Source organism: Zea mays, chromosome 6 (genome assembly GCF_902167145.1).
Source record: "Zea mays cultivar B73 chromosome 6, Zm-B73-REFERENCE-NAM-5.0, whole genome shotgun sequence".
Lineage (NCBI taxonomy): Eukaryota > Viridiplantae > Streptophyta > Magnoliopsida > Poales > Poaceae > Zea > Zea mays.
Window position 1 is genome coordinate 8,491,669 of NC_050101.1, and position 70,981 is coordinate 8,562,649.

Here is a 70,981-nt window from a genome sequence, read left to right on the forward strand (position 1 = left end):
TAGGGGTACCCTCAAGACGCCTAATTCTCAGCTGGTAACCCCCATCAGCATAAAGCTGCAGAGGCCTGATGGGTACGATTAAGTCAGGGATCAGTCCACACGAGTGACTCGATCACGCTTCACCCGAGCCTAGCCTCGGCCAAGGGCAGCCGACCTCGAGAGACTTCCGTCTCGCCCGAGGCCCCCTTTTTATGGCGGACACATCACCGGCTCGCCCGAGGCTTTGGCTTCGCTCAGAAGCAACCTTGACTAAATCGCCGCACCGACTGACCAAATTGCAGGGGCATTTAACGTAAAGGTGGCCTAACACCTTTATCCTGACACGCGCCCCCGGCAGAGCCGAAGTGACCGTCGTCACTCCACCGCTCCACTGGCCAGTCTGACAGAAGGACAGCGCCGCCTGCGCCACTCCGACTGCAGTGCCACTCGACAGAGTGAGTCTGACAGGCAGTCAGGCCTTGCCAAAGGCGCCACGGCGAACTCCGCCCCGCCCGACCCCAGGGCTCGGACTCGGGTTAAGACCCGGAAGACGGCGAACTCCGCTCCGCCCGACCCCAGGGCTCGGACTCGGGCTAAGACCCGGAAGACGGCGAACTCTGCTCCGCCCGACCCCAGGGCTCGGACTCGGGCTAAGACCCGGAAGACGACGAAACTCCGCTCCGCCCGACCCCAGGGCTCGGACTCGGGCTAAGACCCGGAAGACGACGAAACTCCGCTCCGCCCGACCCCAGGGCTCGGACTCGGGCTAAGACCCGGAAGACGGCGAACTCCGCTCCGCCCGACCCCAGGGCTCGGACTCGGGCTAAGACCCGGAAGACGGCGAACTCCGCTCCGCCCGACCCCAGGGCTCGGACTCGGGCTAAGACCCGGAAGACGGCGAACTCCGCTCCGCCCGACCCCAGGGCTCGGACTCGGGCTAAGACCTAGAAGACGGCGAACTCCGCTCCGCCCGACCCCAGGGCTCGGACTCGGGCTAAGACCCGGAAGACGACGAAACTCCGCCTCGCCCGACCCCAGGGCTCGGACTCCGCCCTGGCCTCGGCCAAACGACTTCCGCCTCGCCCGACCCCATGGCTCGGGCTCGGCCACGGCAACGGAAGGCAGACTCAACCTCGGCTTCGGAGGAACCCCCACGTCGCCCTGCCTAGGGCACAGACCGCCACGTCAACAGGAAGCGCCATCATCATCCTACCCCGAATCGACTCGGGTCACGGAGAACAAGACCGGCGTCCCATCCGGCCAGCTCCGCCGGAGGGGCAATGATGGCGCTCCACAAGCTCTATGACGACGGCGGCCCCCAGCTCTCTTACGGAAGCAGGACGACGTCAGCAGGGACTCGACCGCTCCAACAGCTGTCCCTCCGCCAGGCTCCGCCGCACCTCCGACAGCCACGACATCACGCCAGCAGGGTGCCCAGATCTCTCCGGCTGCCACATTGGCATGTACCTAGGGCGCTAGCTCTCCCTCCGCTAGACACGTAGCACTCTGCTACACCCCCCATTGTACACCTGGATCCTCTCCTTACGACTATAAAAGGGAGGACCAGGGCCTTCTTAGAGAAGGTTGGCCGCGCGGGACCGAGGACGGGACAGGCGCTCTCTTGGGGCCGCTCGCTTCCCTCACCCGCGTGGACGCTTGTAACCCCCCTACTGCAAGCGCACCTGACCTGGGCGCGGGACGAACACGAAGGCCGCGGGACTTCCACCTCTCTCACGCTCGACTCCGGCCACCTCGCCTCTCCCCCCTTCGCGCTCGCCCACGCGCTCGACCCATCTGGGCTGGGGCACGCAGCACACTCACTCGTCGGCTTAGGGACCCCCCTGTCTCGAAACGCCGACAAGCTCTCCATTTAGGAATGTTGTCTTTACGTCCATTTGATGAACAAGAAGTTTATAAGCAGCCGCCAGCGCCAAAAGCACACGGATAGTGGGCAATCGAGCCACCGGAGAATAAGTATCAAAATAATCCTCCTCTTTCTTTTGAGTAAAACCCTTAGCCACAAGACGGGCCTTGTACTTTTCAATAGTACCATCGGGTCTCCTCTTCCTCCTAAAGATCCATTTGCAGCCCACAGGCTTGCAACCAGCTGGGAGATCAGTTATCTCCCAAGTTCCGTTCGAGATGATTGAATCCATCTCGCTACGGACAGCCTCCCTCCAGTACTCTGCATCCGGAGATGTATATGCCTCTGTGAGGGAGCGTGGTTCTTCATCCACTAGATAAATAATATAATCGTCACCCAGAGACTTTTTAGTCCTTTGTCTCTTACTCCTCCTTAACTCCAAATCTGGAGTCTGGTCATGGACACTCGAGGGCAGAGAATATGTCCGAGATGGACCATCTGGGGCTACTACTTCCTTATCCCGCATAGGGAAAATGCTCTCAAAGAATGTCACATCCCGAGACTCCATTATTACATTTACAGCGATTTCGCTTGTCTCGGAATGGACCACTAGAAATCTATAAGCTGCACTGTTATGTGCATAACCCAGGAAGACACAGTCTATGGTCTTAGGGCCTAGCTTTCTCTTCTTCGGCAACGGCACATTCACCTTTGCAAGGCAGCCCCAAGTCCGAAGATGCGAAAGATCTGGCTTCCTTCCTTTAAATCCTTCATAGGGCGTGGCCTCACGGTTGCGAGGCGGCACCCTGTTCAGGACATAGCACACTGTGAGTACTGCCTCGCCCCACCAGATGTCAGGCATCCCCGAACTTTGTAACAAAGCATTAGCTAAGTCACACACTGTTCGGTTCTTCCTTTCAGCTACCCCATTTGACTGAGGTGAATATGGAGCAGTGGTTTCATGAATGATTCCACACTCTTTGCAGTACTCATCAAAAAGGTTGGAAAGGTATTCACCTCCTCTATCAGACCGTAACCTTTTAATTTTCTTGTCTAGCTGGTTTTCAACTTCAGTCTTATAGATCTTAAAGTGTTTTAGTGCCTCATCTTTAGTTCTGAGTAAGTAAATATAACATAACCTGGTAGCATCATCTATCAAGGTAAGAAAGTATCTTTTACCGCCTTTTGTGATTATACCATTCATCTCACAGATATCTGAGTGAATTAGTTCTAAAGGAGTGGTACTTCTGCCTTCAACCGTATGAAACGGTTTTCTAGGCTGCTTAGCTTGCACACAAATACCACATTTTACACCTTTAACATGTTTATATTCAGGAATTAAAGACATGTCACTTAATCTCTTAATGGCCTCAAAATTCACATGACACAAACGGGAATGCCATATATTATTAATGGAATCGTTATTACAGACCACATTAACATGGTAAGAAGAATGATTGTTCAAAACAGAAAGACGGAACAAACCGCCTGACTCATATGACTTTCCAACAAAAGTACCAAACTTAGACAGGACCACTTTATTAGACTCAAACACTAATTTGAGACCCTGTCGACATAACAGCGACACTGAAATGAGGTTCCGGCTCATCGAGGGCACATAGAGTACGTCCTTCAGCACGAGCGTCTTTCCTGAAGTTAACTTCAGGTAGACCTGTCCAGTACCTCGAACTGCTGCCGGAACACCATTTCCCATCAAGACTGGTGCGCTGTTGAATCCCTGGAATGAAGAGAACATGGATCGATCAGCACAAATATGAACAGTAGCACCGGAATCCATCCACCAGTCATCTGATGGACTTGCCATAAAGGCCTGAAGTGCATACCCTGGGGTGGAGTTAACCACCACGTTCCCTTCTTTGCGCTGAGGTGGAGGACCTTTTCCCTTCCTAAGTTTGCATCTCCGAGCTGTATGCCCGGAGACACCACAAACGTAGCAGATAAAGTCCTCCTTTTTCTTCTTCATCTTTTTGGACTTAGGTTGGTTCATATTCTTCTGTGGAGAGTTCTTCTTCTTCTTCTGGAATTTTCTATCTCCACCCTTCTCAACAACGTGAGCCTGGAGTTGCTGGGATGGCTTGTTACTGGACCTTGCACGCTCTTCCACATTAATCGCAGCTGACAACTCAGTGAGAGTCATTTGCTTCTTCATGTGGAGGCGTGAAGTCACAAAGTCTCGCCAAGAAGGCGGGAGCTTTGCCAGTATTGCATTCACCTGAAAACTGTCTGGTAGGACGCAGCCATATTGGACCAAGTCCCTAACAAGGAGTTGAATCTCCTGTAGCTGCTCCATAACAGACCTTCCCTCAACCATTTTATAGTTGAGGTAGTTTTCCGTTGTGAATGACTCATTGCCATTGTCAACTTCAGAGAACTCGTTCTCAAGTTCAGTCCATAGACCCTTGGCGGAGGTAAAACCAGAGTACACGTCAAATAAGCGGTTCGACAAGACGTTCAGCAGACGAGACAAGCATGCCTCATTGGCTTCGTCCCACTTGGCCTTCTCCGCAAGTGCGGCGGCCTTCGCTGCATCATCAGAATCATCTGATGCAGCCTGGGAAACAGCCGATGTCACTACCCAAAATAATTTTAGGTCAGTGAGCCACATGCGAGTCTTAATCTGCCAGCGCTTAAAGCTAGCGCCGTCGAACGCTTCAGGCTTAATGACATCAGAACTGGAGGCCATTATACGAATTGGTTTTCTGGATTGTTGTAAATTTAGAGAAATAAGTGACATGCTTCCTTCATATTTAAATAAATTAAATATTCTAATTCCGAATAAAATAATCATATAACTCAGATAAATACCATATGAAATTATAGCAGCAATGAACAGTAGCAATTCTAAGACATGTAAACATGTAAAATAGCTACACAGGTCCATTTCATAATTAAACATGGCTTGCAGATGAAGAAGGCAGATTAAACAAATAAACATAATTGTTTATCTTGAAGTATTGCTCTCAAAATAGCGGGTTGCTGCACAAGACAGCCCTCCAACGCTAAAGGGTGATCAAAGATCCTCGACTAACGTGACAGTCCTATCTTACCAAAACAGGGTTTTAGAACAAATATTATGAGCCTAGAAATCAAGCATGAATATTAAGATCAAAACAGTGTGCATAAGAATTAAGGAACAATAAAGAACTTAAATAATCAGCTTGCACAATAGTAAGAAATAACTAGGCACAAATAATATCAATGCTGAAAATAACAACACACTAAAACCCAGACTGTCACGTCGTCTCACTACACCGCTATCATCATCGAGCAATCAAATCCGCCCACAAATTGTGCAATCACACCCAAGTAAATAATACTAGCAGATTGCACAAAATTACTCAATAAATAAAGCGAGGCAACGGGTAACTCACAGCACGTAGATTGTCTACGTGGGAAGACCAGCTCAGCGAACACAAGGTTCTGTCCCAGAAAACCAATTCCGCCGTCCACGTCCGGACCTGCACGGCGGGAGGTTGACGGAGATACTAGAGCCGCTGCCGGAGCCGAGGGAGACGTCCACGGCACCAGCCCGAGAAGAGGAACACCGCGCAGCAGGGAGCCCAAGCACCAGGCCACGGTGGACAGAGACCAGATCAGACCGGCACCACACAGGCGCATAGAGGAGCAGCGAGGCACACGGAGGACCTTGCTGCAAGAGCACAACACCTTCTTCAATCCCTTCCAAATCTCCACCAGAGAGCAATCTCAAGAAACCAGGGACCGAAATCAATCCAAGTATTGGAGCCGTGAGAGGAGAGGGAGCAAGGAGGTGAGGATATCACGCGCAAGGAACCAGTCGGCCAAAAACCAGAGAGATAGCCAGTTACCCCAGCCAGGGAAACGCCCGCTCCTCTTAAGGAGCTGACCTTAAGAGATTGCACAGAAGTGGCGAGGAAACCGGCCGAGCCGTTGAGCGCCGCCATCAACGGAGCAGTAGCAACCACCGCCGCCACTCGCTCCTTGGCTGCCGTTCGGCTCGTGCCCAGGCTGGCATGCCCTACGCCCGCTCGGGCTTTTCAGCCGGCAGGCTGGGCTGCCGCTCCCAGGCACTTGCGTGCCTTGCTACGAGCCTGCTGGTGGGCTGCTCGGCCACCAGGCCTTGAGCGGCCCACCCGGCTGGGCTCCTCTTTTTTTTATTATTATTATTTCATTTCTTCTATTTTCCATTAAAGAAAATAAAAGGGAAAACCCCTTAAAATGAACAGCAATAAGTTGGCTCATGAAAAACACAGACAATCGAGGCCCAGATTCATCCACATCTCCTTAAACCTGCAGCTAATCAACCACCAACAAATTAAATTAAAGCAGATGCCTTTGTACGTAGAGCTAGAGACACTTGTCCTTAATTTATCTTACGCGCAATTTGCAGATTGGCATAGCATATGTATCTTCGTCTTTACGTTCATGTCAGGGTGTATTTTAGACGAGGAAACATCGTTTTCACGAACAAGCAGGCACTCTCTCTCTCACACACACGCACGCACAACATTAATGATAGCTTATTTCAGTTCTTAAAAAAAATATGGGCGCCAATTTGGCATTAATTCCATATATTCTTGAGCTCACTCTCCCTAGGTGGTTCTCAATTGAGTAGTAGTACTTTCTAGTCCCTCCGTTATTTTTTATATGTCGTGTTTTAGTTTAGAAATGAAATTAGCGGGCTATAAATATTCGAGAACGGAGGTATAGATTAGCACGTAGCAGAACCATTGTGTTGGTGCCTTTTTGGTCACCAAACACTATAATGAACCGCTTGGTGGTACTTGGCACCTTGGGTTTGGCTCCGCAAGGTGAACAGTAGTGGCGGCCTGCGACAGATCGCCGGATCGCCTGGTAGTGCCCTCTGCGACGGCGCGGAAGGTCCGCGGCCTTGGGCCGGACGGTCCGCGACTTGGGCGCAGGAGCGGTGTCTTCCCTGCGTCACACCGGACGGTCCGCAGCTCTGGGCCAGACGGTCCGCGACCTGGCGACAGGGTCGTCTTCCTCCTCCTTGCTGGAATCTAGATCTCGTCCCCTGGGGGGGAAAGATCTTAAGGTGCTCCGGGTCGACAGGTCACCCGGGCGTCCCCAGACGACGTGGAGTCGCCTAGGAATTAAGAGATCAAATCAAGGAAGAGGTCTTGGATGGACAACTAGATTTTACTCCTCGGGAGGGGTGAGATCCTAGGGTCGTCTTGGGATCGGCAGGCCACCCAAGACGGATCTAGACGACGTAGAGTCGACTAGGGGTGAAGGTGGATATGCGGAAGGCTACAACTAGAACTATGCTACATCTACTCCTAGGGCAGGAAAAGTAAGTAAGGTAATTGGTTCGATTGGAATGTGTTCGGGGGTTCTCAATCGGCCGTACCCCTTTATATTTATAGGGGAGGAGGTCTGGACCTTTTCCTAAGAGATAGCCAACAAACTCCCGCATGATTAGATGGATAACCACGCACGAGATAAGGATAAATATTCGAGTTTAATCTAATCTCGGGATACGCGGACCGTCCGGGCCCAAGGTGAAAGGGAAATGTGCCCTTGGGCCATTTCTAAGTATTTTGGTGATTGAGTGCCAACACAAGTGCTTAAATGTGAATCTATGCCCATGGATAGGGGTGGATAACGAGCCAGCTCGGCTCGGCTCGTTAAGGTAACGAGCCACAGAGTCAGCTCGGCTCGGCTCGTTTACGAGCTCGAGCTGGCTCGTTTAGCTCGCGAGCCAGAGCAGAAAAAAATAAAATGTATATAATAATTATTTTTTAGTTAATTTCAATTTAATTTAACAATAGAAAATAGTAATTATACTCATAGTTTCACAAACCATGTCAATATAACACCAAATTAGCATAATTCATCACTCATTAATTCACAATTCACATGCATGTTCATCAGTTTAACCCATAATTATATTTGCGTAGACCAAATTAACACATAGGCATAGTTCATTAATCATTAGTTTAATTCATAGGTCATAGACACCTCACATATATATAACATGTTCATCAATTATTCTATAAATGATATGTATATAGTTTCGTTTTACTAGAATATGGTAGCTCGTTTAGCTCGCGAGCTGGCTCATTAACGAACCGAGCTGGCTCGTTAACGAACCGAGCTAGGATGTCAGCTCAGCTCGTGACAAAATTCAAACGAGCCGATCCGAGCCGAGCCGAGCTGACCACGAAACGAGCGAGCCAGCGAGCCACGAGCATTTTGTCCAGCCCTACCCATGGATGAACAAAGTGCAAATCAAGAGCAAAGGTATGTTTCTATGTCTTAGTACATTGGTTTTGTGTACTAATATACTTGTCTAAGTATCAGAAACAGAAAGAAGAAGAAAAGAGAAGAGTTGGCTGTGTACAGCCAAGAGGCTGTTTCGGTCTGGGGCACCGGACTGTCCGGTGGTGCACCGGACAGTGTCCGGTGCGCCAGGCTGGCTCGAGCGAAGTGGCCGCTCTCGGGAATTCGCCGACGACGTACGGCTAAATTTCACCGGACTGTCCGGTGTGCACCGGACTGTCCGGTGAGCCAACAGTCGGCCGGGCCAACGGTCGGCCGCGCGATCTGCGCGGGACACGTGGCCGAGCCAACGGTCGGAAGGGGGCACCGGACTGTCCGGTGTGCACCGGACATATCCGGTGCGCCAACGGCTCCCGCATCTGCAACGGTCGGCTTCGCTATTTAAGGAAGGAAATCGGGCACCGGACAGTGTCCGGTGTGCACCGGACTGTCTGGTGCGCCAGTCGACAGAAGGCAAGATCAGCCTTCCTGGATTGCTCTCAACGGCTCCTAGCTGCCTTGGGGCTATAAAAGGGACCCCTAGGCGCATGGAGGAGAATATCAAGCATTCCTACAACATTCCTAAGCACCAAGACATCGATTCCACGCATTTGGTTCATTGTGATAGCATCTAGAGCTCTTGTTGAGTTGTGAACTCATTGAGTTGTGTTGCGAGCTCTTGTTGCGACTTGTGTGCGTGCTGTTGCTCTGATTTTGAGTCTTGTGTGCGTTGCTAGTTTCTCCCTTACTCCGTATTTCTTTGTGAATCTTAAGTGTAAGGGCGAGAGGCTCCAAGTTGTGGAGATTCCTCGCAAACGGGATATTGAAAGGCAAAGCAAAACATCGTGGTATTCAAGTTGGTCTTTGGACCACTTGAGAGGGGTTGATTGCAACCCTCGTCCGTTGGGACGCCACAACGTGGAGTAGGCAAGCGTTGGTCTTGGCCGAACCACGGGATAAACCACTGTGTCATCTCTGTGTTTGATCTCTTGTGGTATTGTGTTTTGTTGAAACTCCTCTCTAGCCACTTGGCAGTTATTGTGCTAACACTTAACAAGTTTTTGTGGCTATAAGTTTAAGTTTCACAGGATCACCTATTCACCCCCCCTCTAGGTACTCTCAATTGGTATCGGAGCCGTTCTCTTCAAGAAAGGGACTAATCGCCCGAAGAGATGGATCCTAAAGGCAAGGGGATGGTGATCAACGATAAGGAAAAGGAGTCCTTCGTCAATGAGCCAAATGATGACAAGCCCACCGACTCAGGCTCGGGCCACAAAAGAAAAGACGGGAGAAAGAAGAAGGCAAGGCGCATCAAGGAAATTGTCTACTACGACAGCGACGAATCTTCCTCATCCCAAAAGGACGACGACGACTACGATAGACGAAAGACGGTTAACTCAAACTTTTCTTTCGATTATTCGCGCATCCCGCATGGTTCAAATGCTCAATTGCTTCCCATTCCACTTGGCAAGCCCCCTCACTTTGATGGAGAGGATTACGGATTTTGGAGCCACAAAATGCGTACTCACCTGTTTTCTCTCCATCCAAGCATTTGGGAGATTGTGGAAAGTGGAATGAAATTTGATAGCTCGGATAGCCCTATGTTTATTAATGAACATATTCATAGAAATGCACAAGCTACTACTGTATTGCTAGCCTCTTTGTGCAGGGACGAGTATAACAAGGTGAGCGGCTTGGACAATGCCAAGCAGATCTGGGACACCCTCAAGATCTCTCATGAGGGAAACGACGTCACCTTGCTCACCAAAATGGAGTTGGTGGAAGGCGAACTTGGACGGTTCGCGATGATAAGGGGGGAGGAGCCGACGCAAACATACAACCGGCTCAAGACCCTTATCAACAAAATAAGGAGCTACGGGAGCACGCGATGGACGGACCACGACATCGTCCGCCTAATGCTAAGGTCATTTACCGTTCTTGATCCTCATTTGGTGAACAATATACGTGAAAATCCCAGGTACACCAAGATGTCGCCCGAAGAAGTTCTTGGGAAATTCGTTAGTGGGCGAATGATGATCAAGGAGGCAAGGTACGTGGACGACGCCTTGAATGGTCCGATCAACGAGCCGCAACCCCTTGCTCTCAAAGCAACACGAAGCAAGGAGGCGCTACCTAGCAAGGTGGCACAGATTGAGGCGGCCGGACTTAATGATGAAGAGATGGCTCTCATCATCAAAAGATTCAAGACGGTCTTAAAGGTCGCAAGGGACAGCCAAGCAAGACCAAAGCCAAGGAGAAGCGCTCATGCTTCAAATGTGGTAAGCTTGGTCATTTTATTGCTAACTGTCCCGATAATGATAGTGATCAGGACCAAGGGAACAAGAGGGAGAAAAAGAAGAACTATAAGAAGGCAAAGGGCGAGGCTCATCTTGGTAAGGATGGACTTGGCTACAAAAGGGAAGCCAAGAACTTAACAAGCCATAAGGCTCCCATTCCCGCCAAGGAGAAAGGGAAGGCCCCTATGGCTGGTAGTGCTAAAAAGAACCATGCTTTTATGTATCATGATAGGAGACATACTAGAAATGCAAATAGAAGTTATAATGTTTTTGATTCATATGTTTATGATTCTCATGACATGTTTGCTTCTAGTTCTTTCTATGTGCATGATAGAAATGTTGGTAGGAGAAATGTTGTTCATAATATGCCTAGGAGAAATGTTGTTAATGTTCCTAGGAAAGTTAATGAACCTTCTACAATATATCATGCTTTGAATGCTTCCTTTGCAATTTGTAGAAAGGATAAAAAGGTAATTGCTAGGAAGTTAGGGGCAAAATGCAAGGGTGATAAAACTTGCATTTGGATCCCTAAGGAAATTGTAACTAACCTTGTAGGACCCAACAAGAGTTGGGTACCTAAGTCCCAAGCCTAAATTTGCCTTGCAGGTTTATGCATCCGGGGGTTCAAGCTGGATTATCGACAGCGGATGCACAAACCATATGACGGGGGAGAAGAAGATGTTCACCTCCTACGTCAAGAATAAGGATTCCCAAGATTCAATTATTTACGGTGATGGGAATCAAGGCAAGGTAAAAGGGTTAGGTAAAATTGCAATCTCAAATGAGCACTCTATCTCTAATGTGTTTTTAGTAGAGTCTCTTGGATATAATTTGCTATCTGTTAGTCAATTATGCAATATGGGTTATAATTGTCTTTTTACAAATGTAGATGTGTCTGTCTTTAGAAGAAGTGATGGTTCACTAGCTTTTAAGGGTGTACTAGACGACAAACTTTATTTAGTTGATTTTGCAAAAGAGGAGGCCGGTCTAGATGCATGCTTAATAGCTAAGACTAGCATGGGCTGGCTGTGGCATCGCCGCTTAGCACATGTAGCGATGAAGAACCTTCACAAGCTTCTAAAGGGAGAACATGTGGTAGGTTTGTCTAACGTGCAATTCAAAAAAGATAGACCTTGTGCAGCTTGTCAAGCAGGTAAACAGGTGGGAGGAGCGCATCACAGCAAGAATGTGATGACCACTTCAAGACCCCTGGAGCTGCTGCATATGGACCTCTTCGGACCCGTCGCCTATCTCAGCATAGGGGGAAGTAAGTATGGTCTAGTTATCGTTGATGATTTTTCCCGCTTCACTTGGGTGTTCTTTTTGCAGGATAAGTCTGAAACCCAAGGGACCCTCAAGCGCTTCCTCAGGAGAGCTCAAAATGAGTTTGAGCTCAAGGTGAAGAAGATAAGGAGCGACAATGGGTCCGAGTTCAAGAATCTTCAAGTGGAGGAGTTCCTTGAGGAGGAAGGGATCAAGCACGAGTTCTCCGCTCCCTACACACCACAGCAAAATGGTGTGGTAGAGAGGAAGAACATGACGCTAATTGATATGGCGAGGACAATGCTTGGAGAATTCAAGACCCCCGAGTGTTTATGGTCGGAAGCCGTGAACACGGCTTGCCACGCCATCAACAGGGTCTACCTTCATCGCCTCCTCAAGAAGACTTCGTATGAGCTACTAACCGGTAACAAACCCAATGTATCTTACTTTCGTGTATTTGGGAGCAAGTGCTACATTCTAGTAAAGAAGGGTAGAAATTCTAAATTTGCTCCCAAAGCTGTAGAAGGGTTTTTGTTAGGTTATGACTCAAATACAAAGGCGTATAGAGTCTTCAACAAATCATCGGGTTTGGTTGAAGTCTCTAGCGACGTTGTATTTGATGAGACTAATGGCTCTCCAAGAGAGCAAGTTGTTGATTGTGATGATGTAGATGAAGAAGATGTTCCGACGGCCGCTATACGAACCATGGCGATTGGAGAAGTGCGGCCACAGGAACAAGATGAACGAGATCAACCTTCTTCCTCAACAACGGTGCATCCCCCAACTCAAGACGATGAACAGGTTCATCAAAAGGAGGCGTGTGATCCAGGGGGAGCACAAGATGATCATGTGATGGAGGAAGAAGCACAACCGGCACCTCCAACCCAAGTTCGAGCGATGATTCAAAGGGATCATCCCGTCGACCAAATTCTGGGTGATATTAGCAAGGGAGTAACTACTCGATCTCGATTAGTTAATTTTTGTGAGCATTACTCCTTTGTCTCTTCTATTGAGCCTTTCAGGGTAGAAGAGGTCTTGCTAGATCCGGACTGGGTGTTAGCCATGCAGGATGAACTCAACAACTTCAAGCGAAATGAAGTTTGGACACTGGTGCCTCGTCCCAAGCAAAACGTTGTGGGAACCAAGTGGGTGTTCCGCAATAAACAGGACGAGCACGGGGTGGTGACGAGGAACAAGGCTCGACTTGTGGCAAAAGGTTATGCCCAAGTCGCAGGTTTGGACTTTGAGGAGACGTTTGCTCCTGTGGCTAGGCTAGAATCAATTCGTATCTTGCTAGCATATGCCGCTCACCATTCCTTCAGGTTGTTCCAAATGGATGTGAAGAGCGCTTTCCTCAACGGGCCAATCAAGGAGGAGGTGTACGTGGAGCAACCCCCTGGCTTCGAGGATGAACGGTACACCGACCACGTGTGTAAGCTCTCTAAGGCGCTCTATGGACTTAAGCAAGCCCCAAGAGCATGGTATGAATGCCTTAGAGACTTTTTAATTGCAAATGCCTTCAAGGTTGGGAAAGCCGATCCAACTCTTTTTACTAAGACATGTGATGGTGATTTGTTTGTGTGCCAAATTTATGTCGATGACATAATATTTGGTTCTACTAACCAAAAGTCTTGTGAAGAGTTTAGCAGGGTGATGACGCAGAAATTCGAGATGTCGATGATGGGCGAGTTGAACTACTTCCTTGGGTTCCAAGTGAAGCAACTCAAAGATGGCACCTTCATCTCCCAAACGAAGTACACGCAAGATCTGCTAAAGCGGTTTGGGATGAAGGACGCCAAGCCCGCAAAGACTCCGATGGGGACCGACGGACACACTGACCTCAACAAAGGAGGTAAGTCCGTTGATCAAAAAGCATACCGGTCAATGATAGGGTCTTTACTTTATTTATGTGCTAGTAGACCGGACATTATGCTTAGCGTATGCATGTGTGCTAGATTTCAATCCGATCCTAAGGAGTGTCACTTAGTGGCGGTGAAGCGAATTCTTAGATATTTGGTTGCTACGCCTTGCTTCGGGCTCTGGTATCCAAAGGGGTCTACCTTTGACTTGGTTGGATACTCAGATTCCGACTATGCTGGATGTAAGGTCGATAGGAAGAGTACATCAGGGACGTGCCAATTCTTAGGAAGGTCCCTGGTGTCGTGGAACTCTAAGAAACAAACCTCTGTTGCCCTATCCACCGCTGAGGCCGAGTACGTTGCCGCAGGACAGTGTTGCGCGCAACTACTTTGGATGAGGCAAACCCTCAGGGACTTTGGCTACAATCTGAGCAAAGTCCCACTCCTATGTGATAATGAGAGTGCTATCCGCATGGCGGAAAATCCTGTTGAGCACAGCCGCACAAAGCACATTGACATCCGGCATCACTTTTTGAGAGACCACCAGCAAAAGGGAGATATCGAAGTGTTTCATGTTAGCACCGAAAACCAGCTAGCCGATATCTTTACCAAGCCTCTAGATGAGAAGACCTTTTGCAGGCTGCATAGTGAGCTCAATATCTTAGATTCGCGGAACTTGGATTGAAATGTAGCATACATATGTTTATGCTTTTGATCATGTTCATTCTGCATTTTGTTGTTTATTGTGGTGCTCAAGTTGTACAAACACTCCCTGGACCTCACAAGTCCATTGCAAAGTGATGCACGTATTTATGGGGAGATGTGTTACAACTTGACCCTTTGAGACTAACCGCTTGTTTGAGTTTGATTGTTTTAGTCTCAAAGAAGGTTTGAAAGGGAACGGTGGACTTGGACCGTGAAAGACTTCCACTGCACTCCGATGAGAGGGTAACTTATTCCAAGTTCATCTTTAAACTCTTATTGCCTATTTGCTCTTAATTGGAGATTTTGGTGAGGCAATGGGGTCAAAGGGCCAAGATTGATCCCGTTTTGGTGCTTGATGCCAAAGGGGGAGAAAATAAAGGCCAAAGCAATAAATGGATCAGCTACCACTTGAGAAACTTTGAAAACAGTAGGATAGAGCTTTTGATTTGTCAAAACTCTTGCATTGTCTCTTTTGTCAAAAGTTGGCCTCTTGTGGGGAGAAGTGTTGATTATGGGAAAAAGGGGGAGTTTTTGGAATCTTGAATCAATTTTCTATGGAAAACCTCTCTTTATGTCTCTACAAGTGGATTTGACTTAGAGATAGGATTTTGAGTTTGATTTGCAAAAACAAACCAAGTGGTGGCAAAGGATGATCCATATATGCCAAATTGAATCAAAATGAATTTGAGTTTTTATTTGAAGTGATATTGCACTTGTTCTAGTTGCTTTATGTTGTGTTGGCATAAATCACCAAAAAGGGGGAGATTGAAAGGGAAATGTGCCCTTGGGCCATTTCTAAGTATTTTGGTGATTGAGTGCCAACACAAGTGCTTAAATGTGAATCTATGCCCATGGATGAACAAAGTGCAAATCAAGAGCAAAGGTATGTTTCTAAGTCTTAGTACATTAGTTTTGTGTACTAATATACTTGTCTAAGTATCAGAAACAGAAAGAAGAAGAAAAGAGAAGAGTTGGCTGTGTACAGCCAAGAGGCTGTTTCGGTCTGGGGCACCGGACTGTCCGGTGGTGCACCGGACAGTGTCCGGTGGTGCACCGGACAGTGTCCGGTGCGCCAGGCTGGCTCGAGCGAAGTGGCCGCTCTCGGGAATTCGCCGACGACGTACGGCTAAAATTCACCGGACTGTCCGGTGTGCACCGGACTGTCCGGTGAGCCAACAGTCGGCCGGGCCAACGGTCGGCCGCGCGATCTGCGCGGGACACGTGGCCGAGCCAACGGTCGGAAGGGGGCACCGGACTGTCCGGTGTGCACCGGACATGTCCGGTGCGCCAACGGCTCCCGCATCTGCAACGGTCGGCTTCGCTATTTAAGGAAGGAAATCGGGCACCAGACAGTGTCCGGTGTGCACCGGACTGTCCGGTGCGCCAGTCGACAGAAGGCAAGATCAGCCTTCCTGGATTGCTCTCAACGGCTCCTAGCTGCCTTGGGGCTATAAAAGGGACCCCTAGGCGCATGGAGGAGAATATCAAGCATTCGTACAACATTCCTAAGCACCAAGACATCGATTCCACGCATTTAGTTCATTGTGATAGCATCTAGAGCTCTTGTTGAGTTGTGAACTCATTGAGTTGTGTTGCGAGCTCTTGTTGCGACTTGTGTGCGTGCTGTTGCTCTGATTTTGAGTCTTGTGTGCGTTGCTAGTTTCTCCCTTACTCCGTATTTCTTTGTGAATCTTAAGTGTAAGGGCGAGAGGCTCCAAGTTGTGGAGATTCCTCGCAAACGGGATATTGAAAGGCAAAGCAAAACACCGTGGTATTCAAGTTGGTCTTTGGACCACTTGAGAGGGGTTGATTGCAACCCTCGTCCGTTGGGACGCCACAACGTGGAGTAGGCAAGCGTTGGTCTTGGCCGAACCACGGGATAAACCACTGTGTCATCTCTGTGTTTGATCTCTTGTGGTATTGTGTTTTGTTGAAACTCCTCTCTAGCCACTTGGAAATTATTGTGCTAACACTTAACAAGTTTTTGTGGCTATAAGTTTAAGTTTCACAGGATCACCTATTCACCCCCCCCCTCTAGGTGCTCTCACAAGGGCCGGACCGTCCGCTCATTTTGGTGTCCAACATATGCCCCCCTGCCTTTTGGTGGAGCTTGGCGAACCAAAAGCATCAGTGAAAACTTCAGAAACAATTGATTTCATAAGATTTTGTTCCCGAAGTAAGGACTCAGCTCGATGCAAGTCATCGGCTCTTGCGATCAGATAATATAAATAATTGATGGAACTTTAATGCACAAAGGCCGTTTCGGATTGCATCCTCTTCGGCCATGTCTACCTGATCAACCTGTCAAAAGGCAAAAACTTGTGGTGCCCCCCAGCCCAAATAAGCAAATGGATTGAGCCAGTAATATGAATTCATCGCCGTACCACCCCACACATGAGCAGGACAACACATCGGCGATGGATAGAACGGGGCGCACCATGCTATCCCCGGAGGAGGATGACAAGGCGATCTTGGTTGTGCTACCCTTTGGGTCCGTTTAGTCGGCTTTTGCTTTCGCACAGGTCGCCCTTTTGACTTCGTTTGTTTTATTGGCCGGTTGTGTGGAACGGCCTTCTTCATATATTTGGCAAGCAACTGACCAAAAGTAGGGCCGACTCTACTGAGTCGTCCAGACGTCTTAGTAGTGTTTTGTTTCCTAACACTTGTGTTGGAACGTTGTGGTCCGATGGTCTGAGGTTGCTGCTTCTGACCATCTGCAGACCGTCCAGCCATCATAGCCGGACTGTCCACGCCTGTCTTGGACTGTTCGGCCTTAGTACTCAGATCGTCCGGCGTACGCAGGACAGGTGACCGTGATCGGGTGTCCGATCGTGCTTGCCCCCCGGTGCCTCTGGTCTTTCTTTTGTCCTGAGCCTTCAGAGTAACCATTCTGCGTGACCTATTTGGTGTGCGAGGATCACCAATGACGATATTTTTATTTTTACTTTTATCATCCGCACAAGGCCGAATTATGGCCTTTTTGCTCGTTGGCTCTAATGTGGTGACAGGAACAGGTGGCCTGTCAATTTTCACCTCTTTTTGAAACCTCAACCGGCCTTCGTTTATAGCCGATTGTATTTGCCGACGGAAGACGACACAATCATTGGTGTTATGAAGAAAGGAGTCATGCCATTTGCAATAAACACGTCATTTTAATTGTTCAACCGGAGGAATTATATGTGACAATTTAATATTACCATGTTTAAGCAACTCATCAAATATTTTATCACATTTAGTAATATTAAATGTGAACTTAACTTTTTCCTTTTGTGTCGAGTGCGGGTGAGAGCGAACAGAAGGTTTGGCCTTAGTGGGCCAAACAAGCTCAGGGACATGTGACTTTTTTAGTTCTTGAGGCTTGGGTGGTCGATTATATTTATGTCGGCCTTCCGCACTAGGCGGATCACAGGTGACTTCTGGTGCTCCGGACGGTCTGACCTGCATAGTCGGACGATCTGCGGGTGGATCAGACGGTCCGGCACTATCCTCGGACTGTCCGGTCACGCCAGGCAACACCTGTGACCCTTGTGGTGGGCTCTGTGTAACTCCGAACTGTCCGGCGTAGGGTGCCGGACGGTCCGACGGAGGGCCGGACGGTCCGCTATTGTGTGCGGACGGTCCGGCCGCGCTCAGAGTTGACTCACCATTTAGCGAAGATGGCGGTGACGGTCGTCCTGGATATGAGTCCATCGGCATACCAGAGTATGGCTGGGGAAACCCATTTGTTGCCGATGTGTTTGGCGCAATTGTTTTGGCGCCTAATTTATGTGATAAAAAACTAGGCATGTGAGTTTTTCCTAATGCATGCGCCATCCTTTCTATATCCTCTGTGATACTTTTAATCCGATTATCAAAAGAAATTCTAATAGATGGAATATCATCGACTGACCTGGCATCACCTATTGTGGGGAGTTGTTGCAGCACGGATGACATGTAATTGGCGTCTATTTCCCTTTCTTGGACGGTCTTCTGGTGGCAATCCACCCTGAAGTGCGAGAGGAACCATTTATCCGCCACCTTGAGCACCTGATCTTTTTGTCGTTGGACCTCCTCGTCTATTTTCTTCATATCATCTTTTAATCTTTTATGCTCAGCGGCCGATAAATTAGTTAGCCTTGTGCTGCTGTTTGGAGAAGCCATGTTGAGATCTTTAGAATTGGCCATATAAGCCTGATTTTGTAGATCTTCAACCTCGTTCCCCAGCGGAGTCGCCAAAAGTATGTTGGTGCCTTTTTGGTCACCAAACACTATAATGAACCGCTTGGCGGTACTTGGCACCTTGGGTTTGGCTCCGCAAGGTGAACAGTAGTGGCGGCCTGCGACAGATCGCCGGATCGCCTGGTAGTGCCCTCTGCGACGGCGTGGAAGGTCCGCGGCCTTGGGCCGGACGGTCCGCGACCTGGGCGTAGGAGCGGTGTCTTCCCTGCGTCACACCGGACGGTCCGCAGCTCTGGGCCAGACGGTCCGCGACGTGACGACAGGGTCGTCTTCCTCCTCCTTGCTGGAATCTAGATCTCGTCCCCTGGGGGGGAAAGATCTTAAGGTGCTCCGGGTCGACAGGTCACCCGGGCGTCCCCAGACGACGTGGAGTCGCCTAGGAATTAAGAGATCAAATCGAGGAAGAGGTCTTGGATGGACAACTAGATCTTACTCCTCGGGAGGGGTGAGATCCTAGGGTCGTCTTGGGATCGGCAGGCCACCCAAGACGGATCTAGACGACGTAGAGTCGACTAGGGGTGGAGGTGGATATGCGGAAGGCTACAACTAGAACTATGTTACATCTACTCATAGGGCAGGAAAAGTAAGTAAGGTAATTGGTTCGATTGGAATGTGTTCGGGGGTTCTCAATCGGCCGTACCCCTTTATATTTATAGGGGAGGAGGTCTGGACCTTTTCCTAAGAGATAGCCAACAAACTCTCGCATGATTAGATGGATAACCACGCACGAGATAAGGATAAATATTCGAGTTTAATCTAATCTCGGGATACGCGGACCGTCCGGGCCCAAGGGCCGGACCGTCCGCTCATTTTGGTGTCCAACACATTGTTTTTTCAGTGTTCGAAGAGGTGCTGGTGATGCAAATCCTGCGTGAGAGAGCACTAAGGAGAGAGGGTATGCATGGTTTTAAAAATTGCAAATGGCGGGCAGGGAATGAATCCTCTGGGCTAGCTAGCCGGGCGCACGTACTGCAAATTGTTGGGGGGAGGCAGAGATGCTTGCCCGTCCAGCAAATTAAAAGAGAGTGAAGAAATAAATTAAAGGAGGGGGTTGTTGACGTGACAACAATAATTCGCTGGGCATCAGAGGAGCTCTAGCAAAGCTAGCCGTCTTTCTAGCAAGAGACATTTTTAGTCGCAAAGCGAAAGCTAGCGAGGAGGAATTCGTGGCGGCATTAGCCACCAGAACCCTAGCGCCGCAAAAGGGCCCAGCGGAATTCAGAGAAATATAAGACCGGCCTCTCCTCGTTGTGTTGTGTAGCAGTGTAGACGATCGAGCTAGAGGAAAATAAAATGCAGAAGTGGTTGGGCATATATGTTCGGCCACTCTGCAGCCGTAGCTGATGTAGCTGTTTAGACTAATATAGTTGTAACCTATAGAGACAAAATATTATAGAAGTCGTAGCTGGATTAAAGTCGCAGTTTACCACAATGAACAAGTTGTATTCATCTTGCTTGTAATCAAGAACCCTAGTAGTAGCATCAAACAACATTTAATTCAACATAATGTTTTACACAACCATATACGCACTGATGAGCATGGTCTTAGAGCTAGAACTAGAGATGTATAGAAAGCTTGTGGCCCAAATGCTAGCCCGAAAGCCTGTTTGTGGTCCGTTACGAGCCCGACCTGATCTGCTTTATATGGGATTGGACCAACCCGTCACGAATAGGCGGTCACGGTATGGACAGAGAAGTGAGCCCATTAGGCTACCCAGCCCGCTAGACCTGTTTTTTGTGCTTATTCGTGCTTATCAACCTGGTAAACCCGTTAATCAGCTCGTATTTTCTGTGTTGATTGGGTTGGCCCAGCCCATTTAAACCCGTAGTGAGTTGAATCCAGAGAAATGAGCCCGTAGTCCTAGAAGGCTCGGCCCGGTTTCCTAACCGCATGCGCGGCCTGGGCTTCACCAGCCCGTGTTTGAACTCAGGCCAACCGGGCATAACGACTTTGTTTCTAACAAGAATATAATTCTAGGTAGAATCAGATTTCAGGCCTTGATATGATATCAATTGGCTTGGTTATCATCATCGTCACAAACCAGAAACCTCAGAGCAAATCGACGAGAAAAATTGTTTCGGCAGCTAGGGCAGGGGACCAGTTTGGTAGCTACTGCCAATCATCATGAGTTGACTCCAACGAATTCCGGCATGCATGCATGCATCCACGCCACGCGTACGAGTACAGCAGCAGCATGCATGGCTTGCTGTGAAACACAAACACACAGCGCAAAGACAAGAGAGAGGTAGCAAGTGGCAACGACGTGTGTAAAGCAAGAGATTCCATGGGACTACTAGACTAGAATATAGGCCCGTTTGCATTCGGTGGCCTCTATGCTGCAGCAGAGCTGCTGGTTGGCCAGGCCGCCAGTATATATGCACCGGCAGGCGGCAGGGCTGAAGAGAGAGAGATCGAGGAGCGTAAGGTAGAGGAGATATATAGCGCAAGGAGGAGCCTCGCCAACCTCGAAGCTAGTCCAAACTAGTGGGAGGTTGTGTGCAGTGATCGATCGAGGAAGACGAGAAGCTTTTCGCTGCTAGCTACCGCCCGCCCGGTGTCTGTCGATCTGTGACGACCGCCAAGCCGAAGCCAAAAAGGCAGCAGTAGTCGTCAAGTTCATCGATCTCGGCATCGACGACCGCCCGTCCATGGCGCGGGGCAAGGTGCAGCTGCGGCGCATCGAGAACCCGGTGCACCGGCAGGTGACCTTCTGCAAGCGCCGCGCCGGGCTGCTCAAAAAGGCCCGGGAGCTCTCCGTCCTCTGCGACGCCCACGTCGGCATCATCGTCTTCTCCGCGCACGGCAAGCTCTACGACCTCGCCACCTCCGGGTACGTACGTACAACGTCGCCCCACGCACGCATCTATCCAACTATCCAAGCAGCGCAGAGCTCTGCTAGCTGTGCTGGACTGCTGGTCGATGACGAGAGGTGATTATCCGACGACTGCTGCAGGACCATGGAAGAGCTGATCGAGAGGTACAGGACTGCCAGCAGCAGAGAAGCAGCCGACGGCTGCGGCGACAATAACAGAATGGTCAGAAAGCTCCCCGACATGCCGGCCGGCCGGCATCATGTGCTGTGCTGGTTCTTGTGTCCTACAGTACCCATCTTTTTTGCTTGCCATCACAACAACACTGAACACTCGAACATTCATGCCATGCCACCACCAGAATATATGCTCCTACTGTTCTACATGTGCTCTTCATGCATTATTGGATTGGAATACATTTACACATGTATTTATCTAAAAGCTCTGACCATGCCTGCCTGCCAGGACGCAAAGCAAGAAACCATGGTGCTGCAACAGGAAATCAACCTGCTTCAGAAAGGCCTGAGGTAAATGGTTCTCACAGCTCTGACTTACACAGGCCTTGTTTATTTCAGTTTTTTTAGCTTCTGGCAAGCTGATGCGCCCAACTTTTTAGTTCGCTTTTGTGAAAATCGTTTAGGTGAAAACCAATCAAAATTTTTGTAAACATAGAATCGGTTGAGTCGTCGTGATAGTAGAAATCCGTCGCCTTCTAGATTCTAAACCCCATGGACTTCTTCATCTTACTCCCCACGTAGATCCCCACAATAATCAGATTTTTCTCATAACTAGATTCTTAAAAAGATCGTCAGAAAAAGTCGAAACAAACAGGCCCATAGCCTGTCAAAATTGCCCACGAGTCCATATGTACCGGCAAATGCGAAACAAACTCCAAGAAATATTTACCTTTGCTTACAAATCAGAGCTATGTTAACATAGGCTCAGCAGGGTCCTCCATGCCCAAGTCAGAGATAAGAATTATTTCATTATGATAAAAAAAAGGCAAGTGTTTGAAGTCTGCCATTAGTTTCTGACAAAAAGGAAGCATTTTGGTAGGTACATCTATGGGAACAGAACAAATGAACACATGAATGTTGAAGAACTGAATGCTCTAGAGAGGTACTTGGAGATATGGATGTACAACATCCGCTCTGCAAAGGTAATTCAGTTTCAATATATTTATTTATTTTTAAAAACATGTTTTTTTTTCCAGACAATGCTAAAATTGTATCCTGACTGACTAACAGATGCAGATAATGATTCAAGAGATACAAGCACTGAAAAGCAAGGTATGTCAAAAAAAAAACTTTTGCTTTACCCTCGACCCGCAAGCTGGTGGTGAATCAGTGGGACAGCTCTCGCTGCTGCATCAGATCTTTCCTTCAACTTTTAAGGTTCATAACTTAGTAGTGTTTGTTTGGGATTATATAATCAAACAAATTTTGAACTAATTAGATTATAATCACAAACAAACACCCCCTTAGGCTTTATTTGTTTATCCTATAGATTATATAATACAACTTAAATAAGCTAAGAGACAAACAAACAACACAAATTATTAGATAGATTATGTAATATAGATGTCTAGATAATCCATAAGCCACCAATATGTGCTTATATAATCTATAAACTGAATTATATAATCTTCGAAGAAAACAAACAAAATCTTACTAAAAACTATCTCCGTATATGCAGGAAGGCATGCTGCAAGCTGCTAACGAAGTTCTTCAGGAGAAGGTACCGCCCTGAGCTATATATATAAAAACTTTTGAGGTTTTGTTCCATGCATGCCATGGTAAGCAACTGACGGTGTGAATCTGATGTTGTGTGCAGATAGTAGAACAGAGTAGTTTGCTTGACGTAGGCATGGTTGTAGCGGATCAACAGAACGGGCATTTTAGTACAGTCCCACTGGTAGAAGAGATGATCAGTAACCCGCTGACTATACTGAGTGGCTATTCTAACTGTAGGGGCTATTCCTTCTGACACTGTCATGACACCCTGGGGGGCTAACTCTCTGTTGATTACTACTACTAGTGTGTAATACTACCAGTTAATAAAGCTTGTGTAACTTGCCATATAGCCAGCCCTCCAGGAGTGCCCTGGTATTGTATCTGTGTGCTTTTTTTTTACTTCCCATAATAAAGAACTGTTGAGAAGCTCTAATGTTGTGCTACTTCTTCCTCGTCAATTGATACAGCAATAGCTACAGTTTTGTAGCAGAGGTGGAATGAACACTCTAAACTCCATCAGTAGTTTGAGAAAACATATCTCGAAAACGGATAGGATTTGCTGTTTACACCAGATTGACCATGGATGAACATAACCCATGACGGAGATGAAAAATGCATTGTCCAGTTGGCTTCCTCAACCAATTCCACACTTATTAGAGAAAACTAGGAAAGAAAAACTAAGAACTCGGCATGAGAGACGTCAATGTTTTGTTGTCACGCTGGTGTGCTCAGTAGAATAGGCATCACTCGATGTGGTTCAGCTCTTCTGGCCTGTTTTTACAGAAGGGAAACAAAGATGGAATTAGAACAAAGAAGGAACCTCCAACATTGTAAAAACTAAAAGAAAAAAAAACTGCTATGGGGAGACATACTGAAGCTATCACAGCTCCATCCTGTACTTTGAAGAGAATACACTATCGTGCCATTACATGGGTAACACCAGGATCACTATGTACGGTGGCCTAAAGAAGGCAATACAAAACATGCAGTTTCTTGATTTCAATCATTTGCATACTGGCAAGTAATCTCATGCTGAAACTGACACGGCTGCATCCTATACTTTAATGCTTCTAAATGCACTAGAAAGAGAATCATAAGCATAATCAGTCACAACTCACAAGTCAAATTTCAGTACTGAGACAATTATGTATGTACTGAAACTGAACACAAACTTGTTAGTACTATATATACATATATATATCCAGCGATTTGCGCTGCAAGAAGCATTCTTTAGCATTTGATGGTCCTGCTTAGTGTCTGGAAGATTTTGTGTATCCATTCCCCTACACAGATGTTTCTCTCCGCTAGAAAACTGACTCAGGTACCAAAGAAAACTAGAGGGTGAACCCAAGAAAACGTACTAAGACTGGAAGTCTGGAAGCCAGTGCCTTGCTAAAAAAAAAAGTGCTTAGTCTGAAGATACATCCTGACATAAACATAAAGTGATAGACTCAACATAAAATAGCACTACATTTGTGGTACTAATCTACAGTTTGCACACAAGTTTAAATAGCTAGTGTTTCTAGAAGGCTAGTGTTTAGCTAGCTTAACAAGAGGTAGATGGATCTTCAGTCTCAGATATACACAGAAAATGGGTTCTCTTTAACCATTCACAACGGTGGTTGTGAATATGAGGTTTGAAGACTAAAAGAGTACTTGAAAGGGAATTAGGCTTACACCTAGTTCCTAAATAATTTTGGTGGTTGAATTGCCCAACACAAATATTGGACTGACTAGTTTGCTCTAGTGCATAAGTTATACAGGTGCAAAAGGTTCACATCTAGCCAATAAAAAGACCAAGTGTTGGATTCAACAAAGTAGCAATAAGGCAACCGAGGGCACCTCTGGCTGGAGGCACCGGACTGTCCGGTGTGCACCGGACTGTCCGGTGCGCCCGTAGACTTCGTTTTCCACCCTTCGCCAGAGGACTTCGACTTCAACCCTTCGCCCTCGGGAATTCGCGGAGGCCGGCGCGCTATAATTCACCGGACTGTCCGGTGTGCACCGGACATGTCCGGTGCGCCAACGAACCGCGGCCTCCGGAACTCGTCATCCTCGGGTTTTCACGACAGCCGCTCCGCTATAATTCACCGGACTGTCCGGTGTGCACCGGACTGTCCGGTGTGCCAGCGGAGCAACGGCTCTCTGCGGCGCCAACGGCTCCCTGCGCAGCATTAAATGCGCGCGCAGCGCGCGCAGACGTCAGGGCTGCCCATACCGGTGCACCGGACATCAAACAGTGCATGTCCGGTGTGCACCGGACACCCAGGCGGGCCCACAAGTCAGAAGCTCCGACGGCTAGAATCCAACGGCAGTGATGACGTGGCAGGGGCACCGGACTGTCCGGTGTGCACCGGACTGTCCGGTGCGCCATCGAACAGAAGCCTCCAGCCAACGGTCAAGTTTGGTGGTTGGGGCTATAAATACCCCAACCACCCCACCATTCATTGCATCCAAGTTTTCCACTTCTCAACTACTACAAGAGCTCTAGGCATTCAATTCTAGACACATTCAAAGAGATCAAATCCTCTCCAATTCCACACAAAACCCTAGTGACTAGAGAGAGTGATTTGCCGTGTTCATTTGAGCTCTTGCGCTTGGATTGCTTCTTTTCTTTCTCACTTGTTCTTGTGATCAAAACTCCATTGTAATCAAGGCAAGAGGCACCAATTGTGTGGTGGCCCTTGCGGGGAAGTTTTGTTCCCGGCTTTGATTTGAGAAGAGAAGCTCACTCGGTCCGAGGGACCGTTTGAGAGAGGGAAGGGTTGAAAGAGACCCGGCCTTTGTGGCCTCCTCAACGGGGAGTAGGTTTGAGAGAACCGAACCTCGGTAAAACAAATCCGTGTGTCACACTTCATTATTTGCTTGCGATTTGTTTTGCGCCCTCTCTCGCGGACTCGTTTATATTTCTAACGCTAACCCGGCTTGTAGTTGTGTTTATATTTGTAAATTTCAGTTTCGCCCTATTCACCCCCCCTCTAGGCGACTATCAATTGGTATCAAAGCCCGGTGCTTCATTAGAGCCTAACCGCTCGAAGTGATGTCGGGAGATCACGCCAAGAAGGAGATGGAGACCGGCGAAAAGCCCACTACAAGCTACGGGAGCACTTCATCGGAAGAGTCCCGCACCAAAAGGAGGGAGAAGAAGAAGAGCTCCTCCAACAAAGGGAAGGAGAAGAAATCTTCTTCTCACCACAAAGAGAAGAAGGAAAAATCTTCTTCCCACAAGCCGCATCGGAAAGGCGACAAGCACAAGAGGATGAGGAAGGTGGTCTACTACGAGACCGACACTTCATCAACATCGACCTCCGACTCCGATGCGCCCTCCGTCACTTCTAAGCGCCAAGAGCGCAAGAAGTATAGTAAGATCCCTCTACGCTACCCTCGCATTTCCAAACATACACCTTTACTTTCCGTCCCACTAGGCAAACCACCAACTTTTGATGGTGAAGATTACGCTAGGTGGAGCGATTTAATGCGATTTCATCTAATCTCGCTCCACAAAAGCATATGGGATGTTGTTGAGTTTGGTGCGCAGGTACCATCCGTAGGGGATGAAAACTATGATGAGGATGAGGTGGCCCAAATCGAGCACTTCAACTCTCAAGCCACAACCATACTCCTTGCCTCTCTAAGCAAGGAAGAATACAACAAAGTGCAAGGGTTGAAAAATGCAAAGGAGATTTGGGATGTGCTCAAAACTGCGCACGAGGGAGATGAGCTCACCAAGATCACCAAGCGGGAAACGATCGAGGGGGAGCTCGGTCGGTTCCGGCTTCAAAAAGGGGAGGAGCCACAACACATGTACAACCGGCTCAAGACTTTGGTGAACCAAGTGCGCAACCTCGGGAGCAAGAAGTGGGACGACCACGAAGTGGTAAATGTTATTTTAAGATCTCTCATTTTTCTAAATCCCACTCAAGTTCAATTGATTCGTGGTAATCCTAGATATACTAAAATGACCCCCGAGGAAGTTATCGGACATTTTGTAAGTTTTGAGTGCATGATAGAAGGCTCGAGGAAAATCAACGAGCTTGGCGACCCATCCGAAGCCCAACCCGTTGCATTCAAGGCAGCGGAGGAGAAGAAGGAGGAGTCTACACCAAGTAGACAGCCAATAGACGCCTCCAAGCTCGACAATGAGGAAATGGCGCTCGTCATCAAGAGCTTCCGCCAAATCCTCAAGCAAAGGAGGGGGAAGGACTACAAGTCCCGCTCCAAGAAGGTTTGCTACAAGTGTGGTAAGCCCGGTCATTTTATTGCTAAATGTCCTATATCCAGTGACAGTGACCGAGGCGACGACAAGAAGGGGAGAAGAAAGGAGAAGAAAAGGTACTACAAGAAGAAGGGCGGCGATGCCCATGTTTGTCGGGAATGGGATTCCGACGAAAGCTCAAGCGACTCCTCCGACGACGAGGACGCCGCCAACATCGCTGTCACCAAGGGACTCCTCTTCCCCAACGTCGGCCACAAGTGCCTCATGGCAAAGGACGGCAAAAAGAAGAAGGTTAAATCCAACTCCTCCACTAAATATGAATCTTCTAGTGATGATAATGCTAGTGATGAGGAGGATAATTTGCGTTCCCTTTTTGCCAACCTTAACATAGCTCAAAAAGAAAAGTTAAATGAATTAGTTAGTGCTATTCATGAAAAGGATGACCTTTTGGACTCCCAAGAGGATTGTCTAATTAAAGAAAACAAGAAACATGTTAAGGTTAAAAAGGCTTATGCTCTGGAAGTAGAAAAATGTGAAAAATTATCTAGTGAGCTAAGCACTTGCCGTGAAATAATTGACAACCTTAGGAATGAAAATGCTATTTTAAATGCTAAGGTTGATTCTCATGTTTGTGATGTTTCAATTTCCACTCCTAGAGATAATAATGATGATTTGCTTGCTAGGGTTGAAGAATTGAACATTTCTCTTGCTAGCCTTAGAATAGAAAATGAAAAGTTGATTACTAAGGCTAAAGAACTAGATGTTTGCAATGTTACAATTTCTGACCTTAGAACTAAAAATGATATGCTGCATGCTAAGGTTGTAGAATTAAAATCTTGCAAACCCTCTACATCTATTGTTGAGCATGTATCTATTTGTACTAGATGTAGAAATGTTGATATTGATGCTATTCATGATCACATGATTTTAATTAAGCAACAAAATGATCATATAGCTAAACTAGATGCTAAAATTGCCGAGCACAACTTAGAAAATGAGAAATTTAAATTTGCTCGTAGCATGCTTTATAATAGGAGACGCCCTGGCATCAAGGATGGCATTGGCTTCCAAAGGGGAGACAATGTCAAACTTAATGCCCCTCCTAAGAACTTGTCTAACTTTGTTAAGGGCAAAGCTCCCATGCCTCAGGATAACGAGGGTTACATTTTATACCCTGCCGGCTATCCTGAGAGCAAAATTAGGAAGATTCATTCTAAGAAGTCTCACTCTGGCCCTAATCATGCTTTTATGTATAAGGGTGAGACATCTAGTTCTAGGCAACCAACCCATGCTAAGTTGCCTAAGAAGAAAATTCCTAATGCATCAAACGATCATGCCATTTCATTTAAAACTTTTGATGCATCTTATGTGCTTACTAGCAAATCCGGCAAGGTAGTTGCCAAATTTGTTGGGGGCAAACACAAGGGCTCCAAGACTTGTGTTTGGGTACCCAAAGTTCTTGTTTCTAATGCCAAAGGACCCAAAACCGTTTGGGTACCTAAAGTCAAGAACTAAAATTGTTTTGTAGGTTTATGCATCCGGGGGCTCAAGTTGGATACTCGATAGCGGGTGCACAAACCACATGACAGGGGAGAAAAGGATGTTCTCCTCATATGAGAAAAACCAAGATCCCCAACGAGCTATCACATTCGGGGATGGAAATCAAGGTTTGGTCAAAGGTCTTGGTAAAATTGCTATATCTCCTGACCATTCCATTTCCAATGTTTTTCTTGTAGATTCCTTAGATTACAACTTGCTTTCCGTTTCTCAATTATGTCAAATGGGCTACAACTGTCTATTCACTGATGTTGGTGTCACTGTCTTTAGAAGAAGTGATGATTCAATAGCATTTAAGGGAGTGTTAGAGGGTCAGCTATACTTGGTAGATTTTGATAGAGCTGAACTCGACACTTGCTTAATTGCTAAGACTAACATGGGTTGGCTCTGGCATCGTCGACTAGCCCATGTTGGGATGAAGAATCTTCATAAGCTTCTAAAGGGAGAGCACATTTTAGGATTAACAAATGTTCATTTTGAGAAAGACAGGATTTGTAGCGCATGCCAGGCAGGGAAGCAAGTTGGAGTCCATCATCCACACAAGAACATCATGACGACCGACAGGCCGCTTGAGCTACTCCACATGGATCTATTCGGCCCGATTGCTTACATAAGCATCGGCGGGAGTAAGTATTGTCTTGTTATTGTGGATGATTATTCTCGCTTCACTTGGGTATTCTTTTTACAGGAAAAATCTCAAACCCAAGAGACCTTAAAGGGATTCTTGAGACGAGCTCAAAATGAGTTCGGCTTAAGGATCAAGAAAATAAGAAGCGACAACGGGACGGAGTTCAAGAACTCTCAAATTGAAGGCTTCCTTGAGGAGGAGGGCATCAAGCATGAGTTCTCCTCTCCCTACACGCCACAACAAAATGGTGTAGTGGAGAGGAAGAATCGAACTCTATTGGACATGGCAAGAACCATGCTTGATGAGTACAAGACACCGGACCGGTTTTGGGCCGAAGCGGTCAACACCGCCTGCTACGCCATCAACCGGTTATATCTTCACCGAATCCTCAAGAAGACATCATATGAACTCCTAACCGGTAAAAAGCCCAACATTTCATATTTTAGAGTTTTTGGTAGCAAATGCTTCATTCTTATTAAAAGAGGTAGAAAATCTAAATTTGCTCCTAAAACTGTAGAAGGTTTTTTACTTGGTTATGACTCAAACACAAGGGCATATAGGGTCTTTAACAAGTCCACTGGACTAGTTGAAGTCTCTTGTGACGTTGTGTTTGATGAAACTAACGGCTCTCAAATAGAGCAAGTTGATCTTGATGAGATAGGTGAAGAACAGGCTCCATGCATCGCGCTAAGGAACATGTCCATCGGGGATGTATGTCCTAAGGAATCCGAAGAGCCTCCAAGTACACAAGATCAACCATCCTCCTCCATGCAAGCATCTCCACCAACTCAAAATGAGGATGAGGCTCAAAATGATGAAGAGCAAAATCAAGAAGACGAGCCACCTCAAGATGATAGCAATGATCAAGGGGGAGATACAAATAATCAAGAAAAGGAGGATGAGGAAGAACCAAGACCGCCACACCCAAGAGTCCACCAAGCAATCCAACGAGATCACCCCGTCGACACCATCCTCGGCGACATTCATAAGGGGGTAACTACTCGATCTCGGGTTGCTCATTTTTGTGAACATTACTCTTTTGTTTCCTCTATTGAGCCACACAGGGTAGAGGAAGCTCTCCAAGATTCGGATTGGGTGGTGGCGATGCAAGAGGAGCTCAACAATTTCACAAGGAATGAGGTCTGGCATTTAGTTCCACGTCCTAACCAAAATGTTGTAGGAACCAAATGGGTCTTCCGCAACAAGCAAGATGAGCATGGTGTGGTGACAAGGAACAAAGCTCGACTCGTAGCCAAAGGGTATTCACAAGTCGAAGGTTTGGATTTCGGTGAAACCTATGCACCCGTAGCTAGGCTTGAGTCAATTCGCATATTATTGGCCTATGCTACTTACCATGGCTTTAAGCTCTATCAAATAGACGTGAAAAGTGCCTTCCTCAATGGACCGATCAAGGAAGAGGTCTATGTTGAGCAACCTCCCGGCTTTGAAGACAGTGAGTATCCTAATCATGTCTATAGGCTCTCTAAGGCGCTTTATGGGCTCAAGCAAGCCCCAAGAGCATGGTATGAATGCCTTAGAGATTTCCTTATTGCTAATGGCTTCAAAGTCGGCAAGGCCGATCCTACACTCTTTACTAAAACTCTTGAAAATGACTTGTTTGTATGCCAAATTTATGTTGATGATATTATATTTGGGTCTACTAACGAGTCTACATGTGAAGAGTTTAGTAGGATCATGACACAGAAATTCGAGATGTCGATGATGGGGGAGTTGAAATATTTTCTAGGATTCCAAGTCAAGCAACTCCAAGAGGGCACCTTCATTAGCCAAACGAAGTACACTCAAGACATTCTTGCTAAGTTTGGGATGAAGGATGCCAAACCCATCACGACACCCATGGGAACTAATGGGCATCTCGACCTCGACACGGGAGGTAAGTCCGTGGATCAAAAGGTATACCGGTCGATGATTGGTTCATTGCTTTATTTATGTGCATCTCGACCGGACATTATCCTTTCCGTTTGCATGTGTGCAAGATTTCAAGCCGACCCTAAGGAATCACACCTTACGGCCGTAAAACGAATCTTGAGATATTTGGCTTATACTCCTAAGTTTGGGCTTTGGTACCCTCGGGGATCCACGTTTGATTTGCTTGGTTATTCGGATGCCGATTGGGCGGGGTGCAAAATTAATAGGAAGAGCACATCAGGGACTTGCCAGTTCTTGGGAAGATCCTTGGTGTCTTGGGCTTCAAAGAAGCAAAATTCGGTCGCTCTTTCCACCGCCGAAGCCGAGTACATTGCCGCAGGACATTGTTGCGCGCAATTGCTTTGGATGAGGCAAACCCTGCAGGACTACGGTTACAAATTAACCAAAGTCCCTTTGCTATGTGATAATGAGAGTGCAATCAAAATGGCCGACAATCCCGTCGAGCATAGCCGCACTAAGCACATAGCCATTCGGTATCATTTTCTTAGGGATCACCAACAAAAGGGGGATATCGAGATTTCTTACATTAATACTAAAGATCAATTAGCCGATATCTTTACCAAGCCACTTGATGAACAATCTTTTACCAGACTTAGGCATGAGCTCAATATTCTTGATTCTAGAAATTTCTTTTGCTAGCTTGCACACATAGCTCATTTAAATACCTTTGATCATATCTCTTTTATATGCTATGACTAATGTGTTTTCAAGTCTATTTCAAACCAAGTCATAGGTATATTGAAAGGGAATTGGAGTCTTCGGCGAAGACAAAGGCTTCCACTCCGTAACTCATGCTTCGCCATCACTCCGAGCAACTCTCTATTCCTTGGGAGAAATGAGCATCAAAAAAAAGGACTCTATCCTTGGGGGAGAGAGTAAAAGCTCAAAAGCAAAAGGACCGGACCTCGTCTTTGGTATAATCTTAACTCATTTACTTATGACCAAAGGGGAGGAACTTACTTCAAGGGCTCTAATGATTCCGTTTTTGGCGATTCATGCCAAAAAGGGGGAGAAATGAGCCCAAAGCAAAAAGGACCGCACCACCACCACCAAATTCAAAAACTTAGTGCTTTCCAAAAGTCTTTATCATTTGGTATCCTATTGTGTTCAAAAGGGGGAGAAAGTAGTATTTCAAAACTGGTATATCAAAACCCTCTTGAACACTAAGAGGTGGATCTCTTTTAGGGGGAGTTTTGTTTAGTCAAAGGAAAAGCATTTGAAATAGGGGGAGACAATTTCAAATCTTGAAAATGCTTTGCAAACTCTTATTCATGTACCTTTGACTATTTGCAAAAGATCTTTGAAATGGATTTACAAAAAGAATTTGCAAAAACAAAACATGTGGTGCAAACGTGGTCCAAAATGTTATATAAGAAAGAAACATTCCTTGCATATCTTGTAAGTAGTTATATTGGCTCAATTCCAAGTAACCTTTGCACTTACATTATGTAAACTAGTTCAATTATGCACTTCTATATTTGCTTTGGTTTGTGTTGGCATCAATCACCAAAAAGGGGGAGATTGAAAGGGAATTAGGCTTACACCTAGTTCCTAAATAATTTTGGTGGTTGAATTGCCCAACACAAATATTGGACTGACTAGTTTGCTCTAGTGCATAAGTTATACAGGTGCAAAAGGTTCACATCTAGCCAATAAAAAGACCAAGTGTTGGATTCAACAAAGGAGCAATAAGGCAACCGAGGGCACCTCTGGCTGGAGGCACCGGACTGTCCGGTGTGCACCGGACTGTCCGGTGCGCCCGTAGACTTCGTTTTCCACCCTTCGCCAGAGGACTTCGACTTCAACCCTTCGCCCTCGGGAATTCGCGGAGGCCGGCGCGCTATAATTCACCGGACTGTCCGGTGTGCACCGGACATGTCCGGTGCGCCAACGAACCGCGGCCTCCGGAACTCGTCATCCTCGGGTTTTCACGACAGCCGCTCCGCTATAATTCACCGGACTGTCCGATGTGCACCGGACTGTCCGGTGTGCCAGCGGAGCAACGGCTCTCTGCGGCGCCAACGGCTCCCTGCGCAGCATTAAATGCGCGCGCAGCGCGCGCAGACGTCAGGGCTGCCCATACCGGTGCACCGGACATCAAACAGTGCATGTCCGGTGTGCACCGGACACCCAGGCGGGCCCACAAGTCAGAAGCTCCAACGGCTAGAATCCAACGGCAGTGATGACGTGGCAGGGGCACCGGACTGTCCGGTGTGCACCGGACTGTCCGGTGCGCCATCGAACAGAAGCCTCCAGCCAACGGTCAAGTTTGGTGGTTGGGGCTATAAATACCCCAACCACCCCACCATTCATTGCATCCAAGTTTTCCACTTCTCAACTACTACAAGAGCTCTAGGCATTCAATTCTAGACACATTCAAAGAGATCAAATCCTCTCCAATTCCACACAAAACCCTAGTGACTAGAGAGAGTGATTTGCCGTGTTCATTTGAGCTCTTGCGCTTGGATTGCTTCTTTTCTTTCTCACTTGTTCTTGTGATCAAAACTCCATTGTAATCAAGGCAAGAGGCACCAATTGTGTGGTGGCCCTTGCGGGGAAGTTTTGTTCCCGGCTTTGATTTGAGAAGAGAAGCTCACTCGGTCCGAGGGACCGTTTGAGAGAGGGAAGGGTTGAAAGAGACCCGGCCTTTGTGGCCTCCTCAACGGGGAGTAGGTTTGAGAGAACCGAACCTCGGTAAAACAAATCCGTGTGTCACACTTCATTATTTGCTTGCGATTTGTTTTGCGCCCTCTCTCGCGGACTCGTTTATATTTCTAACGCTAACCCGGCTTGTAGTTGTGTTTATATTTGTAAATTTCAGTTTCGCCCTATTCACCCCCCCTCTAGGCGACTATCAGTACTTTCAGAGGAGGATACATTCTGAAATGAACATGATGCAATTCTAAATACCATACTAACCTACCGTTTGTAGGTTTCAGGAAAAAAGAATGAAAAAATTTATCTAAAATTCATGGTAGGTATTTCAAAGAAGTAATAATTACATTTAGCTGGGTTAAAGAGGTGTTTCTAGAAAGTAAGTTCCAAGAAATTAATCTAAAACTGTTTCCTCCTAGTCCAAAATACAACCTGACATATACACTAAGCCAACAAAAAGTAGCACTGTATGTTATATCAATCTATAGTTTGCACAAAAGGTTAAATAGCAGGCGTTTCTAGAAAGGCATCTTTGTTAGTATAGTAGCTGGGTTAACGAGATGATGGATCTGTGGTATAGTTTAATAAGCTAGCTCAAGGATCCCTCTAAAAGATTGAGCAGTAATCACCAGGGATACTTGTGAATCAGGTGCAGATTTTGGTCTGACACCGGTTCTGTTCCAACCACTAATAACAGTGGTAGTAGATGTGAGGAGCAAAGACCACTAATAACAGTGGTAGTAGATATGAGGAGCAAAGACTAAAGAGTGTTTTCAGACTTGCATAAATTCTGACATGAACATAAAGCAGTTGTCAATATCGTACTAACCTAAACATTCTGTAAAATGAGTGGCAAGTGTTTCCAGAAAGTAATCATTGAATTGGCCGGGCAAAGGAGATATGGATGAAACTGGGGATTAACACAAAGTTTATTCTAAATATTTAGCAGACTTGTTAATTAATTTAAATAGACTTGTAACTTGCACAAAAAAGCTTACGGAAGATTGCAAAGTAGCTTTATCACATAGTTGCTCAGGTAAAATTAGCTTTCAACATTGTAATCCACAATTTCAAGAGGAGAAGATGGCACAGGGAACGGAACAAACCTGAGACCTTGTCCTCCCACCAGTAGATGAACCTGAGGTTGGCCCCCTGCTTGTCCATCTCGTAGAGCTGGTACCAGTGGTCCGCCACCTCAGATCCCAGCACGGCGCCGGTGATCGCGCCGAAGCCCGTCGCCAGCAGGACGCCTGCAGCCAATCATAGCCACCCACCCACCCACAGATGCCGCCGATCAGCAACAGCAACAATTTACCGATGTCACGGCCGATCTGGAAAAACCTGGCAGCCAGACATGGCCGCAAAGGCACCCCATCGTCGTACCGTGCGGCGCCTTGGAGTACTTGAGCGCGACGCCGCCGAGGTGGGCGGCGCCGACGAGGGCCCCGGCGAGCGCGAACTTCCTCGACTCCCGCAGGGCCTTGAGCTGCGGGAACCGCATCTGTGGTCAGAGGATAGGCGAGGCGAGGAGGAAGGGGGATAGGAGGGGAGCGCCGACCTGGGGCCCGTAGACCGGGTCGGAGGCGATGAACTCGTCGACGTCGGCGTCGGACCACTTGGGGAGGGGCTCGGCGCGGCCGTAGACCTTCTTGAAGTAGTCGAGGAAGGCGAAGTTGCTCGCCCAGTGCTGCTTGACGCCCTCGAAGTGCTCACCGATCCCCATCGCTGCCGCCGGTTCGCTTGTTGCCCCGGGCTGCTGCGGTCGGGTCTGGAAGGTTACGAAGGGAGGAGGAAGACGCCACTCGGTCCGATGACGCCGCCGGTTCGCTTGTTGCCCCGGGCTGCTGCGGTCGGGTCTGGAAGGTTACGAAGGGAAGAGGAAGACGCCACTCGGTCCGATGACAAGTGGGCCCGGATGGAATGCTCCTCCTACATGGGCTGAGCCCAACTTGAGAATAATGCACGGACCTTGATGTACTGGCGCACTAAGAGCATCTTCAATTGGAGCCCTAAACGAGGTTCTATTTTGAAATATAGGACTCTACTATAAAAAACATGCTCCAACATGGGCTTCATTTTACAAAAAAATCATCAAACCATTATAGGGCTCGATCTCTCGGGTCCTAAATATAGTACCCCATATACTGGAGCCCTATCCTCATTTGTACATTATTCCTAATTTTTTATTTCCTAAATAATATGATTTATTTTCTAATAATATGATATATGGCTCAATTGTTGGAGCTGCAAATGATTTTGTTGTCCTAAACGCTTTAAATCAGGTCTTATTTTAATTTTGAGGACTCAAATATAGGACTTCTTGTTGGAGATGCTCTAAGGGAGTGTTTGGTACTTTGGTTAGAGGGACTAAAGATTAGTCTCTAGTTTTTAGTCCATTTTTTGCCAACACTAGGACTAAAATATGGACTAAAATGATTTAGTCTTTAGTCCTTCACATATGTGCTAAAAAGGACTAAACCATATTAAATCCACATTTACCCCTTATTTAGTTCAATTGTACTAATAGCAGGAGAATGTTAAATGTTGTCGGTACCCTGAATCAGGGGTACCCTCTACTACAGTATAAAGACGTTGTACATGTACGACGTCTCCTGGCAACACGGAAAACGGCACCCGACCCCACCACATGGGCAGGTCTAGGGACACCACGTGGCAAGGAAAGGTAATACACCCCAGGATGCATCATTGGGTCCGGGCCTCCATAGAGGAACACCGGACCCCTGTACGCATAGCCCGGACCATCGAATATAGTCCGGAACTCCCAAGAAGGCATGCCGGGTCCCTCGGATGGGCCCTAGGTCCCTCCGAGTAAGGTTCGAACCACAGCAAGGCATGGGACGGAAGGAACCCCGACATGAGTGATAGTCGCCTAGAGGGGGGGTGAATAGGGCGAAACTGAAATTTACAAATATAAACACAACTACAAGCCGGGTTAGCGTTAGAAGTATAAACGAGTCCGCGAGAGAGGGCGCAAAACAAATTTCAAGCAAATGAAGAGTGAGACACGCGGATTTGTTTTACCGAGGTTCGGTTCTCGCAAACCTACTCCCCGTTGAGGAGGCCACAAAGGTCGGGTCTCTTTCAACCCTTCCCTCTCTCAAACGGTCCCTCGGACCGAGTGAGCTTTCTCTTCTTAATCAAACGGGAACAAACTTCCCCGCAAGGACCACCACACAATTGGTGTCTCTTGCCTTGGTTACAATTGAGTTGAACGTAAGAAAGATTGAAAGAAAGCACGATTGTAAAAGCCAAGCGACAAGAGCGACAAATAACACACGGATCACTTTCTCTCTCAAGTCACTAATCACTAATGATCTCTTTTCTCAATTGTGAAACTTGGAGAGATGGAGGCTTTGAATGTGTCTTGGAATGGATTGCTAGCTCTTGTATTGAATGTTGAAGGTTGGAATGCTTGGGTTAAATGAATGGAGGTGGTTGGGGTTGTATTTATAGCCACCAACCACTTCCTAGCCGTTGCTCCATTCTGCCGAGCGCGGACGGTCCGCCCGCCTGGTCCGGACGGTCCGCCCCTATAGATCAACGGCTGAAAACGCAACGGTCAGCAGTAACGGCTATATCAACGGCTATATCGCATTTAATGCGTCGTCAGATGTCAGATAAAGCCAGTCGCGGACGGTCCGCCCGCCTGGCCCGGACGGTCCGCGAGGCCGCTATAATTCATTTCTCCGAACCCGTCACCTTCGGGTTTTTCGGTTTCTCACCTACCGGACGGTCCGCGCCTGAGGCCGGACGGTCCGCGCGAGGGCTCGGACGGTCCTTGCTTTTCCTCCGGACGGTCCGTAGTGGACACTTGTATTTTTGCATTGGTTCTGTCCGAAGGGTATCCTGGTGTCGCGGACGGTCCGCCGTAGGGATCTGGACGGTCCGCGCTTGACTTGTTTTTCCAAAAAGCTTCTCCTGTCCGGAATAATCTACGGTATTCCAGACAGTCGATTTAGTATAGTTATAGATGAACCTTTGGCACCTGTAGAACATATAATCTAGAGCAAACTAGTTAGTCCAATTGTTTGTGTTGGGCGATTCAACCACCAAAATTAATTAGGGACTATGTGTAAGCCTAATTCCCTTTCAATCTCCCCCTTTTTGGTGATTGATGCCAACACAAACCAAAGCAAATATAGAAGTGCATAATTGAACTAGTTTGCATAATGTAAGTGCAAAGGTTGCTTGGAATTGAGCCAATGTAAATACTTACAAGATATTCATGGATTGTTTCTTCTCTTGTCAACATTTTGGACCTCGCTTACACCACATGTTTTGTTTTTGCAAACTGTTTTGTGAATCCTTTTCAAAGTTCTTTTGCAAATAGTCAAAGGTAATTGAATAAGATTTTGCAAAGCATTTTCAAGATTTGAAATTTTCTCCCCCTGTTTCAAATGCTTTTCCTATGACTAAACAAAGCTCCCCCTAAATGAGATCCTCCTCTTAGTGTTCAAGAGGGTTTTGATATATCATTTTTGAAATACTACTTTCTTCCCCTTTTGAACACAATAGGATACCAATTGATAATATTCTTGGAAACACGAAGTTTTTGAAATTGGTGGTGGTGCGGTCCTTTTGCTTTGGGCTCTTACTTTCTCCCCCTTTGGCATGAATCGCCAAAAACAGAATCATTAGAGCCCTCGAAGTGCTTTCTTCCCCTTTGGTCATAAATAAATGAGTTAAGATTATACCAAAGATGGAGTCCTTTTGCTTGGAGTGACGGCGAAGGATGAGTTACGTAGTGGAAGCCTTTGTCTTCGCCGAAGACTCCAAATTCCCTTTCAATACACCTATGACTTGGTTTGAAATAGTCTTGAAAGCACATTAGTCATAGCATATGAAAGAGACATGATCAAAGGTATATAAATGAGCTATATGTGCAAGTCAACAAAAGAAATTCCTAGAATCAAGAATGTTTAGCTCATGCCTAAGTTTATTAAAAGTTTGTTCATCAAGAGGCTTGGTAAAGATATCGGCTAATTGATCTTTAGTATTAATGTAAGAAATCTCGATATCTCCCTTTTGTTGGTGATCCCTAAGAAAATGATACCGAATGGCTATGTGTTTAGTGCGGCTATGCTCGACGGGATTATCCGCCATCTTGATTGCACTCTCATTATCAAAGGGACTTTGGTTAATTTGTAACCGTAGTCCCGCAGGGTTTGCCTCATCCAAAGCAATTGCGCGCAACAATGTCCTGCGGCAATGTACTCGGCTTCGGCGGTGGAAAGAGCGACCGAATTTTGCTTCTTTGAAGCCCAAGACACCAAGGATCTTCCCAAGAACTGGCAAGTCCCCGATGTGCTCTTCCTATTGATTTTGCACCCCGCCCAATCGGCATCCGAATAACCAATCAAATCAAAAGTGGATCCCCTAGGATACCAAAGCCCAAACTTAGGAGTATAAGCCAAATATCTCAAGATTCGTTTTACGGCCGTAAGGTGAGCTTCCTTAGGGTCGGCTTGGAATCTTGCACACATGCATACGGAAAGCATAATATCCGGTCGAGATGCACATAAATAGAGTAAGGAACCTATCATCGACCGGTATACCTTTTGATCCACGGACTTACCTCCCGTGTCGAGGTCGAGATGCCCATTAGTTCCCATGGGTGTCTTGATGGGCTTGGCATCCTTCATCCCAAACTTGTTTAGAATGTCTTGAGTATACTTCGTTTGGCTAATGAAGGTGCCCTCTTGGAGTTGCTTCACTTGAAATCCCAAGAAGTACTTCAACTCCCCCATCATAGACATCTCGAACTTTTGTGTCATGATCCTACTAAACTCTTCACATGTAGATTCGTTAGTAGACCCAAATATAATATCATCAACATAGATTTGGCATACAAACAAATCATTCTCAAGTGTTTTGGTAAAGAGCGTAGGATCGGCCTTTCCGACTTTGAAGCCATTAGCAATAAGGAAATTTCTAAGGCATTCATACCATGCTCTTGGGGCTTGCTTGAGCCCATAAAGCGCCTTAGAGAGCTTATAGACATGGTTAGGGTACTCACTGTCTTCAAAGCCGGGAGGTTGCTCAACATAGACTCTTCCTTGATTGGTCCATTGAGGAAGGCACTTTTCACGTCCATTTGATAGAGCTTAAAGCCATGGTAAGTAGCATAGGCTAATAATATGCGAATTGACTCAAGCCTAGCTACGGGTGCATAGGTTTCACCGAAATCCAAACCTTCGACTTGGGAGTATCCCTTGGCCACAAGTCGAGCTTTGTTCCTTGTCACCACACCATGCTCATCTTGCTTGTTGCGGAAGACCCATTTGGTTCCTACAACATTTTGATTAGGACGTGGAACTAAATGCCATACCTCATTCCTAGTGAAGTTGTTGAGCTCCTCTTGCATTGCCACCACCCAATCCGAATCTTGTAGTGCTTCCTCTACCCTGTGTGGCTCAATAGAGGAAACAAAAGAGTAATGCTCACAAAAATGTGCAATACGAGATCTAGTGGTTACCCCCTTATGAATGTCGCCGAGGATGGTGTCGACGGGGTGATCTCGTTGGATTGCTTGGTGGATTCTTGGGTGTGGCGGTCTTTGTTCCTCATCCTCCTTGTCTTCCTCATTTGCATCTCCCCCTTGATCATTGCCATCGTCTTGAGGTGGCTCATTTGCTTGATCTTCTACTTCATCAACTTGAGCCTCATCCTCATTTTGAGTTGGTGGAGATGCTTGCGTGGAGGAGGATGGTTGATCTTGTGCATTTGGAGGCTCTTCGGATTCCTTAGGACACACATCCCCAATGGACATGTTCCTTAGCGCGATGCATGGAGCCTCTTCTTCACCTATCTCATCAAGATCAACTTGCTCTACTTGAGAGCCGTTAGTCTCATCAAACACAACGTCACAAGAAACTTCAACTTGTCCAGTGGACTTGTTAAAGACTCTATATGCCCTTGTGTTTGAATCATATCCTAGTAAAAAGCCTTCTACAGTCTTAGGAGCAAATTTAGATTTTCTACCTCTCTTAACAAGAATAAAACATTTGCTACCAAAGACTCTAAAATATGAAATATTGGGCTTTTTACCGGTTAGGAGTTCGTATGATGTTTTCTTGAGGATTCGGTGTAGATACAACCGGTTGATGGCGTAGCAGGCGGTGTTGACCGCCTCGTCCCAAAACCGATCCGAAGTCTTGTACTCATCAAGCATGGTTCTTGCCATTTCCAGTAGAGTTCGATTCTTCCTCTCCACTACACCATTTTGTTGTGGCGTGTAGGGAGAAGAGAACTCATGCTTGATGCCCTCCTCCTCAAGGAAGCCTTCAATTTGAGAGTTCTTGAACTCCGTCCCGTTGTCGCTTCTTATTTTCTTGATCCTTAAGCCGAACTCATTTTGAGCCCGTCTCAAGAGTCCCTTTAAGGTCTCTTGGGTTTGAGATTTTTCCTGTAAAAAGAATACCCAAGTGAAGCGAGAATAATCATCCACAATAACTAGACAGTTGTGAATCATCTAGGCCCCTTTGGTAATGTTTTGGTAATTAATGACAACTACTTGTGGACTAACGATTCTTGGAGAAATAAGAATGCAGGGTTGGACCACATAGAACAGGAAATGTTGAAGAGTCATACGCATTGGTTGTGGATCAGATGAAGGAAAAAGGTATAATATAGGTTTTACTTTTGCCGGTCTTGAGGAGTTTAGAGAAGATACCTGACCGGATTAGTAGGCTAGATAGCCGTACTATTAAGAGGGGTCAATGACTCAGATCTGTGTAAAACTTAGTGCCCCATAGAGCATCAAGTAGTTGCATTTGCATGAGGACTAACAGCGCTTCACATTTCGCAAGTCAAAAGTTCTTTCAAAAAGCATGTTTGAAATTGCGAAGTCATGGACGCGCGGACTGTCCGGGCCTTAGGGGCGGACCGTCCGCGATCCACCAGAGGGGTCCGAAGTCTGACCATTTGTGTTGACACTGTGTTCTATTGCACTGCGGACCGTCCGGGCCTTAGGGCCGGACCGTCCGCAGTCCTGACCAGAGGAAGGTAGCTTCGGGCCAGTCCCTGAATTATAGGCGGACGGTCCGCCTGTGAGGGGCGGACGGTCCGCAAGTGTCAAACTCGTTTTTGGACATGGACTGTGTGTTTTTATAGATTTGTACTACGGACGGTCCGGGGGACCAGTCCGGACAGTACAGTCTCAGGTCACGGACCGTCCGGGATTTATAGCCGGACGGTCCGCGTGTGTTAACTTCGTTTGATCCGAGGCTCGGGTGTTTGAATTTGCCAGGTCGCGGACGGTCCGGCCTTGAAGGGCGGACTGTCCGGACCCACCTTTTGAGTCAGCTCTGACATGTTTCAAACGGTCATTATAGCCGTTACTTGTACGGCGGACCGTCCGGCCCTAGGGCGCGGACGGTCCGCGTGTGCGCAGAACTGCCCCCTTTTGCACATAACGGTTGGTTTTTGATGGGGGACTATAAATAGAAGGGTAGCTCGTGTGAGAGACCTCTCTTGGTTATTCCTTGAACACATTGAGCTCACTTGTGATCCTCCAACTCACTCTCTCACACTCTTTGCTTGAGATTGCATTCTAGTGAGAGATTGAGAGTTCCTAGTGCATTTGCATCATTTGGTGATTCTTGAGGCACTAGGTGGTACACCGAGCAAGCGTCGTTGGCTTGTTACTCTTGGAGGTTGCCACCTCCTAGACGGCTCGGGTGATTGTCTCCGTCGAGCTCTCCAAGAAGATTGTGGAGAAGCCGCGGTGTGGATTGTGAGGGGTTCGCGCCTACCTCGCCGGAGCGGCAAAGGTGACATTAGTGAAATCGAGGTATTGAGTGATTTCTTGTCCACTTGGCTCAAAGATCAAGTCGTGTCTTGATAGAGGAGCAAGTGAGAGCTTGAAGTCCACCTCAACGTGGATTAGGGGTGATCGGCAAATCACCGATACCACGGGATAAATTTCGGTGTCTCTTCCTTCTAGCATTACTTATTACCTTGCAATTGATTAGTGATTCGCTTATTGTTCTACAAGTATTCAATCTCCGTAGTTGTTTTTCATACATTGCTTACTTATTGACACTAGATAATTTATTCCTCTTGTTGTATTGATTAAATTTATTTAGTGTTGTTGATTTTAGTCAAAACCGTCTATTCACCCCCCCTCTAGCCGGTGTCCTAGATCCTACAAGTGGTATCAGAGCTGAGGACTCCATTGTTTGTGGATCTAATCATCCCGGAGTGGGACAAAATGGCTAGTAACAACAATGTGCACATTGGGAAGCCACCGCACTTTTATGGAAACAATTATGATTATTGGAAAATAAGAATGTCAATGCATCTTAGAGCAATGGGTGGAAAAATTTGGCCAATTGTTAGAGATGGATTTGTTGTATTGAAGGAAGATGAACCATCCGTTAGTGATAATGAGAATATCCTCACAAATGATCAAGCCATGAATGTCTTTTATGATGCTCTTGATATAAATGAGTTCAATCGTATCAATAATCTCACAACCGCTCATGAGATTTGGGTAAAACTAATGGAAATTCATGAAGGAACTACAATTGTGAAGAGTGCCAAACTATATGTGTGCAAAGGGAAGTTTGAGCAATTTATTATGAAAGAAGATGAGAGTGTATCCGATATGTTCAATCGGTTGAATGAGATAGTAAATGAACTCAAAGGACTTGGTTTTAATGTACCGGATGTGGATTTCACACACAAGTTCCTTAGATCACTTCCGGAGAAATATGAGATAATTGTGACAATGCTAGTAAGGAGTGATCTATCTACAACCTCTCCAACCGAAGTATTGGGAGAAATTCTCACTCAAGATATATTTAAGAAGTCACAAGCCGATGCTTTAAGTTTGGCAAAGAAGGTGAAAAATGAATCTATTGCTCTCAAAGCCAAGGCCTCAAAGGCAATTGAAAAGGAAGATAGCAATGATGAAGAAAATGAAAGTGAGAGTGATGGTGACATGGCTTTATTTGTAAGGAAATTCAATAAATTCATGAAGATGAAAAGAGGTCAACCTAGAAGAGGTCAAACATCTAGAAGAAATGCTTTCAATGACAGAAAATGTTTTGAGTGTGGGGAACCCGGTCACATTGCCATGAATTGTCCAAGCAAGAAGAAGAAGGGCAAAGATGAAAGTGACAAGAAGAAAAAGAAATACTATAACAAGAAGAAAGATGGCAAAGCCTACTTAGTTGAATGGGACTCGGATGATAGCTCGGATGATGATGATGATGACACCTCATCCAAGCTTAATGCCGGAATTGCCATCAAGGAAGCTCCCTCACTCTTCTCATCCCCCCATTGCCTCATGGCAAAGGGAGATGCTAAGGTAAAAATCATCACCGATTTAAATGATATAAATGATGATGATGATATCGATGATGTTGATGATGATGGCTATTCATATGATGATCTTGTTAGAATGTTAGGTGAGGCCGATGACTACATGCACAAAGAAAAAGAAAAATTTAAGACCTTGAAGGAATTGTATAAAAACCTCCAAGTGTCTTTTGAGGAGCTCAAGACCTCTCACAATGACCTCAAGGAAAATTGTGAGAAGCTTGCGGATGCTCAAAAATCATCTATTGTGCATGAAGTTGAGGTGATCACTAAGGATGTTGGAGTCACTTGTGACTTACTTGATAGTCTTACAAGTAAACCACTACCTACTAACTCTATTTGTGATAAATGCAAAATTTCTCTCAATGATAATATTGCTCTTGATGAATCAAAAATTATTGTTGAGAATGAAGTGTTAGTAGATAGAATAAATACTCTAACTCATGACCTAGAAAAGGCATATGGTGGTAAGACTAAATTGGATTTCATATTGGGAAGTCAACGATGCTCTCTTAACCGTGAAGGTCTTGGATATGTTCCCAAGAAAGGAAAGAATGCTTTTGTAAAGCAAAAGACATTGTTTGTGAAAGAATGTGACAAAGTGTGTCACAAGTGTCACAAAAAGGGACATGTTAAGAAAAATTGTCCCAAGTTCAAAAATGTATCCTTCACTTGTTTTGAGCATTGTTATGTTCTTTCTCATAATGCAAAAGGTGTTCATGCTAAATTTGTTGGTACTTCAATTGTTGGAAACAAAAAGAAAGCTATTTGGGTGCCAAAGACCTTGGTCACTAACATCCAAGGACCCAAGCAAGTTTGGGTACCTAAAAGAGATTGATTTCCTTTTGTAGGTAAACTACAAGGCGGGAGGGAATCATTGGGTGTTGGATAGTGGATGTACTCAACACATGACCGGGGATATGAAGATGTTTACCCAAATGAGTGAGGAAGATTGCTCAAATTATGATAGTATCACATTTGGAGATAATCGTAAAGGAAAGGTTAAAGGTTTGGGTAAAATTGCTATCTCAAATGATCATTCTATATCAAATGTGCTATTGGTTGAGTCTTTGAATTTTAATTTACTTTCCGTAGCTCAATTATGTGATTTAGGATTTTGTTGCAATTTCACGGTTGAAGATGTTATTATCTCTAGTGTTGATGGTAGCAATCTTAAATTTAAAGGTTTTAGACATGAAAATCTTTATCTTGTTGATTTCTCATCTAATGAGGCAAAGCTCACAACTTGCCTATTTTCAAAAGCTTCACTAGGTTGGTTATGGCATAGAAGACTTGGTCATGTTGGGATGAAGCAACTCAATCGGTTAACTAAGCATGACTTAGTTCGAGGCTTAAAAGATGTGAAGTTTGAAAAGAACAAATTGTGTAGCTCTTGTCAAGCCGGTAAGCAAGTGGCAAATACTCATCCAAATAAAAGTCAAATGTCCACTCATCGACCTTTGGAATTACTTCACATGGATTTATTTGGGCCCACATCTTTTGTAAGTATTGGTGGTAATTCTTATTGTCTTGTGATAGTGGATGACTATTCAAGATTTACTTGGGTTTATTTTCTACGAGACAAATCCAATGTGTTTGAAACATTCAAGTCATTTGCTATATTGGCTCAAAATCAATTTGATTTCGACATCAAAAAGGTTAGAAGTGATAATGGGTCGGAATTCAAAAATGCAAGAATTGATCAATATTGTGATGACAAGGGTATCAAACATGAATTCTCTTCCAAATATACCCCGGAACAAAACGGTATTGTTGAAAGGAAGAATAGAACTCTTATTGACATGGCTAGGTCTATGTTAGCGGAATATAGTATATCGGATTCTTATTGGGCCGAGGCAATAAATACTGCTTGTCATTTATCAAATAGACTATATTGTCACAAGCTCTTGAAGAAAACTCCATATGAATTGCTCATTGGTAGAAAGCCAAATATCTCATATTTTAGAGTATTCGGTTGCAAATGTTATATTTTGAGAAAGGGGAGCCGGCTTTCTAAATTTGAGAGAAATGTGATGAGGGTTTTCTTCTTGGATATTCATCAAATAGTAAGGCTTATAGAGTCTTCAACAAAACTCATGGTATTATTGAGGAAGCATATGATGTTGAATTCGATGAAACAAATGGGTCTCAAGATGAGAGTGAAAATCTCGATGATGTTGGGGGAACTCAATTGATAAATGCAATGAAAACAATGGTCATTGGTGAAATAAAACCAAAGGAAGATGATGATGAAAATAGCGTGGTTGTCATTCCTTCATCCTCGACTATAAATGAGGAAGATCACCAAAGCCAACAACTCAATGAAACCATGGATACTCATGATCAAGGTACTTCAAGACCTTCGGTTCCTCCTAATGCTTCAACAAGCAATTATCAAACGGTATCAAGAATTCATCATTCCATTGTGAAGGATCACCCGGTTGATCAAATTGTGGGTGATATTAGTAAGGGTGTTCAAACTCGCTCTCGCATAGCTTCATTTTGTGAACATTTCTCTTTTGTATCTTGTATGGAACCTAACCGTGTAGATGAAGCTCTACTTGATGTTGATTGGGTGAATGCAATGCATGAAGAATTAAATAACTTCGCTCGAAATGAAGTTTGGGAGCTTGTTGAGAGACCAAAGAACCACAATGTTATTGGTACAAAATGGGTGTTTCGCAATAAGCACAATGAAGATGGTGTGGTAGTAAGAAACAAGGCAAGATTAGTTGCACAAGGATATACTCAAATTGAAGGATTGGATTTTGGGGAGACATTTGCTCCCGTAGCAAGATTAGAAGCAATCCGGATTCTACTTGCTTATGCTTGTGCACACAATATCAAGCTCTACCAAATGGATGTAAAGAGTGCCTTCCTAAATGGTAAGATTAGTGAACTAGTGTATGTTGAACAACCTCCCGGTTTTGAGGACCCCAAAAGACCTAACCATGTGTTCAAGCTTTCTAAAGCTCTCTATGGGCTTAAGCAAGCTCCACGCGCTTGGTATGAAAGGCTTAGGGATTTCTTGCTTTCCAAAGACTTCAAAATTGGGAAGGTTGACACTACTCTATTCACTAAAAGAATTGGCAAAGATTTATTTGTTTGTCAAATCTACGTTGATGATATTATTTTTGGGTCTACTAATGAATTATTTTGTGAGGAGTTTGGAAAAATGATGTCAAAAGAATTTGAAATGTCTATGATAGGAGAATTGAGCTTCTTTCTTGGCCTTCAAATCAAACAATTGAAAGATGGAATTTTTATAAGTCAATCAAAATATTTGAAGGACATGCTCAAGAAGTTTGGTTTAGAAAATGCTAAGCCTATCAAGACTCCAATGGCAACAAATGGTCATCTAGACTTAGATGAAGGAGGTACTATGGTTGATCAAAAACTTTATCGTTCAATAATTGGTAGTTTGCTTTATATTACCGCATCTAGGCCCGATGTTATGTTTAGTGTATGCATGTGTGCTCGATTTCAAGCTTCTCCTAGAGAGATTCACTTGAAGACCGCTAAAAGAATTCTAAGATATTTGAAGTATACTCCCAATATTGGTCTATGGTATCCCAAAGGTGCTCAATTTGAATTAATTGGATATTCGGATTCGGACTATGCGGGGTGCAAAGTTGATAGAAAAAGCACCTCCGGTTGTTGTCAATTTCTTGGTAGATCTCTTGTTTCATGGTCTTCTAAGAAACAAAATTCGGTTGCTCTATCTACCGCCGAGGCGGAATATATATCGGCCGGAAATTGTTGTGCTCAACTATTATGGATGAAACAAACCTTATTGGACTATGGAATTATTTTCAAGAATGTGCCTCTCATGTGTGATAATGAGAGTGCGGTAAAATTGGCTACCAATCCGGTCCAACACTCAAGAACCAAGCATATTGATATACGGCATCACTTCTTAAGGGATCATGTTGGCAAGGGAGATATCTCTATTTATTCCATTGGCACCGATGATCAATTAGCAGACATTTTTACAAAACCTTTGGATGAAACAAGATTTTGTTCTCTAAGAAGTGAAATGAATGTGATCGATATCTCAAATGTGGCTTGAAGTTGATCACACATGTGTCGTCTTGCATATCGGGTCTAAGTATGCTCTTTATGCTATTTATTTGGTATTATTTGTGCATTTTTCATTTCTAATTGCTCTAGATAGTTTAATTCAAAAATTTTGCATTACTCAATTACATCATATGTATATGCATGCATACCAACTCTTGGATTGGTCAAAATGTCCATATATGAGCACCAATTCGGATTCGAAATTCAAAATCAGAAAATGGACAGCAATTGGAAAAATGAGTATCAGGCCGCGGACCGTCCGCCAATGGACCGCGGACCGTCCGCAGCATCAGGAAATGGACAGTCCGATCAGCCTCGCAGACCGTCTGAGATCATCAGGGCGCGGACCGTCTGCCGCCCCAGCGCGGACCGTCCGCGACAGGGCAGTAAAAACGGGCAGTGGCCGCAGACTTGCCAGTTGTGCTCATTCGCTTGTTCTCTCTAGCTCTCTACTCACCAAATACTCTCCTGTGTCGAGTGTGCGCGGACGGTGAAGTGAAGTTGTGCGCGGACAGTCCGACAGCTTGTGGCAACATTCCATCAACATGTCTTCATCACGGTATCTTCAAATCTTGTGGATTTCATCAAATTTCTTCAATTTTGAGATTATTTGGGTTTCCTCTCTGATCTGAAATTGAGCAGTGGGTTTCAAAATCTGATTGGTGGGATTGTTAGTTCTCCTCAATGTGAATGCTATGCAAAATTTTGAACTTGTTTGGATGCGTATTCTCTGCAAAATCGTCAAATTAAACTTTGGTGGCGGCTAGGGTTCTTTGGAATCGCCCCTGGTCGGTCGCGGACCGTCCGCCTGGTGGACGCGGACCGTCCGGGCCTCTGGCGCGGACAGTCCGGCCCCCTAGCGCGGACCGTCCGGACCCTGGCAGAGCATTACCATTCCATTCCTTTTTATAAGTGGTGATTGGTATCAATTATTTATCTATGGATGTCTGTCACATTGTTGCAGTGGTTTTGGTGGTCTCCGCAAGAAACTTGCAGGTCGCTTTAAATCCAAGCGCCCTCGTGGCAATGATGATGACTATACACCAACCACTGATTCAGAGGCCCAATCCTCAGCTGGGGGCACTGAATCCATGGATGCTGAAGATTTTCCTCATGTTCATCCCGATTATCCCATTGATATCCAAGGATGGACTTATCCAAAGCGGAGATTTTCTATGGCTGAGTACTGCTCTAGACGGACTGTGAACCAGTATACTCTGCCATCTGATACAAATATCCAGTTTTTCCACACTCAGCTGCAGTTTGATGTCTTTTGGGGCACCCTGGTGGATACCAATTTTCATAAGCATCAGGTGATTGATTGGTCCTTCTTGCTCAGTCAATCAGTCATGGAGGGTCTCATCCCCAAATTTGAAACATGTGGATTATACCAGTTTATGGGGCAACGCACTGATTTCAATGAAATGGCAGTTAAGCAATTCCTGGCTACCTTGGAGATTGATATTGCAGAAGAATCTATCACCTGGATGACTGGCTTCAAGCGCTATTCTGCTTCTTTTGCTGACTTTGCCGCTGCCAACAGTCTGGACTATGGCACCATTTCTGCTGGGCTGGATCTTTATACTGAAGATAATTTTGAGGATTTTGTGCAGTTTTATGAGCCAGCCAGGCTCGGTATACCCAGGAGGTTTGGTGAGACAGCAGGACTCAGACATCATCCTGCTGTAATCAACAAGATTGCCAGAGTCACCATTCTTCCCAAGAGTGGTGATAAGAGTAAAATACGGGATAAGTTCTGGAACATCATCCAGCACATCATGAATGGTGAAGTCATGAACATTGTTCTTTTCATGATGAGGCAGCTTAATGATTTGAAAATGGACAAGAATCAAAATTTGGCATATGCTCCATACATTATGGCTCTCATCAAATCCAAGACAAGATTTGAGGGCCCATGCGAGATTGTTCACACCCCATTCAGGCCTTTTAAGAATGAGATAGGGTTTCTCACCAGGCCACTCACTCCCTTCCCAGATGATGAGGAAGACCCTGGCTATGAGGGTGGAGCAGCTCCTAATGTTGAGGGACAGCAGATGCCTCCTCCTCCACCTCCTCCTCAGCCTCAGCACTATTGGGAGCCTGCTCCAGGATACTTTGATCCTTATTTTCACACTATGCAGCAAGGGCTTGAGACTCATATTGATACTCGCTTTGAGGGCCTGATGACACATGTGGATCACCGCCTCGATGACATGCAGTCTCGCTTTGACAGTAACTGGGATGCGCTCAACTCTGAATTTTCTGACTTTCGTGATCAAATTCACACTAATGTCACTGATCCCATCATGTCCAGGCTGAATAATATGCAACAGAGTTTTCAAGATAACATGGGTGCTCTTTCCAGTCAATTTGACAATCTTTCTACAAATGACAACATGCATGATATAAGTCAGAGGCAGCAGCAGCTCCAGCAGGATTTTGGCCAGTTCTCCTCCCTGTTTGACACCTTCAGCACTCATTACTACAACATGCATCCTCTGCCGAGTGATCAGTGAGGCCTCTCCTTTGTGGCAATTGATGCCAAAGGGGGAGAGAAGTGATGAGAAGTTGTCTGGCGTCTCCTTCAGGGGGAGTTGGTGGTTCTATGTGGACATTAAGACCGACCATGCATATGCATTTTACCTTTTCATGCCGCTTGCATTAGTTTATGTCTTACGCATTTGGAACTTGGTTTGATCTATTAACTCTATGTCGTATGTCTGTGGACTATTATCTGTAATATTCTGTGGGATGAACTATGTTTTAGTTCAAATTACTCTGTGGTTGGTTAATCGAGGTGTGATTATAATTGCTGCGCTCACTCTACGGATCATCTCTTGTATGCCTCGATAACCATGATTGTAGGAAAGTCTCCATCAAGCTCCAATATATTATGTGTGTTATATCTTCAACTTCAAATAATCCTGCACACACTTAGGGGGAGCCTTTCTTACATACTGAGTTTTTATTGGGATTTATCTATCTCTCGGACAGAACTTCAAATCAAGATAAGTCCTATGAAACTCATCTCCAAGATCTATCTTATACCTTAGGTATGAGAGAGATTTGGAGAAACTAAACTTCTCTTTAATATACTATGTGGTGTTGTCATCAATTACCAAAAAGGGGGAGATTGTGAATCATCTAGGCCCCTTTGGTAATGTTTTGGTAATTAATGACAACTACTTGTGGACTAACGATTCTTGGAGAAATAAGAATGCAGGGTTGGACCACATAGAACAGGAAATGTTGAAGTGTCATACGCATTGGTTGTGGATCAGATGAAGGAAAAAGGTATAATATAGGTTTTACTTTTGCCGGTCTTGAGGAGTTTAGAGAAGATACCTGACCGGATTAGTAGGCTAGATAGCCGTACTATTAAGAGGGGTCAATGACTCAGATCTGTGTAAAACTTAGTGCCCCATAGAGCATCAAGTAGTTGCATTTGCATGAGGACTAACATCGCTTCACATTTCGCAAGTCAAAAGTTCTTTCAAAAGCATGTTTGAAATTGCGAAGTCATGGACGCGCGGACTGTCCGGGCCTTAGGGGCGGACCGTCCGCGATCCACCAGAGGGGTCCGAAGTCTGACCATTTGTGTTGACACTGTGTTCTATTGCACTGCGGACCGTCCGGGCCTTAGGGCCGGACCGTCCGCAGTCCTGACCAGAGGAAGGTAGCTTCGGGCCAGTCCCTGAATTATAGGCGGACGGTCCGCCTGTGAGGGGCGGACGGTCCGCAAATGTCAAACTCGTTTTTGGACAGGGACTGTGTGTTTTTATAGATTTGTACTACGGACGGTCCGGGGGACCAGTCCGGACAGTACAGTCTCAGGTCACGGACCGTCCGGGATTTATAGCCGGACGGTCCGCGTGTGTTAACTTCGTTTGATCCGAGGCTCGGGTGTTTGAATTTGCCAGGTCGCGGACGGTCCGGCCTTGAAGGGCGGACTGTCCGGACCCACCTTTTGAGTCAGCTCTGACATGTTTCAAACGGTCATTATAGCCGTTACTTGTACGGCGGACCGTCCGGCCCTAGGGCGCGGACGGTCCGCGTGTGCGCAGAACTGCCCCCTTTTGCACATAACGGTTGGTTTTTGATGGGGGACTATAAATAGAAGGGTAGCTCGTGTGAGAGACCTCTCTTGGCTATTCCTTGAACACATTGAGCTCACTTGTGATCCTCCAACTCACTCTCTCACACTCTTTGCTTGAGATTGCATTCTAGTGAGAGATTGAGAGTTCCTAGTGCATTTGCATCATTTGGTGATTCTTGAGGCACTAGGTGGTACACCGAGCAAGCGTCGTTGGCTTGTTACTCTTGGAGGTTGCCGCCTCCTAGATGACTCGGGTGATTGTCTCCGTCGAGCTCTCCAAGAAGATTGTGGAGAAGCCGCGGTGTGGATTGTGAGGGGTTCGCGCCTACCTCGCCGGAGCGGTAAAGGTGACATTAGTGAAATCGAGGTATTGAGTGATTTCTTGTCCACTTGGCTCAAAGATCAAGTCGTGTCTTGATAGAGGAGCAAGTGAGAGCTTGAAGTCCACCTCAACGTGGATTAGGGGTGATCGGCAAATCACCGATACCACGGGATAAATTTCGGTGTCTCTTCCTTCTAGCATTACTTATTACCTTGCAATTGATTAGTGATTCGCTTATTGTTCTACAAGTATTCAATCTCCGTAGTTGTTTTTCATACATTGCTTACTTATTGACACTAGATAATTTATTCCTCTTGTTGTATTGATTAAATTTATTTAGTGTTGTTGATTTTAGTCAAAACCGTCTATTCACCCCCCCTCTAGCCGGTGTCCTAGATCCTACAACAGTACTTACTCCCGCCGATGCTTATGTAAGCAATCGGGCCGAATAGGTCCATGTGTAGGAGCTCTAGTGGCCTGTCGGTTGTCATTATGTTTTTATGCGGATGATGAGTGCCAACTTGCTTTCCTGCTTGGCATGCGCTACAAATCCTGTCTTTCTCAAAATGAACATTTGTTAATCCTAAAATGTGTTCTCCCTTTAGAAGCTTGTGAAGATTCTTCATCCCAACATGGGCTAGTCGGCGGTGCCAGAACCAACCCATGTTAGTCTTAGCAATTAAGCAAGTGTTGAGTTCAGCTCTATCAAAATCTACTAAGTATAGCTGACCCTCTAACACTCCCTTAAATGCTATTTAATCATCACTTCTTCTAAAGACAGTGACACCAATATCAGTAAAAAGACAGTTGTAGCCCATTTGACATAATTGAGATACAGAAAGCAAATTGTAATCTAAAGAATCTACAAGAAAAACATTAGAAATGGAATGGTCAGGAGATATAGCTATTTTACCAAGACCTTTGACCAAACCTTGATTTCCATCCCCGAATGTGATAGCTCGTTGGGGATCTTGGTTTTTCTCGTAGGAGGAGAATATCTTCTTCTCCCCTGTCATGTGGTTCGTGCACCCGCTGTCGAGTATCCAACTTGAGCCCCCGGATGCATAAACCTACAAAACAAGTTTAGTTCTTGACTTTAGGTACCCAAATGGTTTTGGGTCCTTTGGCATTAGACACAAGAACTTTGGGTACCCAAACACAAGTCTTTGACCCCTTGTGTTTGCCCCCAACATATTTGACAACTACTTTGCCGGATTTGTTAGTCAACACATAAGATGCATCAAAAGTTTTAAATGAAAGACTATGTTCATTTGATGCACTAGGAGTTTTCTTCTTAGGCAACTTAGCACAGGTTGGTTGCCTAGAGCTAGATGTCTCACCCTTATACATAAAAGCATGATTTGGGCCAGAGTGAGACTTCCTAGAATGAATTCTCCTAATTTTGCTCTCGGGATAATCGACAGGGTACAAAATGTAACCCTCGTTATCCTGAGGCATGGGAGCCTTGCCCTTTACAAAATTAGACAATCTTTTAGGAGGGGCACTAAGTTTGACATTGTCTCCCCTTTGGAAGCCAATGTCATCCTTGATGCCAGGGCATCTCCCATTATAAAGCATACTACGAGCAAATTTAAATTTTTCATTTTCTAAGTTATGCTCGGCAATTTTTGCATCTAATATTGCTATATGATCATTTTGTTGTTTAATTAAAGTCATGTGATCATGAATAGCATTAATATCAACATCTCTACATCTAGTACAAATGGTAACATGCTCAACACTAGATGTAGAGGGTTTGCATGAATTAAGTTCAACGATCTTAGCACGCAGGATATCATTATTATCTCTAAGATCGGAAATTGTAACATTGCAAACATCTAGTTCTTTAGCCTTAGCAATTAAATTTTCATTTTCTACTCTAAGGCTAGCAAGAGAAATGTTCAATTCTTCAATTTTAGCAAGCAAATCATCATTATTATCTCTAGGATTGGAAACATTACAAACATGTGAATCAACCTTAGCATTTATACTAGCATTTTCATGTCTAAGGTTGTCAATCATCTCATGGCAAGTGCTTAGCTCACTAGATAGTTTTTGACATTTTTCTACTTCTAGAGCGTAAGCATTTTTAACCTTAACATGCTTTTTATTTTCCTTGATTAGGAAGTCCTCTTGGGAGTCCAAGAGGTCATCCTTTTCATGGATGGCACTAATTAACTCATTTAGTTTTTCCTTTTGTTCCATGTTAAGGTTGGCAAAAAGAACGCGCAAGTTATCCTCCCCATTGCTAGCATCATCCTCATCACTAGAGGTTTCATATTTAGTGGAGGATCTTGATTTTACCTTCTTCCTTTTACCATCCTTTGCCATGAGGCACTTGTGGCCGACGTTGGGGAAGAGGAGTCCCTTGGTGATGGCGATGTTGGCGGCGTCCTCGTCGGAGGAGGAGTCGGTGGAGCTCTCGTCGGAGTCCCACTCGCGGCACACGTGGGCATCGCCGCCCCTCTTGTCGGCGTTTCGAGACAGGGGGGGTCCCTAAGCCGACGAGTGAGTGTGCTGCGTGCCCTAGCCCAGATGGGTCGAGCGCGTGGGCGAGCGCGAAGGGGGGAGAGGCGAGGTGGCCGGAGTCGAGCGAGAGAGAGGTGGAAGTCCCTCGGCCTTCGTGTTTGTCCCGCGCCCAGGTCAGGTGCGCTTGCAGTAGGGGGGTTACAAGCGTCCACGCGGGTGAGGGAAGCGAGCGGCCCCAAGAGAGCGCCTGTCCCGTCCTCGGTCCCGCGCGGCCAACCCCCTTTAAGAAGGCCCTGGTCCTCCCTTTTATAGTCGTAAGGAGAGGATCCAGGTGTACAATGGGGGGTGTAGCAGAGTGCTACGTGTCTAGCGGAGAGAGAGCTAGCGCCCTAGGTACATGCCAATGTGGCAGCCGGAGAGGTCTTGGCACCTTGCTGGCGTGATGTCGTGGCTGTCGGAGGTGCGACGGAGCCTGGCGGAGGGACAGCTGTTGGAGCGGTCGAGTCCCTGCTGACGTCGCCCTGCTTCCGTAAGAGAGCTGGGGGCCGCCGTCGTCATATAGTTTGTGGAGCGTCATCATTGCCCATCCGGCGGAGCTGGCCGGACGGGACGCCGGTCTTGTTCTCCGTGACCCGAGTCGATTCGGGGTAGGATGATGATGGCGCTTCCTGTTGACGTGGCGGATCTGTGCCCTAGGCAGGGTGACGTGGGGGCACCTCCGAAGCCGAGGTTGAGACTGTCCTCTGTTGCCGAGGCCGAGCCCGAGCCATGGGGTCGGGCGAGGCGGAAGTCGTTCGGCCGAGGGCAGGGCGGAGTCCGAGCCCGGGGGTCGGGCGAGGCGGAGTTTCGTCGTTTTCCGGGTCTTAGCCCGAGTCCGAGCCCTGGGGTCGGGCGGAGCGGAGTTCGCCGTCTTCCGGGTCTTAGCCCGAGTCCGAGCCCTGGGGTCGGGCGGAGCGGAGTTCGCCGTCTTCCGGGTCTTAGCCCGAGTCCGAGCCCTGGGGTCGGGCGGAGCGGAGTTCGCCGTCTTCCGGGTCTTAGCCCGAGTCCGAGCCCTGGGGTCGGGCGGAGCGGAGTTCGCCGTCTTCCGGGTCTTAGCCCAAGTCCGAGCCCTGGAGTCGGGCGGAGCGGAGTTCGCCGTCTTCCGGGTCTTAGCCCGAGTCCGAGCCCTGGGGTCGGGCGGTGCGGAGTTCGCTATGGCGCCTTTGGCAAGGCCTGTCTGCCTGTCAGACTCACTCTGTCGAGTGGCACCGCAGTCGGAGTGGCGCAGGCGGCGCTGTCCTTCTGTCAGACTGGTCAGTGGAGCGGTGAAGTGACGGCGGTCACTTCGTCTCTGCCGGGGGGGCGCGTGTCAGGATAAAGGTGTCAGGCCACCTTTGCGTTAAATGCTCCTGCAACTTGGTCAGTCGGTGTGGCGATTTAGTCAGGGTTGCTTCTGAGCGAAGCCAAGGCCTCGGGCGAGCCGGTGATGTGTCCGCCGTAAAAAGGGGGGCCTCGGGCGAGACGGAAGTCTCTCGAGGTCGGCTGCCTTTGGCCGAGGCTAGGCTCGGGTGAAGCGTGATCGAGTCGCTCGTGTGGACTGATCCCTGACTTAATCGTACCCATCAGGCCTTTGCAGCTTTATGCTGATGGGGGTTACCAGCTGAGAATTAGGCGTCTTGAGGGTACCCCTAATTATGGTCCCCGACAGTAGCCCCCGAGCCTCGAAGGGAGTGTTAGCACTCGCTTGGAGGCTTTCGTCGCACTTTTTTGCAAGGGGACCAGCCTTTCTCGGTTGCATTTCGCTCCGGTGGGTGCGCGCGAGCGCACCCGCCGGGTGTAGCCCCCGAGGCCTCGGAGGAGTGGTTACACTCCTTCGAGGTCTTATTACCTTGCGTAATGCTTCGGCTGGTCTGGTCGTTCCCTCATGCGAACTGGCCGTAGCCCGGGTGCACGGTCGGGGCCCAAGCTCTCGGGCTGGTATGTTGACGCTGTCAACGGTTCGGCCGGAGCCGGTTTTTGCGAGAGCAGCCCCCGAGCCTCTGCACAGGGCGAGAGGACAATCAGGGACAGACTCGACTTTTTACATACGCCCCTACGTCGCCTTTCCGCAAGGAGGAGGGGGGGAGTGCGCCATGTTACCCTCGATTGGCACCGAACATGGTGTCTCCGGTGAGCTGCAAGCGGGTAATCCGAGTGGACGTCCGTGCCCCGTTCGTTGGGGGTCGGCTAGGGGCCCAGAGGCACGCCCAAAAGTACCTGCGGGTGATTTGCCGGACCCGGTCCCCTGGCGACGGGGTCCGAGGGCTCGATGCCTCCCTCCGATGGGATTCCGTTACAAGATCGTTCCCGCTGGTCTCGGAAATGTCCTAGGGTACCTCGGGAGCGCAGCCCGAGCCTCGGTTATGTATCGAACGTACCCCTGGTCATCCCTCGCTCGATGTCTGAGGCGACTGTGAACCCTTCGGGGGCCAGCCTTCGAACCCCTGATCAGTAATGGGCGCGGAGCCCGAGTAGCCTGAGGCGGCCATGGAACCCTTCGGGGGGCTGGCCTTCGAACCCCTGACCAGTAGTGGGTGTCGGGCCCACGCGATCTGAGGCGACTGTTGAACCCTTCGGAGGGCCAGCCTTCGAACCCCTGATCAGTAATGGGGGGGGGGCTCGGAGCCCGGTTCCTTCGCGGAGAAGGATCCTTTTCGGGGTATCCCCCTTTCCCGGTCCCTGTTGCAAGAGATAGAGAAAGAGGAAAAAGGAAAAGGATACGAAATCGAACGACGTGGCGTACCTCTTTTTGACGCGGTTATTACGACGAAGGCGAAGCGTCGCGCGCTTCTCCCGCCAGAGGCGCCGCGTGTCCCGCCGCGGAGTTAATGCGACGGGGCGAGTAGTTGGCGGGGCGGCCGTTACGCGTGCGCGATCCGTTCGAGGAACGGGTCACGGGTGCACCGTCTTCACGCCGTGAGAGGAGGCTCTCTTGCTGTCCCAGGATGAGACGTGAGCCTGGCTGACGATGTGACTGCTGCGCCCGCCCGCCTGCCACCGCCATTACTGCCGGCCCACTTTCGGTCGCTTTGACCAACGCGCCAGGCTGGCGCTGCTGGGCCGCCTCGAGTCGCGGCATAGGCTCCGCAACCGAAGAGGCGCGATGGTGGCACAAGTGGCGGTGCGGTTGCTTGCATGCGGCAACTGGCGCGCCGGTTGCTTGACGCGTGGGCCTGGGCTTCCAAGCTGGCGTGTCAGAGGTCGGAGAAGCGCGTCCACCTGGCGCGGTTGCATGCCGCCTGCATGGCTGCCCGCCCCTTCCGCCCGTTGGTCTGGGCAAAAGTGGGGGGTCGCTTGTAACTGCTGGATGGTCGTGCGCACCACGCGCGGCGGTTTGGCTTCTTCTGCTCTGAGCCGGTTTGCATGACATGCGGGACCCAGCCCCCGAGTCGCAGGGGAGGGCCTTGGAGCGTGTTGGAGAAGACTCAGCCCGCGGCGTCTGGGGGCGCGCGTAGGGAGAGCTGCCTTTAAAAGGAGGGAGACTCCTTTCAGAAGGCAACCATGTCTTCTTCCTCCCTTATGCGTTGTGTCTTTCCATCTTCCAAGCCCCCGGATGGGGGGTATCTGCCGCCTTTCCGCCTCCTCGTTGGAGGAACGCAACTCCATGGGAGTTGGTACCTCTCAGCCATCGTTCGGCTTCAAGGATTTTCATCATGCAACCCGGCTGCTCCCCTCCACCGGCGGTCGCCCGAGATGGCGACCTCCGGCTTGATGGTGGGGGAAAGCGAGCCGGGCTGCGGCCTCTGCCCCTCCCTCGGCCTCAAGGATTTTTGTCATCCAGGCCAAGATGGAAGATGAGACGAGTCGGGGGGCCGCCCCCGCGTGGGTCGGCTGCCTTTTTCTTCCCCCCGCGCCTGGGGGAGAAGGGCGTCCTCGAGTCCCACGGAGACTTCCTCCAGCCATGCCGGGATAGGTAGGGCGCTAGTGGCCCTGGGTCTCCGTCTCCCTGCCTGAATGGCTGGTTCTCGTCCTCAGCGGGGGAGAGCCCTCCTGTCGTGACACCTGCCCCAAAGCTGCTGCCTAAGCCGCTTCGCTGCCTAGGGCGGGGGTGGTTGTCGTCGTGGTTGGAACGGGCGGCAGCGAGCCGCTCATCGTTCTTCTGTTACTCCGCAGGCCTTCCCCTTGGAGTGGGGTTGTCCGTTCCTGCGGAGGGGAACCGGAGTTCCGTTTGTAATGGCACTTCGAATGCCAGCGTTTTTTGTTCATTGTGGCTGTCGGGGCCTGAACATGTATGTAATTTCGGCACGGAGCCGTGTTTTTTCCTCATTTTCGAGCGCTAAGTCTCGCCTGTTGATTATCCGAACCGCTTTACTAAGCATGAGTCGCCCCGTGTCAAGGTGACGAGTGAGGTATCCGTATCCCGGAGGCGTAGGAATCCCTCGGCCCGATCGGCCTTGTTGTCTGGGGCTCCTCTAGCTTAGTTAAAGAGACCCCTCGGCCGCCCTTCGATGGGCCGAGGCCAGGGGTAGCGATATCAGTATGAACAGAGGCGGAGTTGGCTCGAGAATGGGAACCTGGTTGGCCAGAGCCTAGCCGTGTTGTCCGTCAGCGGAGCCGACGCCAAGGTCGATCCGCCGAGGCCTCGGGTCGGGCCGGCGCCCTTGGGAGCCGGTTGGCCGAGGCCCCAGGGGTAACCGGCCGAGCCGCCTGCTCGGGCCGGATTCCCGGAGGAGTCCCTAGACCGCGTCGCCGTCCGAGGCTGGGTCGGACTTTGCTGAAGACGTCGTCGATGCCGAGGGTGCTATGGCTCCCTTCAGCGTGAAGACCCGAGCCTGCAGGATCAGATCGTCTTGTAGCGTGTGCCTTCTGCGGCCGCCGAGGCCAGAAAACACACCCTCGCCGCGCTTGCGAAGCTGCGTCTTTTTTCCTCTTGTTTCGAGCATCTGGACTCTGTCGGTAACAGGGATGTTTGTGTGAGCGAGAGTTGCTTCTCACGGAAGGGACGAGTGAGGTATCCGTATCCCAGAGGCGTGGGAATCCCTCGGCTCGGTCGGCCTTGCCGTTTACGCGTACTTTCACCCGTTCATGAGGCCCTGTCCCCGACTTAGTCAAGAAAGCTTGAAGGACTGCTTCGGCAGGAGAGCTTCCGAACGTGAAGACTTGTTCGGTCCACGGAGTCGCTTTATCCGAGCACGAGTTACTTATCGCAGAAGGTGATGAGTGAGGTATCCGTATCCCGGAGGCGTAGGAGTCCCTCGGCTCGGTCAGCCTTGGCTGCTTACGTGTACTCCGTCGTTTCCAGGATCCGCTTTCCGAAGTAGTCGAGAAGCACGAAAGAAATCCTGCTAAAAAGAGATCCTTTTTTCGAGGAAAAATTCGACGCAGAGGGGGTCTCCCCCCTTTTAGCCCCCGAGGGAGGGTCGGGCTTTGCCGAGGCTAGGCCGACCCTTCCTTGACGACTAAACTTTGCGTAGGTGCGAGGTATATGAACAACTTGGAAACATCTTAAGGGTAGAAGCGACGTAGCTATTTGATGTTCCAAGCGTTGCCGTAGATCTCGCCTTGACTGTTGGCCAGCTTGTATGTTCCGGGCTTCAGAACTTTGGCGATGACGAATGGCCCTTCCCAGGGGGGCGTGAGCTTGTGCCTCCCTCGGGCGTCTTGCCGCAGTCGAAGCACCAGATCGCCCACCTGGAGGTCTCGGGACCGGACCCCTCGAGCGTGGTAGCGTCGCAGGGACTGCTGGTACCGCGCCGAGTGTAGTAAGGCCCTGTCCCGAGCCTCCTCCAGCTGGTCCAGCGATTCTTCTCGGCTAGCTTGGTTGCGTTGATCGGTGTAGGCCCTCGTCCTCGGGGAGCCGTATTCCAGGTCAGTGGGCAAGATAGCTTCAGCCCCGTAGACCAGGAAAAACGGCGTGAAACCCGTGGCACGACTCGGCGTCGTCCTTAGGCTCCAGACCACCGAGGGGAGTTCCTTCATCCACCGCTTGCCGAACTTGTTGAGGTTGTTGTAGATCCGAGGCTTGAGCCCTTGTAGAATCATGCCATTGGCACGCTCTACTTGCCCATTCGACATGGGATGAGCCACGGCGGCCCAGTCCACCCGGATATGGTGATCCTCGCAAAAATCCAAGAATTTTTTGCCGGTGAACTGGGTACCGTTGTCGGTGATGATGGAGTTCGGGACCCCGAAGCGATTGATGATGTTGGTGAAGAACGCCACCGCCTGCTCGGACCTGATGCTGTTCAGAGGTCGGACCTCGATCCACTTGGAGAATTTGTCGATGGCGACCAGCAGGTGCGTGTAGCCCCCGGGCGCCTTCTGCAAGGGACCGACGAGGTCCAGACCCCATACAGCGAAGGGCCAGGTGATGGGTATCGTCTGCAGAGCCTGAGCGGGCAGGTGAGTCCGCTTCGCATAGAATTGGCACCCTTCGCAGGTGCGGACAATTCTAGTGGCGTCAGCCACCGCCGTTGGCCAGTAGAAGCCTTGTCGGAAAGCATTCTCGACAAGGGCTCGGGGCGCTGCGTGATGGCCGCAAGCCCCCGAGTGTATTTCTTGTAGCAGTTCCCGACCTTCGGCGATGGAGATGCATCGCTGGAGGATGCCCGAGGGGCTGCGATGGTAGAGCTCCTCTTCATCGCCCAGCAGGACGAACGACTTGGCGCGTCGCGCTACCCGCCGAGCCTCGACTTGGTCGGGGGGCAGCTCTCCTCGACGGAGATATTGCAGGTACGGGGCTCGCCAATCTCGATCTGGCGTGGCCCCGCTCTGCTCTTCCTCGACGTCCAGTGCTTCGCCCTCGGGGGCCGAGGGTACCTCGGGCTGTGCCGAGGGTGCCTCGGGCTGAGCCGAGGGTACCTCGGGCTCGGGCGCGTCGTCGATCTTGACAGAGGGTTGATGCAGATCCCGGGAGAAGACGTCCGGGGGGACCGTCGTTCGCCCCGAGGCTATTTTAGCCAGCTCGTCTGCGGTTTCGTTGTAGCGCCGAGCGATGTGGTTGAGCTCGAGCCCGAAGAACTTGTCTTCCAGGCGCCGAACCTCGTCGCAGTAGGCCTCCATCTTCGGGTCGCGGCAGTGGGAGTTCTTCATGACTTGGTCGATGACGAGCTGCGAATCACCGCGGGCGTCGAGGCGTCTGACCCCTAGCTCGATGGCGATCCGCAACCCGTTGACCAGAGCTTCGTACTCGGCCACATTGTTGGACGCCGGGAAATGGAGGCGCAGCACGTAGCGCAAGTGCTTTCCGAGGGGCGAGATGAAGAGCAGGCCCGCGCCGGCTCCCGTCTTCATCAGCGACCTGTCGAAAAACATGGTCCAGAGCTCCGGTTGGATCGGAGCCGTCGGCAACTGGGTGTCGACCCATTCGGCCACGAAGTCCGCCAACACCTGGGACTTGATGGCCTTCCAAGGGGCGAACGAGATCGTTTCGCCCATGATTTCCACCGCCCACTTTGCGATCCTGCCCGAGGCTTCTCGGCACTGGATGATCTCCCCCAGGGGGAAGGATGACACCACAGTTACCGGGTGAGACTCGAAGTAGTGTCGCAGCTTCCGCCTTGTCAGGATCACAGCATACAGCAGCTTTTGAACTTGTGGGTAGCGGATCTTGGTTTCGGACAGCACTTCGCTGACGAAGTAGACCGGCCTCTGAACGGGCAATGCATGCCCTTCCTCTTGCCTCTCGACCACGATCGCGGCGCTAACCACCTGAGTGGTCGCGGCGACATAGACCAAGAGGGCTTCTCCATCCGCCGGGGGCACCAAGACAGGCGCCTTCGTAAGGAGCGCCTTCAGGTTGCCGAGGGCTTCCTCGGCCTCAGGGGTCCAAGCGAAACACTCGGCCTTCCTTAAGAGGCGGTACAGAGGCAGACCTCTTTCGCCGAGGCGCGAGATGAAGCGGCTCAGGGCCGCGAGGCATCCCATGACCCTCTGTACACCTTTTAAGTCCTTGATGGGTCCCATGCTGGTGATGGCCGCGATCTTCTCCGGGTTGGCTTCGATGCCTCGCTCGGAGACGATGAACCCTAGGAGCATGCCTCGGGGCACCCCGAAGACACACTTCTCAGGATTGAGCTTGACTCCTTTCGCCTTGAGACATCGGAATGTCACTTCAAGGTCGGAGAGGAGGTCGGAAGCCTTCCTTGTCTTGACTACGATGTCATCGACGTAGGCCTCGACTGTGCGACCGATGTGTTCGCCGAACACATGGTTCATGCACCTCTGGTACGTCGCGCCCGCATTCCTCAAACCGAACGGCATGGTGACGTAGCAGTACATGCCGAACGGCGTGATGAAAGAAGTCGCGAGCTGGTCAGACTCTTTCATCCGGATCTGGTGATACCCTGAGTAGGCATCGAGGAAGGACAGGGTTTCGCACCCAGCGGTGGAATCCACGATTTGATCGATGCGAGGCAGAGGGTAGGGAACCTTCGGACATGCTTTGTTGAGACCAGTGTAGTCTACACACATCCGCCATTTCCCCCCCTTTCTTCCTCACAAGCACAGGGTTGGCAAGCCATTCGGGATGGATTACCTCTTTGATGAACCCTGCTGCCATTAGCTTGTGGATCTCTTCGCCAATCACTCTGCGCTTCTCCTCGTCGAATCGGCACAGAGGCTGCCTGACGGGTCGGGCTCCGGCCCGAATATCCAGCGAGTGCTCGGCGACATCCCTCGGTATGTCGGGCATGTCCAAGGGACTCCACGCAAAGACGTCGGCGTTTGCGCGGAGAAAGTCGACGAGCACTGCTTCCTATTTGGGGTCGAGCCCGGAACCGATCCGGATCTGCTTGGTGGTGTCGCCACCGGGGTCAAGAGGGACGACCTTGACCGTCTCCGCTGGCTCGAAGTTGCCGGCGTGGCGCTTCACGTCTGGCACCTCCTTGGAGAGGTTCTCCAGGTCGGCGATGAGGGCCTCGGACTCGGCGAGGGCCTCGGCGTACTCCACGCACTCCACGTCGCATTCGAACGCGTGTTTGTACGTGGGGCCGACGGTGATGACCCCGTTGGGGCCCGGCATCTTGAGCTTCAGGTAGGTGTAGTTGGGGACGGCCATGAACTTCACGTAGCATGGCCTCCCTAGTACGGCGTGGTAGGTCCCTCGGAACCCGACCACCTCGAACGTCAGGGTCTCCCTTCGGAAGTTGGAGGGCGTCCCGAAGCAGACGGGGAGGTCGAGTCGCCCAAGGGGCTGGACGCGCTTCCCAGGGATGATCCCGTGGAAGGGCGCAGCGCCTGCTCGGACGGAGGACAGATCGACGCGTAGGAGCTTGAGGGTCTCGGCGTAGATGATGTTGAGGCAGCTGCCCCCATCCATCAGGACCTTGGTGAGCCTGACATCGCCGACGACGGGGTCGACGTCGAGCGGGTATTTCCCCGGGCTCGGCACATGGTCGGGGTGGTCGGCCTGGTCGAAGGTGATGGGCTTGTCGGACCAGTCTAGGTAGACTGGCGCCGCCACCTTCACCGAGCAGACCCCCCGGCGCTCTTGCTTGCGATGCCGAGCCGAGGCATTCGCCGCATGCCCTCCATAGATCATGAAGCAGTCGCGGACCTCGGGGAACTCTCCTGCTTGGCGATCTTCGTTCTTATCGTCGTCGCGGGCCCTGCCACCCTCGGCGGGTGGCCCGGCCCTGTGGAAGTGACGCCGAAGCATAACGCACTCCTCGAGGGTGTGCTTGACGGGCCCCTGATGGTAGGGGCACGGCTCCTTGAGCATCTTGTCGAAGAGGTTTGCACCTCCGGGGGGCTTCCGAGGGTTCTTGTACTCGGCGGCGGCAACAAGGTCCGCGTCAGCGGCGTCGCGTTTCGATTGCGACTTCTTCTTGCCTTTCTTCTTGGCGCCGCGCGGAGCAGATGCCTCGGGAGCCTCTTCCGATGGGCGGCCCTGGGGCTGCTTGTCCTTTCGGAAGATAGCCTCGACCGCCTCCTGGCCAGAGGCGAACTTGGTGGCGATGTCCATCAGCTCGCTCGCCCTGGTGGGGGTCTTGCGACCCAGCTTGCTCACCAGGTCGCGGCAAGTGGTGCCGGCGAGGAACGCGCCGATGACATCCGAGTCGGTGATGTTGGGCAGCTCGGTGCGCTGCTTCGAGAATCGCCGGATGTAGTCCCGGAGCGACTCCCCCGGCAGTTGCCGGCAGCTTCGAAGGTCCCAGGAATTCCCGGGGCGCACGTATGTGCCCTGGAAATTGCCAGCGAAGGCTTGGACCAAGTCGTCCCAGTTGGAGATCTGCCTCGGAGGCAGATGCTCCAACCAGGCGCGAGCAGTGTCGGAGAGGAACAGGGGGAGGTTACGGATGATGAGGTTGTCGTCGTCCGTCCCACCCAGTTGGCAGGCAAGGCGGTAGTCCGCGAGCCACAGTTCTGGTCTCGTTTCCCCCGAGTACTTCGCGATAGTAGTCGGGGGTCGGAACCTGGTTGGGAATGGCGCCCGTCGGATGGCCCGACTGAAGGCCTGCGGACCGGGTGGTTCGGGCGAGGGACTCCGATCCTCCCCGCTGTCGTAGCGCCCCCCACGCCTGGGGTGGTAGCCTCGGCGCACCCTTTCGTCGAGGTGAGCCCGACGGTCGCGTCGATGGTGCTCGTTGCCGAGGTGGCCCGGGGCCGCAGGCGCGGTGTTGCGCGTGCACCCGGTGTAGACCGAGGCTTCCCGCATGAATCGGGAAGTCGCGGCGTGAGGTTCCGAGGGATATCCTTGCCTTCGGGAGGCAGTGCTCTCGGCCCGTCGGGCCGCAGCGCCTTCCAGGAGATTCTTGAGCTCTCCCTGGATTCGCCGACCCTCGGTGGTTGATGGCTCCGGCATCGCGCGGAGGAGCATCGCTGCGGCTGCCAGGTTCTGACCAACCCCGCTGGATGCGGGCGGCGGCCTGACCCTGACATCGTTGGCGACGCGGTGCTGGAGACCTTGGGGCAGGTGATGTATTTCTCCGGCCAAGGGTTGGCCTGCCCATGCCTGTCCAACGTCCCGACGGATCGGCTCAAGCGCTCCTGTTCCCTCGTTGAGCCTGGCCCGCGCCTCGCGGACTTGCTCGAGTTGTGGGTCGTAACCCCCCGCCGGAGCGGGGACCACAGCTAGCTCCCGTGGGATGTCGGCGCGAGGCACCGGCCTAGGAAGATCACCGTCCTCCGGCATGCCGAGATGGTTGCCTTCGGAGGGATCCCCTAGCTCGATGTGGAAACATTCGCGGCTTGGGCCGCAGCTCTCGTCGCCAAGGCTGCGGCTTCCGTCGGAACAGTCGGAGAGGCAGTAGTCACATGCGGTCATGAAGTCCCGCACAGCACTGGGGTTGCCAAGTCCGGAGAAATCCCAACAGATGCTGGGATCGCCATCTTCCTCGGACCCAGAGGGCCCGTAGGTCGAGACGTCCGTCAGCCGGTCCCAAGGCGACCGCATACGAAACCCCAGTGGGGTTGCACTCGCCTCAATGAGAGCGCCCGCCAAAACGAGGTCGTTTGGCGGGTTGAGGCCGAGTCGAAATGACGCAAGATGGGAGTTAGTCGGTACCTTTTGGTCGACGAGGAGCGACGTAGTCACATCGTGGACTGGTTGCACCGTCATCTCAGATACGAGGGCGACGTCCTGCAGGCTTTCCGCGGGCGCGCCGGCGTCGTCTTCTTGCTCGGGGTCGGCGTGTCGCGGGGGGACGGCGCTTGCCTTCGTCTTGAACGCGAGGTCGACGTCCGGCGTGCCTTCCGTCGGGGCGTCGGGGGCGTCGATTCGCTCGACGGCCAACGAAGCGCGGCCTCCCGCTTGGCCTTGATGGCCCCGCCTCCTCCTCCGTTGGCGGGGGAGAGAACGGAGCGAGCTCGAATGTTGCTCTTCCACCACGCGGGGAAGATGTCGTCGATTCCGCCGCCGGCGGGCGGGTTGTCGGCCGCCATTGTCGTTGTCGCGCGGCGGTGGAAGAAGTATCATGTCGTAGCTGCCGTCGAAGGACATGAACTCAAGAGTCCCGAAACGAAGCACCGCCCCGGGCTGGAGAGGTTGCTAGAGACTGCCCATCTGGAGCTTGACGGGGAGCTGTTCGTCAGCACGCAGCAGGCCCCTACTTGGCGTGCCAACTGTCGGCGTTTCGAGACAGGGGGGTCCCTAAGCCGACGAGTGAGTGTGCTGCGTGCCCCAGCCCAGATGGGTCGAGCGCGTGGGCGAGCGCGAAGGGGGGAGAGGCGAGGTGGCCGGAGTCGAGCGAGAGAGAGGTGGAAGTCCCGCGGCCTTCGTGTTCGTCCCGCGCCCAGGTCAGGTGCGCTTGCAGTAGGGGGGTTACAAGCGTCCACGCGGGTGAGGGAAGCGAGCGGCCCCAAGAGAGCGCCTGTCCCGTCCTCGGTCCCGCGCGGCCAACCCCCTTTAAGAAGGCCCTGGTCCTCCCTTTTATAGTCGTAAGGAGAGGATCCAGGTGTACAATGGGGGGTGTAGCAGAGTGCTACGTGTCTAGCGGAGAGAGAGCTAGCGCCCTAGGTACATGCCAATGTGGCAGCCGGAGAGGTCTTGGCACCTTGCTGGCGTGATGTCGTGGCTGTCGGAGGTGCGACGGAGCCTGGCGGAGGGACAGCTGTTGGAGCGGTCGAGTCCCTGCTGACGTCGCCCTGCTTCCGTAAGAGAGCTGGGGGCCGCCGTCGTCATATAGTTTGTGGAGCGTCATCATTGCCCATCCGGCGGAGCTGGCCGGACGGGACGCCGGTCTTGTTCTCCATGACCCGAGTCGATTCGGGGTAGGATGATGATGGCGCTTCCTGTTGACGTGGCGGATCTGTGCCCTAGGCAGGGTGACGTGGGGGCACCTCCAAAGCCGAGGTTGAGACTGTCCTCTGTTGCCGAGGCCGAGCCCGAGCCATGGGGTCGGGCGAGGCGGAAGTCGTTCGGCCGAGGGCAGGGCGGAGTCCGAGCCCGGGGGTCGGGCGAGGCGGAGTTTCGTCGTTTTCCGGGTCTTAGCCCGAGTCCGAGCCCTGGGGTCGGGCGGAGCGGAGTTCGCCGTCTTCCGGGTCTTAGCCCGAGTCCGAGCCCTGGGGTCGGGCGGAGCGGAGTTCGCCGTCTTCCGGGTCTTAGCCCGAGTCCGAGCCCTGGGGTCGGGCGGAGCGGAGTTCGCCGTCTTCCGGGTCTTAGCCCGAGTCCGAGCCCTGGGGTCGGGCGGTGCGGAGTTCGCTATGGCACCTTTGGCAAGGCCTGACTGCCTGTCAGACTCACTCTGTCGAGTGGCACCGTAGTCGGAGTGGCGCAGGCGGCGCTGTCCTTCTGTCAGACTGGTCAGTGGAGCGGTGAAGTGACGGCGGTCACTTCATCTCTGCCGGGGGGGGGGGGGGGGCGCGTGTCAGGATAAAGGTGTCAGGCCACCTTTGCGTTAAATGCTCCTGCAACTTGGTCAGTCGGTGTGGCGATTTAGTCAGGGTTGCTTCTGAGCGAAGCCAAGGCCTCGGGCGAGCCGGTGATGTGTCCGCCGTAAAAAGGGGGGCCTCGGGCGAGACGGAAGTCTCTTGAGGTCGGCTGCCTTTGGCCGAGGCTAGGCTCGGGTGAAGCGTGATCGAGTCGCTCGTGTGGACTGATCCCTGACTTAATCGTACCCATCAGGCCTTTGCAGCTTTATGCTGATGGGGGTTACCAGCTGAGAATTAGGCGTCTTGAGGGTACCCCTAATTATGGTCCCCGACACCTCTTCTTGTAGTACCTCTTCTTTTCTTTTCTTCTCCCCTTCTTGTCGTCGCCCCTGTCACTGTCACTTGATAATGGACATTTAGCTATAAAGTGACCGGTCTTACCACACTTGTAGCAAACCTTCTTGGAGCGGGACTTGTAATCTTTCCCTCTCCTTTGTTTGAGGATTTGGCGGAAACTCTTGATGACGAGCGCCATTTCCTCATTGTCGAGCTTGGAGGCGTCGATTGGTTGTCGACTTGGTGTAGACTCCTCCTTCTTTTCTTCCGTCGCCTTGAATGCGACGGGTTGAGCTTTGGACGTGGAGGGATCATCAAGCTCGTTGATCTTCCTTGAGCCTTCGATCATGCACTCAAAACTTACAAAATTCTCGATTACTTCCTCGGGGGTCATTAGTGTATATCTTGGGTTGCCACGGATTAATTGAACTTGAGTAGGGTTAAGGAAAATAAGAGATCTTAGAATAACCTTAACCACCTCGTGGTCATCCCACTTTTTGCTCCCGAGGTTGCGCACTTGATTCACCAAGGTCTTTTGCCGGTTGTACATGTTTTGTGGCTCCTCCCCTTTGCGAAGCCGGAATCGACCGAGCTCCCCCTCGATCGTCTCCCGCTTGGTGATCTTTGTGAGCTCATCTCCTTCGTGAGCAGTTTTGAGCACATCCCAAACCTCCTTGGCGCTCTTCAACCCTTGCACTTTGTTATACTCCTCTCTACTTAGAGAGGCAAGGAGTATTGTTGTCGCTTGAGAGTTGAAGTGCTCGATTTGGACCACCTCGTCCTCATCATAATCCTCATCCCCTACAGATGGTACCTGTGCTCCAAACTCAACAACATTCCATATACTTTTGTGGAGTGAGGTTAGATGAAATTTCATTAAATCACTCCACCTAGCATAATCTTCACCGTCAAAGGTTGGCGGTTTGCCTAATGGAACGGAAAGTAATGGAGTATGTCTAGATGTACGAGGATAGTGTAAGGGGATCTTACTAAACTTCTTACGCTCTTGGCGTTTAGAAGTTACGGAGGGCGCATCGGAGCCGGAGGTCGATGTTGATGAAGTGTCGGTCTCGTAGTAGACCACTTTCCTCATCCTCTTGTGCTTGTCCCCACTCCGATGCGGCTTGTGAGAGGAAGATTTCTCCTTCTTCTCTTTGTTGGAGGAGCTCTTCTTCTTCTCCTTCCTCTTGGTGCGGGACTCTTCCGATGAAGTGCTCCCTTGGCTTGTAGTAGGCTTGTCGCCGGTCTCCATCTCCTTCTTGGCGTGATCTCCCGACATCACTTCGAGCGGTTAGGCTCTAATGAAGCACCGGGCTCTGATACCAATTGATAGTCGCCTAGAGGGGGGGTGAATAGGGCGAAACTGAAATTTACAAATATAAACACAACTACAAGCCGGGTTAGCGTTAGAAGTATAAACGAGTCTGCGAGAGAGGGCGCAAAACAAATTTCAAGCAAATGAAGAGTGAGACACGCGGATTTGTTTTACCGAGGTTCGGTTCTCACAAACCTACTCCCCGTTGAGGAGGCCACAAAGGCCGGGTCTCTTTCAACCCTTCCCTCTCTCAAACGGTCCCTCGGACCGAGTGAGCTTTCTCTTCTTAATCAAACGGGAACAAACTTCCCCGCAAGGACCACCACACAATTGGTGTCTCTTGCCTTGGTTACAATTGAGTTGAACGTAAGAAAGATTGAAAGAAAGCACGATTGTAAAAGCCAAGCGACAAGAGCGACAAATAACACACGGATCACTTTCTCTCTCAAGTCACTAATCACTAATGATCTCTTTTCTCAATTGTGAAACTTGGAGAGATGGAGGCTTTGAATGTGTCTTGGAATGGATTGCTAGCTCTTGTATTGAATGTTGAAGGTTGGAATGCTTGGGTTAAATGAATGGAGGTGGTTGGGGTTGTATTTATAGCCACCAACCACTTCCTAGCCGTTGCTCCATTCTGCCGAGCGCGGACGGTCCGCCCGCCTGGTCCGGACGGTCCGCCCCTGTAGATCAACGGCTGAAAACGCAATGGTCAGCAGTAACGGCTATATCA

At 49.2% G+C, this 70,981-nt stretch overlaps 2 protein-coding genes across 3 annotated transcripts; one reads left to right on the plus strand and one right to left on the minus strand.

The window, feature by feature from the left end:
* Positions 1-20,801: 20,801 nt before the first annotated feature.
* Positions 20,802-23,437, plus strand: LOC103628959 (MADS-box transcription factor 26). The gene is made up of 7 exons (XM_008650153.3): positions 20,802-21,298; positions 21,422-21,503; positions 21,744-21,805; positions 22,335-22,437; positions 22,526-22,567; positions 22,974-23,015; positions 23,112-23,437. Exons 1-7 carry the CDS (start codon positions 21,117-21,119, stop codon positions 23,262-23,264), a joined length of 666 nt encoding a protein of 221 aa, XP_008648375.1. The 5' UTR covers positions 20,802-21,116; the 3' UTR covers positions 23,265-23,437.
* An 86-nt stretch (positions 23,438-23,523) lies between these two features.
* On the minus strand, positions 23,524-36,100 carry LOC100280345 (uncharacterized). Of its 2 annotated transcripts, XR_004849949.1 has the most exons (5): positions 35,576-36,100; positions 35,401-35,503; positions 35,124-35,267; positions 23,884-23,973; positions 23,524-23,782 (listed from the first exon to the last, which is right to left on the minus strand). XR_004849949.1 is itself a non-coding variant. In NM_001366128.1 (4 exons), the coding sequence occupies exons 1-4, from the start codon at positions 35,738-35,740 to the stop codon at positions 23,769-23,771; spliced, it is 426 nt and encodes a 141-aa protein (NP_001353057.1). In that variant the 5' UTR covers positions 35,741-35,902; the 3' UTR covers positions 23,533-23,768. The 2 variants fall into 2 exon arrangements, 1 of the variants encoding a protein (NP_001353057.1); NM_001366128.1 differs by lacking the exon at positions 23,884-23,973 and having other exon boundaries at positions 23,533-23,782; positions 35,576-35,902.
* Positions 36,101-70,981: the final 34,881 nt, after the last annotated feature.

Coding starts and splice junctions, on each gene's coding strand:
- LOC100280345 (NM_001366128.1), bottom strand. CDS start 35,740: ATGGGGATCGGTGAGCACTTCGAGGGCGTCAAGCAGCACTGGGCGAGC. Junction 35,504..35,575: donor ACCCGGTCTACGGGCCCCAG/GTCGGCGCTCCC, acceptor CGGTTCCCGCAG/CTCAAGGCCCTGCGGGAGTC. Junction 35,268..35,400: donor GTACTCCAAGGCGCCGCACG/GTACGACGATGG, acceptor GATTGGCTGCAG/GCGTCCTGCTGGCGACGGGC.
- LOC103628959 (XM_008650153.3), top strand. CDS start 21,117: ATGGCGCGGGGCAAGGTGCAGCTGCGGCGCATCGAGAACCCGGTGCAC. Junction 22,438..22,525: donor ACAACATCCGCTCTGCAAAG/GTAATTCAGTTT, acceptor ACTGACTAACAG/ATGCAGATAATGATTCAAGA. Junction 22,568..22,973: donor TACAAGCACTGAAAAGCAAG/GTATGTCAAAAA, acceptor CCGTATATGCAG/GAAGGCATGCTGCAAGCTGC.